Source organism: Podarcis pityusensis (genome assembly GCF_964106645.2).
Source record: "Podarcis pityusensis genome assembly, chromosome: 14".
Lineage (NCBI taxonomy): Eukaryota > Metazoa > Chordata > Lepidosauria > Squamata > Lacertidae > Podarcis > Podarcis pityusensis.
In genome coordinates this window covers 46,899,335-46,956,089 of record NC_138039.1, presented here as the reverse complement: position 1 = coordinate 46,956,089, position 56,755 = coordinate 46,899,335, and the positions used below count along the sequence as shown (strand labels likewise).

At 43.8% G+C, this 56,755-nt stretch overlaps 1 protein-coding gene across 2 annotated transcripts; it reads left to right on the top strand.

The window, feature by feature from the left end:
• Window positions 1-27,853: 27,853 nt before the first annotated feature.
• SORD (sorbitol dehydrogenase) lies at window positions 27,854-54,617 on the top strand. 2 transcript variants are annotated; one of them, XM_080980505.1, is made up of 9 exons: window positions 27,854-28,156; window positions 32,382-32,415; window positions 35,493-35,657; window positions 37,755-37,914; window positions 39,514-39,632; window positions 42,259-42,324; window positions 43,845-44,020; window positions 49,134-49,255; window positions 52,505-54,617. In XM_080980505.1, the coding sequence occupies exons 1-9, from the start codon at window positions 28,088-28,090 to the stop codon at window positions 52,668-52,670; spliced, it is 1,077 nt and encodes a 358-aa protein (XP_080836631.1). In that variant the 5' UTR covers window positions 27,854-28,087; the 3' UTR covers window positions 52,671-54,617. The 2 variants fall into 2 exon arrangements, with proteins under 2 accessions (XP_080836631.1, XP_080836632.1); XM_080980506.1 differs by lacking the exon at window positions 27,854-28,156 and adding an exon at window positions 34,238-34,370.
• The last annotated feature ends 2,138 nt before the right edge of the window (window positions 54,618-56,755 follow it).

Sequence of the window (56,755 nt, the reverse complement as noted above, 5' to 3'; positions counted from 1 at the left end):
TTACTGCTCACCAAAGTGTTAAAAGTTTGTTTTGAACTCAAATTATCTCAACCCACACAAAAATGCTTTAAAAAATAATAATTCCCCAAACATTGCAGCAAGGACAGGCTTTCGTTTTTCTTTGTACATGAAGCAAAACAGCAGAATTCCTTATTTATTTTTAAGTTGCCTCCCTCCAGCTGTATCTCAGGCGTCGGCCCACGCAGCACATTGCCTTAACCACATGAATGGCCCCACTAATGGCAAAGGGAACTTTCATGACATTCAATTCTATTGGGTGTGTGAGGTGTTTATATACTGTCAGGTGTCAGCTGGACTGGCCTTAAAGATTGCAGAATCTGGTCCAAGTCCACATGAACATTTTGCCCAAATGGACTGAAAGTCCATTGCTGGCTTTGCTTATACCAAAGAGTCCTAAGACACAGTTCTTCACCAGAGTTGAACAAACCTGTTCCTCACAAAGGGATAGTCTCATCTCCTCATTTTTTCTTCCTTTGGATGTGAACACTATGCATTTAATGAACAAAGAGAAAGCAACAAGCTATCTGTGTTTGGGATGCATTCAATGGCCCTAGAGGCCAACTGGGAGTCTTTCTTTGGCTTTATGGGTTATTTATTGTGGGTTAGTTTTACAATGCATTTTGTAACTATTTCCTTTAAACAAAGAAGCAGAAAGGAAGGAATACTTACACTACACCTTAAAAAAAGAAAAGAAGAGGGAAAAGTGTGTTAAAGCTCTACTATTTATAGTGTGAACCAAAGATGCTACCTCACTCAATTTCCACTGGTGATTTTGATCGCATTGATGAAACCAAAGAATACCAAAGATTTTTCATGCACGGCCTGAGTCTGAAAAGGGAACTCATTCTGCTAAATCTTCTGTTTCAATTTACTTAGTGTGTAAATTTGTCTTCATTCATATCTGTAATAACCACACTGGCTTATCACAACCATGATGGCAACCGTGACAATAGAGCTCTAGGCAACCGTGTTGCAAACTTTATAAACTAGGATGAGTGCCTTGCTTGAACCAAAGTGTTAAACCGCTCTTGACCTCTTTATATCTCACCTTTGAATACCTCAGCCTAATAGAAAGGCCACTGATTAAAAATAAACGGAATAATTCTTCACCGTGGTGCTTTTTGCCATGCTATCATGCAATGAAACTTTCTTTGATACCAAAGGAAAAATACTTGTTTTGATTTCCACTTCCTTGCTGACAAACCAAAGGTTTCTTCTTTCCCCTTGCAAGTAGCTTGAGTCCTCTACCTAGACAGGCCGTGCCTTACTTTTATCAATTCCTCCAAATACCTCATATAATAATAAATCATTAGGGTTGTGTTGTATAAAGAATCTATGTGCTAAGGCAGAAGTTACTCGTTTGCTAATTGTCAAAGTTGTTTTGAAAGTTTTGTCTTATTTATTTGGGAAGTTTGATTTCTTTGTATGGATTATTTTGCTTGAGCTGGGGTTTTCATTCCTCCATCTGTTTTGCCAGAACTGCTCAATAACCCATCAAAGATCTTTCTTCAAAATGGGTTTGGAATGTTTCTTCAAAATGGGTTTGGAATGTTGTTGAATAGTTTAAGAAAGGGATTCCTCACCCCACCCCCAGTGGTTTGAAGACTTTCTGTTGACTTGTCAATGTCCTTTTTACAGGGTACAAACACAGATGTGTTCCTATTTTTTCTAATATTGTATGCTTTTAATTGAAATTATGATTTATATATGTTTATTAAACCAGAGCAGCTTATGACAAACTTGTATATAATAACCAATATTTTATGTTATAATATTTTGTGTTTCTGTTGTTATGACCATCTGAAGTTCCATGTGCTTCACAAGACTGTTTTTTTCCAACTGGATCTTCAGCACAGTTTTAGCAAGTGCTTCAGTGTGCATTATTCTGAACACTGCCAGGTTCCCCTCCCTTCCTCCAAGATAACTTGTACATGCCAAAATGAGTGTTTCAAGGTAGTACTTTTGTCACATAGAATGCAGAACAGCACTCTTAATGAAGTTTCCCCTCCCTTTAATTTATTTGCATTTTCCGTTAAAGGTTATTTTGTGGGCAAGACCTGCCCATCCAAAGAGCTTGACATTTGTTCCATTTTTAAAAGCACACGCATTTGTGAGAGACTTTGCTTTTTGTTGTTGCTGTGATGGTGGTGGTGGTTGTGTTCTTCTTCATTCGTACAGATAAGAATAGCAGAACGCAGGAAACTAAGCCAACGTGAAAATGGACCTAGCCTTCAGTAGATGAGCAACAGCAAACATCTTTAACAGGACAAAGGCAATGCACTCAGATTTTCTCTGGCTGGGGCCAGTGGAGGGTGACATGGGAGAGACAACATGGATCCCAGGAAATGCAGCCCACTTGCTATTACTAGATGGGTATCTGAGAATGAGGGAGAACATTCTTTCCCTTTCATCAGCTTGTAGGAATGTCCTGGAAGAATAATGTATCCATCACAAACTAGCATGCAAAAAATGCTGCAATACTTTGCATGCTGGTGGTGGGGTGTCCACAATGTCCTCTGGGATTTACATTCTGCCTGTGGGCTGTGTGTATATGTGCAAGCTCACATCTAGGGTGTGCCCCGGCTGCATATACAAGATGCACTTAGATCCCTCCTGGTGCCCATGCCAGGCCCGTGATCTCTGTCTCCTGGGTGCTGCTACGCTGGAGGAGGAGGCTGAAGCCTGTATAGTCCCCTTAAGCCAACTCCTTTATGCTGAATGCACCATGGCTGGACTCTGGCCTTTCAAGGGAGAAAAATTCTCCCAGGCTCTAGGCTCAAATAAGGCTAAGGATTAGGTGCCCCCGACCTTCTGGGGAACAGACAGCTCATTTCCCTCCATTTACTATTTAATCACAGAAGAAGGCAGGATAATGAACACCACACAGCAGGGTACATTTTCACGAAAGTTTTCAAGAATCGGCTTGGAATGAAGTACAGGGATTTCAGAACTTGTCTCAAGTGGGGCAAAACTAATATAGACTGTAATTCATTTCAGATGTTGGGCATTTGGGAATCCTGTGGGGGTGTACTACACCCTCCCAAAGGCTGTCTCCAGGCAAGTTTCTGCTGGGTTGTGGCACAAGGGATGATGACCACTATAGCTGGGCTGTCAGGGATAACATCCCCTCTGTCTCCTTTCTGGCACTGAATGCACTGTGGATAAATGTCCCTTTAAAGAACATGCCAAACTACCACGAAATACAAAGGTTTACTTAGCATAAAAAGGTTGAATGCCTATATAGAAGGTGAGAGACTTGGTTGCAAATAATAGCTGGGAAAGAAACAATCACTTCCTTGCATCTGATCAAGGAGTTATGTTTATTTGTATATTCTGTTGTCACCATTCTAAAGTTCGCATTGCCTATACAGTTTTAGGACTATAAAGGCTGATTGCTTTTAAAGAGCTGGTCTTGATCATTCTAAGGTATAAATTGAGTAAACATGCTTCCATTAAAAGGTCGTATATCAACATAATACGAAATTCACATAATTAGTGTTCTTTCCCGAAGCATTTCACGCAATATATTGCTTGAATTAAACGGTGGTATGACTGGAACAGGATTGCAGCCTTAAATGAACATATTACACTACAGTTAGTGAAATGGAGCAATAATGTGGCTCTGACATTCATAACCATAGAATAATCTCATGGTTTTTTTTAATCCTTAAATGAACGCTGTGCAATGAGCTCGCTGTGGGTGAGAAAGTTTTAGAGTGCGATCCTATGCACACTTATGTGGGAAGAGGTCAGACTGAACTCGGCGGAACTTACTTCTGAGTAAACATGCATAGAATCAAGTAGCCAGTCCACTAGTCCAGGATTAGAACTGTACAAAGTAAAATACTGGCTGTGTTCCTGCTCCTTCCATGTACAAAGAGCCCAAGTCTGGATCAGCTCCTTATATCGTGCAACTCTCTTTTCCATTCTGCCCTTATGCCAAGGTGCCAGATTGCCAAAAGGGGGCACCAAAGGACTTCAGGCAGCAGCAGAGCTAAGAGCAAATGCTTTCAGTTTGCTCTTGTGGTTGGTGCAGGCAGAGAGAACCGGCCGAATGTTTGCTTGGGCTCTCCTGCGAGCTAAAGGAGTTGTGCATCAACGTGGAAATGAGAGCAACCCCCACCCACCCAGCTACCACCAGTCCCGACTTGAGGCCCTCAAGTTGAGGGCACACTTCACAACCTGGCAATACACCATTGGCATAAACAGGCTGAGTGAAAATGATGTGCTTTACTGAAAAGATTAACTCAGCCAGTTCTGCAGTCAGCACAAAATTCTGGCAACTGGCTCAGAAGTATAAAATTAAAATAAAACAAAACAAAATAAAATAAAATACAGCAGCGTGGTTTGATTTTCCTGATTGTTTGGCACAGTAGGAGCAACATTGATGCCATGTGAAGGCCAGGAGGTAGACAGACTCACGCAGAGTCATGGGAAGGCATTCACTAGCAGGGAAGGGCGATGTGCAGGGACTCCTGCTGTCACTGGCAGCTGCAGCAGCAGCTGAGCTGCAAGTCATACAGGACTGAGGCCACTTTCCACGTGTTACTATAAAAAACTACATTCTGCACCAATGCACAGCCATTTTAGGTCCATTATCCTAAGCCACAGAACTCAATGGGACTTATTTCAGAATAGGCCTATATGGGATTGCTCTGTAAAAGAATAAACATTGTCCTTGCAAGTTGGGGTTGCATTTGTTCATCACTTTTGTGTTTTATGTCCAGCCAAAAGACATCCATCCATCCATCCGTCCACCCATCCTTCTGCCTTCAAAAGTTTGGATTTTGATATTCTCTTGTAACTTTGTTGCATTTTCTGTCTTCAACAGCCTTTTTCTTTTCTATTTGTTTCTCTACCCGTCATTTTCCATACTCAAGTTAGTTTGATTGTTTGAAATGTATAGGAAGCCAAAAGACAATCAACAGATATAGTATCAGTCAACCCAAGGGAATTTCCCTGAATTAGAGAATGTTCTTCCATGGCAGTGAAAAACAGGAGGAAGTTTTTAAAAAATTAAAAAAGAATAAGTTCTCTCTTTTCTTTATAGAAAACAACTGTCATTTATGAATTGCTGCTGCATTTCAGTTTCAAAAGATACGGCTCTTGTTCCCACTTATACTTATGCTTATACAGCATTTGGCCCTGTACTTCCATGTGCATCAGGAAGAAAAAGATAATGTACTAGGCATTGTTCTGAATTGTTTCCGTGTACCTCCTGCACTGTTTTCAGATTTATTTTTCTTCCTTTTTAAGCTTTGCTACTGATTTCACTTTATGACTTACAATATCATTGGCAGTGTTTGCTAAGCAAAAAAAAAGAAAGAAAGAACAAAAGCAAATGATGTCATTATGCTTTTCAGTGTTAAAAAAGAAATGTTTCAGCATTTATGTAGTCACAAAAATGTAGTAAATAAAAGGTTGGAATTTCCAGCACTTTACATTTAGTGGACTCTTGCGTTCTTCTGTTTGCCTAGGATTGGAGCACCTATGGCCACTTCTATGGTCAATGACGATAAAGGGTTGGGAGAAAAGTGACTCAACCCCCATTAACAGAGGGATGGTGGAACTAACCACCCGGAATCTGTAAATGTTTGCAAACTTTTTCCTACCCTGCAGGGATGCCCCCCCTTAGAAAACACTCTTGTCAATGGCATTCGTGACCGAAGATCTGTAAATGAAAAGAGGCTGCTCGCATTTGCCTGAGTCCTCCAAAATTCCTGGAGAAACAGGTGTGAGTGTGAACAGTGCCGGATTTACATATAAGCTAAACAAGCTATAATTTAGGGCCCCACTCTCTTGGGGGCCCCCAAAAAATTAAAGAAAAAAATCCTGGGTGTACTTTTCCAAAATATAAGATAAAAAACAAATAAAATAAAACCTACATACAGTTATAGCTTAATAATTATTTCACTATTAATATACTTCTTCTTAATTGTATTTTGCCATTAATATACTTCTACTTAGTTGTATTTCAGTTCAACAATTACTTTGATAAAATACATATTTTGTTATGTGCAAATGGCTTTAGATACCTATTAGGTCCATAAATTACCATATAGCATATATTCAACACAAAAAAACAGCGACAATTTGTTGTTGACAAAGGACAGCTGGACATATAAAGGGCCCCATTACCTTCAGTAGCTTAGAGCCTCATCAAACCTAAATCCGGCCCTGGGTGCAAAAATGACAGACCTGACCCAAATGCATTACCAGTGAGACAAGGGAACAGAAACACTGCAACAAGCTGAAATGACACAAGCCGTCACAAATTCAACAGAAAGGCTAAATTAGACGAATGAATTGTGTGAGGTGCCCCCTTAGAACTTGGACTGCCTACATGTCTTCGGACCTTCATGATACCTGCAGCCCAGTAGACCCCTAGGCAGCCCCAGCCTTTGGCAAAGGTCAAAACCCTCTCAGGTGCCACCAACCTTTTAGAGGTTGGTGCAGTCACAAAATGGCTACCGTAAGGGTTATGGTGTAACATGAAATAGCTGGCATGAGGTGTGGCATAACTGAATTAGAGGGTGGTGGCAGTCAGGGATGCAGTCAGTGTGTCACGGTCCAGGTTACAGGCAGTCAGAGTCCCGGCTTGGTACGTCAGGACCAGGGAGCAGGAATCAGCAGTCCAGGAGTCAGGGAGCCAAGAGTCCACAAATCAGGAAACCAGGAGTCAGGAAGCCAAAGCACAACTAGGTGGGCAGTGTGTTGCTGTGGCAAAGAGCCAGAGGGAAATGCTGGTCTTATATACCCCTCCCGACCCTTGCCAACAGGTGCTACAAGTCTCCTGTCAAGCCTCACCTGTGCGGCTTGCCCTTCCAGGCTCCAGTCCTGCGAGGCCCTACCAATCACAGGGCCCGGCTCCTGCATGGTGTGTGTGGGACCATAGGGGCCATGGCCTCAGATGCAGAATCTCGGGGGGGGGGGAGAACCAGGTGCCCCCTGAATTCACCTGGCGTGCAATCCCCCACCTGTAAAAATGATGGGGGTGGTCAAGGGAAAGGGGAAAGTGAAAGTGAGGGTCACCTTCCCCTTCAATCTCACTCTCGCCCTCCCTTTCACCCTCGCCATGGTCTCTATCGTGATACCCCTACTTCTGTTTGCCCCTCAGCTGAACACAATCTAACTCCCCACCACCACCACCACCAGTGGCTCAGATGTTTCTAAGTACAGTGGTACCTCTAGTTACGAACTTAATTCATTCCGGAGGTCCGTTCTAACCTGAAACTGTTCTTAACCAGAGGCGTGCTTTCGCTAATGGGGCCTCTTGCTGCCACTGCGCCGCCGGCACACAATTTCCGTTCTCATCCTGGGGCAAAGTTCTCAACTCGAGGTAACTCTTCCAGGTTAGCGGAGTTTGTAACCTGAAGCGTTTGTAACTCGAGGTACCACTGTAATTCACAGAAGGCCAAGGTGGAACTGGCCTCTTCCTTGCCAAGTGATTTGATTTGCCTGGGAACTAAATGATGGAGATATAACTAGCTGAGGGCTGGCTCAAGACATTTTGCTGCTAGAGGCAGACTAGCAAATGGTACCCATTTCTCCAACTCAAGGTGCACACTGCCAATGTCTGGTCAAGTTATTTGGTACCAGAGACTGAAAAAGCCCACAAGGCTGGCTCAAAATGCGGTGTGCTTGTACATCAAAGTCACTTGTCTCAACAAATGAAACTGATCTGTAGAAAATGTAACTTGAAAAAAGAGACATTGCACTTACTTTTGTAAACCAATAAATCTTTAATAAAAATACATTTGTTTATTTTTTAAAGTCACTGTTCTGACCTTGTATATCTGCATGCATACTAACAGTAAACTTGGGGCATAGGGAAATGACAGAATAGGGAGCTGAGCTATTGTGACTCTTTCTGCTGATTTGGCTTGATGGTGTAGAGACAAACCTGAGCAAGGTTGGATTGGACGAGAAACAGCAGCCTCCGAGCCCCTCCAGACTGTTGTGGTTGCGGCTACTACTGCTGTTTGCAGGTATATTCCACATCCTTGATGCGACAGCAATGCACTAATTATGGTGTATTTATACTGGCCTCCCCGCACATCATTCAACTTCCTTAGTTATTCCCCCGATGTTACCACATTTTTTGCTGTCTGGAGGGGCACGCTGGCACTTTAACACAACAAAAAGAGGATGAAAAGGAAAGCAGAACACTTGTGAGATGAAAAGTTGCAGGATTTCAGCAGGAAGTTGCAGGGCATGAACTGATTGGAAGCAAAGCTATTTGCCTGCCCTGAAACCTTTGTAGGCAGAAATATCACTGAAAGTGGAATTGTGTACAACCACCCTGATAACATCATCATCATAACAACATCATAACAACTACCAGACCTTTAGAAGACATCTGAAGGCAGCCCTGTTTAGGGAAGCTTATAATGTTTGATGTATTATGGTATTTCAATATTTTTTTGGAAGTCGCCCAGAGTGGCTGGGGAAGCCCAGCCAGATGGGCGGGGTATAAATAATAAAGTAGTAGTAGTAGTAGTAGTAGTAGTAGTAGTATGAGCACAAATCATCAAGAATGCACATATGAAGGGGGGCCCCAGTCTCTTTCTCATCTTACCTTTCTGAAGATGTCATTTCCAAGGTCAACTCATAAAGGGTGAGAATGGCCTCTAGGTGGAGCACTGAGAAAACAAATGAAAAGTAAGATGGATTGGGGGCGGGGCGGAGGGGGGGAGAATGAAACATGAATGAAATATGCGGATTCACAGAAGATACTAAGGATAGCTGTAAATCGCAATTGCATCACTTCTGAATGTTGTCCACGTAATTTACAAAGTGCAATTAAAAACTGAACATCCGCTCTGATCAATGTTTAAAAACTTTCCTTTTGTTGGAAATGCCAGAACTGTGCAACAAATGCCAGAAGGCTGTATCTTTGTTAGACTGTTGCAATAAGAACAACAACATATTTTATTGCCCTCAGTTCACAGATTATCTGGGTTTTTTATGCACACACGCACACACACACACACACACATTCCAAATTTTATTAGGACCAACTGACAGGTCACAATATAGTGAGCCGGCTTTCAAGTTTTCCAATCTATATCAGGCTAGAAGTTATACAAAGCAGGTGATAATGGGAAGAGGAGGAACGCTGCCCTCCCCCACCCCTCAAAATTGGGTTGATGTTGTAACCATGAGGTCTGTATCTGGACTCAGTCCCATAATGTGGACATTGCAGACTTGATTAGATTAGCTTTTGTGCTGCAAGTCTCATGATACACCTAAGAGTCTGGGGCAAAGAGGCAATGGCTGACCTACATTTTTAGAAGTTTACCAGTTACACAGATGTGTCTCCCGCCTTAAACAAACGATAGATTCCTTGTTATTTTGCTAGCAGAAATCAAGAGCAACAGTCTTTATAGTCGCAAACCTGGAGATGAGTTTAACGAATTTTTAGTTGAAAGAAAAGGGTAGTAAAAGGCAATGACCTTCAACTTTGGGGGGCCCCAATATGTTATTGGGGTGGCCAAAGGGGCCTTGGCCTCTAGGAGTTGGCCCCTGTTGGAGAGGATGGGGATTCAATTCAGTTTGCATTTAAAGGTGAACTTGTCAAAGGGGTAACCTCCAGGCCTGTCTGTCTGGCCTCAGGACTCCTGAACCACACCCCTCATGAGCCCAGCGTTGCAGCCTCCTTGAGTGCTTTTGGCTGGCTAGGAAAAGCCCCCAAAGTCTGCTAATGCTTCTTGCTTGCCTGGATGAAGGACAGTTGTAGAAACGAGCTGACTGCACATAGGTACAATTTACATTTATGGCTCTGTTCACTTTTGCCTCTAGCCCCGTCCTCCAGTGGAAGCCTGCTCAGAAGGAAACGTGTCTCTCCACCAGAAAAATATTCCCTGCCCTGGTTTATCCTAAAAGCTGGCCTGCAAATCAACCAATTGATCAAGAACATCAGTGACTGCCACAGCTTTGTGCAAATGCTCAGAGGTCAGCTCACACTGACAGCAAAGCAGGGAGTGAGGGGTGGATGGGCACAGTGGAATAATGTGGGAAGGATGGAGGGCCATGGCCCTGTGCACATTTTTTGAGGGGGCGTGATGAGGTGCCACCACAACAGGCTCCCTTATTGAAGCCTGAAGCAGCTCATCAATCCTGACCCTCAGCAAGCCTGACCGGTGGAGAGAGAAGAGTCGCAGCGACGCTGCTGCCCACTCTCCTTAGCTGTGGCACACTGACTGCAGCAGTTCCACCCCTGGGTCAGCCTTGACCGGGGAGGGGGGCCACAGCGGGCTTCCTCTATGCCCGGTGCCCCTTGGGGACATGCCCCACATGCCCACCCAAGTGTCTCCTGCAGAGAAGCGTCACAATTGCATCATCCTCCACGTATGACACAAGAGGCAGAAAGGAAACACAAAGATTAAGAAGTCCTTGGCCTCCATGTGCCACTCTCGTTGGTTCTTGACATCTCTTGAGCCAGTGTCTTCCAAATAATCATTTTCAGTTTAGGTAATGGAACAGGGAAGTCAATGAAACACAGATAGCCCTGCCTTCAAGGACAAAAATCACAGGAGTCATCACGGACAAGGTCAAAACGTGTGATTTAATAATGGCTTTAACTTGCTCTCTGCCCAGATACCTGAAGGGTTCCTCATCCTTTTGCCTCTAAGGCCTTTGCATTCCTTGAGCAACTGACAGGCTAGCTTACGCGATGATAAATCTCCCTGTGTGACCCACTGGCCTCACTTTACACACCGTGCTCAAGGTGGAATGGAAGCCCTGCTTTCAGTTTACCTTTCTGGACATTCCAACTTTGCTAAATTACATGCAGGTGTCAAAATCAGAACACAGTGCATCCTTTCCCAAGCTGGGAATTCCCCAAATATTTTGGACTACAGGTACTATCAGCCCTAAGGAAATGATGATGTGAGTTGCCAGGGGAAGATTGTGGTTTGCATCAAGAAGGTCCCAGGTTCATTTACTGGCACTGCCAGGTAAGACTAGGATTATAGACCTTTATCTGAAATCTTGGAGTGCTGTTGCCAGCCTGGGTGGATAACACTGAGCTAGGTAAACCAAGGATATGACTTACCATAAGACAGTTTCCTAACTCTGACATGGAATGAAGCATTGTGGGCAACATTCAGACTTCATTCAATTCATTCACCTTCCACTTTTCCTCCAAGGATCTCAAGGCAGCATACATGGTGAGGCAGTTTAGGCTGAGAGATTGTGATTGGCTCAAGGTCACCCTGCAGACTTCATGGCTGAGTGGGGATTTCTATGTGGGTCTCCCCAGTACCAATCCTACACTGAAAGCTGGGCCTGTAGCCCTCCAGATGCTGCTGAACTACATCTCCCATCAGCCATGGCTATTGATTGTGTTTGCTGATGGGAAGGTGGAGGATCCCCCACATCTCCTCTAGGCATTGAATCATGCTGGCTCCCATTGGCCATTGAGTGCCAGAGTTCAACTTTCTCATTCTGCTGTGGCTCATTTGGGTGTGATCGCTAAGCAAAGGCTTTCTCATGATGCCAATGCCTTGTGTCATCACTCTGAAGAGCTCTGGTGTGATGGGCGAGGCTCACCCTGACTTCAGACCTAAGCCCTTCATTAGGGCAGCTCTAAGGCCCTGAGCACCAATCTTTTTGGCAAAGGAAAATGCTGAAGATGGATGGGGCAATCCCGAGAACACTCTTCGAAAGCCACACCCCATTCCCTTATGAATGCCACCTTTCATCACTATTATGCAATTGCAATTATTATGACAACCACTCTATGTCAAGAACCAAACAGTTAGCAGAAGTGCCTTTCTAGGAGAAATGACCGTGCATGCAATGGAAAGCCTACTGTGGTTGGACCATTTGTGGGGTTGTGTAAATGTCTATGTGAAAGTTGTGGCAGTTTTGGTTGTTTTTTTAAAGGCCACATTCACACCAGTAAACCACTTTAACAATCACAGCTTAAAATATTTTTAAGCACCTGCATGGAACATTTTTCTTCAGGCAAGCCTATCCCAACATATAGATGTTGATATGTTGTTGTTGTTGTTATCATTCCTTTCATTTCTATACTGCTTTATATTTTAAAGAAAAATCTCAAAGTGGTTTACAACCTGCATTAAAACATCAAACAAAACAATCCTAAAAAAAACACTACAGAAGAAAATCAGATATGAAGCATATATCCAAAGTGACACAACTAACAGGAAACTAAAATATTACCTTAAGAGATTCCAAAATAAGCACATTTAATACAACAAAGTTAACACAAAAAAACCTATCTTTAACATTTCAAAATAAAACATAACTAAAGGAAGTCAAATATAAAATGCACATTTAAGACAGCATAATGAGCAAGAGAATAAAACATTATCTTAAACATTTGTTGCTGTCTCTGCCATGGGTGGTTTATGGCAGTGGCAACTGTGGAAGCTCAGGCTCAGAGACCTGGTGCCAGACAGAGACGCACAGGGACTTCCAGGTCACTTGGCCTGTATACTTGGTCCTATATACCTGAAGGAGCGTCTCCACCCCCATCATCCAGCCCGGACACTGAGGTCCAGCTCCGAGGGCCTTCTGGTGGTTCCCTCATTGCGAGAAGTGAGGTTACAGGGAACCAGGCAGAGGGCCTTCTTGGTGGTGGCGCCTTCCCTGTGGAACACCCTCCCACCAGATGTCAAGGCAATAAACAACTATTTTACTTTTAAAAGACACCCTGTTTAGAGAAGTTTTTAATGTCTGAAGCTGTATTATGTTTTATATTTGGTTGGAAGCTGCCCAGAGTGGCTGGGGAAGCTCAGCTAGATGGGCAGGGTATAAATAATAAATTATTATTATTATTATTATTATTATTATTATTATTATTGGCACATGGCTTCCACAGATACATCTCTTACTTCAACAACTCTCCATATTTTCCCTCCCTACTCAACCATACGGCATCTGCTCCTGGTTTTACTGTTAATTCTAATTGTTTTTAAATGTTTTCAATTCTTTGAAACTGTTTTTCCTGCTAAAACACATTAAGCAGAGGCTGCTGGATGAGGCCAATGGCCCATCTAGGCCAGCATCCTGCTCTCACAGTGGCCAACCAGATGCCTGAGGGAAACCTGCAAGCAGGACTTAAGCACAAGACTCCCTCCTTCTTTGTTTTTTTTAATTTTTTATTTTTATTGGAAATTTTATTTACAACATAACATAAACCCTCCACCACCCCCCAATACAGAAATACAATAAGCATAAGGTAAAGGGACCCCTGACCATTAGGTCCAGTCATGACCGACTCTGGGGTTGCAGCGCTCATCTCACTTTACTGGCCAAGGGAGCCAGCGTTTGTCTGCAGACAGCTTCCGGGTCATGTGGCCAGCATGACTAAGCCGCTTCTGGCGAACCAGAGCAGTGCACGGAAACGCCGTTTACCTTCCCACCGGAGCAGTACCTATTTATCTACTTGTACTTCGTGCTTTCGAACTGCTAGGTTGGCAGGAGCAGGGACCGAGCAATGGGAGCGCACCCCGCCGCGGGGATTCGAACCGCCAACGTTCTGATCGGCAAGTTCTAGGCTCTGTGTTTTAACCCACAGTGCCACCCGCGTCCCTACAATAAGCATAACATACAACAATACAAACAACTAAATAAAAGACTTCCTTTATCCTGTATCTGGCCTTATATACGGTTTCCTTTATGAATAATTGTTAAAGATTTTTCTAATTATAACTTAAATATCCACAAAGTCTCCTGCAGACATTAATCGAAACAAGTCCAGGTATGTATTTTAGGGCACTGTTTTGGGAAGTATTCTCTGCATTTTCCCCATGCTTTTTGAAACTCTTGTCTAGTGTGATCTCTAACTGCCTCCATTTCTTCTTTTCCAGTTTTAGCAATTAGGATCCTTGCCACTCCTGTGGCATAGAGGACTCCTCTATGATTCTCCCCTTCTTTGGTCCCAGAAACCAAAGCGTTGCTACCTCTAATTGTGGAGGCAGAGCAAAACCAAGGTGTCTACTGTTATGTACTGAAGTTCTCACCCTGGGCCAGCAGGGGGATACTGTAGATAGTAATGCAAATGAAGGATCGAAAGTGACGTTCAGTGATTGGATAGTTTGTATGCAAATGAAGGATCGAAAGTGACGTTCAGTGATTGGATAGTTTTAGAAAGTTGTTACAGTAACAAGGTACTGGAGCTCTATATAAGCAGGCTGACTGAGGCCTTCAGTTCAGTTCTGTTCCAGCTTACAAATAAAGAACTGCTTTTGGAGAAATCACTGTGTCGTCTGCTATGTCAATCCACAACTTAACAGCTACTAGCCACAGATAATCCTGCACAATCCTTTTTTGAAGCCATCTAAGCCGGTTGCCATCACTGCCTCTTGCAAGAGCAAGTTCCAGAGTTTTTTTTTTGGTTTTTTTAAATATGATATTTATTAAAGTTTCAAAAAATACAGGAAAATACAGAATACAGAAGAAAAAAATAAAGTTTTTAAGATATAACAAAAAAGTAAAAAATAATAAAATAAAATAAAAAAACATACAAAATAAAACAGTTAAAAATACGTTAATTTTCCATAGCCTATCTTCCCTACACTTATTTCCCCGGACCTCCTCATACCTCCCTTTTTTGTATTCCAGTTCAATTTGTTAGTTCAGCAAATCCTTACCATTAAGCTTTTACCCATTTATAAACCTTTTTTCATATCTCTTAAAGCATTACAGCTGGAAACCACTTAGTTTCTATCCAACATCCTTCTAAGATTCCTTAATTTTACAATATTTCTGTAAATAGTCTTTAAATTTCTTCCAATCTTCTTTCACCAGAGTTTAACTATATGCTGTGTGAAGCGTAACTTTCCTTTATCAGTCCTGAATCTTCCATCTCCCATATGATATGTGACGATCAATTGAGACAACCTCCCCAGACCCATGGAAACACCTCGAGAGACCTATTGGATTTGTCTTTAATATGCATTATAAACTGGTTCTAAGTAGTGATTCCAACTTTAAGTTGCTGTTACGCCATTTTCGAAGAAATGACAGACTAGCTGCTATTGTTGTTGTTCACTACATTTTATGTTTATTACATGCGAAAAAGCATAAACATACATTTTCATTTTTTAAAAAGATCTTCCGATATTCAGCTCCAGTACGATGGGAGAGAGAAACTTTTCTGTATCCACATTCTCCTTGACATGCATTATTTTATAAACTTCTATCATATCAGCTCTTACTCACCTGAAACACCCCAAATCCTGCAATCTTCCCTCAGAGGGGAGTCGCTTCCATCCTCTTGTTCATTTTGGTTGCCCTTTTCCACATCTACAATATTATTTCTGCACAGATGTAGCTTTAGAAAGAATTACTATCATTTAAATAGAAACACAATGCATCCCACAAAGACTTTGGGATTAGGCAACCTGTTTGCCTGCCCTGCCCTGCTGTCTAGGTGCAAACTGTTGATGGGCAACTTCAAAGCCTCTCCTGCTGGGAAATGATATACAATGAATTGAAAAGGATGTTCAAAATAAATTTTATTTTAAAGACCAGAAGCTTTTCTTTTGGGAATTATAAGGACAGAACTACCTAAATTGTACAGAAATTTATTTATGTATGCTACTACAGCAACAAGAATGCTTCTTGCCCCAAAGTGGAAAGAAGCAAAGGTCCCAGTAAAGGAAGAATGCATATAAAAACTTGTGGAATTTTGCAGAAATGGCAAAACTTACCGGAAGAATAAGAAATCAAGGTAACAAACTTTTTATAAAAGAATGGAAATGGTTTATTGAATATTTACAGATAAATTGCAAACAGATAAGAACATTAGCAGGATTATTGTAATTACCTGCAGTTTTATAAGAGTATATATTTAAAGAAGATAATTAAATGAGCAAATTAAATGAATTTGGATATGCAGAAGATTAAAAAAATATATCTTGAGAAACCACAGAAAGAGGGGGAAGGAAGTCAAATTTTGAAAAGTAAAACTAAAGAAATGTATAAACTTGAAAAGTATAAATAAAAACTTTTTTTAAAAAAAAAACCTCTTCTGCTCTGCTTTCTTAGGGTTCTTTCTCTTCAAACTGGACTTGGACTGAATAGCCCTTCAGACAGAGAACTGCCCTCTGCAAATTAGGGCACAAAGCATTTCTTCCTCTTCCATTTCTATCTGATGAATTCCAGAACAGAGCAATCATGTTCATTATTTCATCCCTAGGTGCATGACCTATTGACTTCTCATTTTGTAATATTGAATTCCATTCTATTTGTTATTTTATTGCATGAGTTCACCTTGTTCCTCACAGGTAGGTTCCTGATGCCTATCTTTATTTGCAATGCCTCTCAATTTCAATAGCAAATTTCATCACATCCCTTCTCCACAGCCACTAATGAAACTGTCAGCTGTAACAAGGGCTGTCAACCGGTTAAGCTGACAGGTTTAGCCAATTTAAGAATTTCCATGTTGATGAAGACCCTGGCTTAAAAAAAAGAAATTCATCGCTGTCGGCTACAGCTATTTTATCATTGGTCTTGATTCCCCTGCCCCCCTTCATATGTTTTAGGCCATGGGTAGGCAAACTAAGGCCTGGGGGCCAGAACCAGCCCAATCACCTTCAAAATCCAGCCCGCGGATGGTCCAGGAATCAGCATGTTTTTATGTTGTCCTTTTATTTAAAATGCATCTCTGGGTTATTTGTGGGGCCTGCCTGCTGTTTTTACATCAGTAGAATGTGTGCTTTTATTTAAAATGCATCTCTGGGTTATTTGTGAGGCACAGGAATTCATTCATTTTTATTTTTATTTTCAAAATATAGTCCGCTGCCCCCCCAAGATCTGAGGGACAGTGGGCTGGCCCCCTGCTGAAAAAGTTTGCTGACCCCTGTTTTAGACTATGGGCTCCTCCAGAGAGGTGTTGTATTGAGGATGTATTCTGCAGCATGCTTTTGACACAAAATAGTGCATTAGGGACAAAATAGTGCATTAGGGATGTGGTTAAACATCCCTATTAGGTTAACACCCCCATTAGGTTAAACCACAGAGCCTAGGACTTGCTGATCAGAAGGTCGGCGGTTCGAATCCCCGCGACGGGGTGAGCTCCCGTTGCTCGGTCCCTGCTCCTGCCAACCTAGCAGTTCGAAAGCACATCAAAGTACAAGTAAATAAATAGGTACAGCTCCAGCGGGAAGGTAAACAGCGTTTCCGTGCGCTGCTCTGGTTCGCCAGAAGCGGCTTTGTCATGCTGGCCACATGACCCAGAAGCTGTACGCCAGCTCCCTCGGCCAATAAAGCGAGATGAGTGCCGCAACCCCAGAGTCGGTCACGACTGGACCTAATGGTCAGGGGTCCCCTTTACCTTTTACCCAGTGCATTAGTGGTAGATTTATTCTGCTTTAGCTTCTTCTGAGATTCTCCCCCAGGGCTGCCACCTTATTGCTGTCTGGAGGGGCTATTGCACAACAAAAGCGGGACAAAAATAAACCAGAACATTTGTGGAATAAAAGGTTGGGGGATTTCAGCAGGAAGTTACAGCCCATGCACTGACTGGAAATGAAGCAGTGCGACCATCCCCAAATATTTTTTTACATCATTTCTGTTTGTAACAAAATATGTTTCAATTTATTTTCTGTGTTAATAGTTTTCTTAGTCTTAATTTTTTTAATGAGTTTGTTTAATTAATAGATTTCCTGTGTGGGTTTCTGTTATGTACTGAAGTTCTCACCCTGGGCCAGCAGGGGGATACTGTAGATCGTTCAGGTCCACATATGCAAATAAGGGATCGAAAGTGACGTTCAGTGATTGGATAGTTACAGAAAGTGGTTACTGTTGCGTTGTAGTGGAGCTCTATATAAGTAGGCTGGCTGAACCCTTCAGTTCAGTTCTGTTCCGGCCTGTGAATAAACAAGAGCTGTTTGAAGAATTGCTGTGTCGTCTGATATGTTCACCCACAACTTAACAGTTTCCCTTTCCTCTTCCTCCTCCTCTCTTAATGGGTAATGTGTGACTAATTGTTAAATTGTGTGGATAGATTGGATTTGTGGCAAGTTGGATACAATGATGATTAACTTGAGAGGTTCACCGAGTCACGTAGTCACAGTTTGAGTGGCATAACTGACTAATTAATAACTAGCTGTGTAAATCGTCAGACTTAAATGAACATTATGCTTGTGAGCAGCTTCTATTTTTAACATTTGCCTTTCTCCTTCCACTTAGTTCTTTAAAAAAATGAAAATTCATTTTTATTAAGCTTTTCAAACAGAATTCAAATGATATAATATAAACATCAAAGCATGAAATATCAGCTGCAAACAGAGTACATTAACTGAGGACATATTTTCTTTTTCTTTTTAAAATAACATTTATTAAGTTTTCCAATTTAACAATCCAACAAAAGCCACATTAAAAACATTCCAAATTATACAATAATCAAACAATCCAAATAATATGCCAAATTATAAATCTTTGTTTTGCTTCCCATGCTCTAAGGTCGGGGGGTGGAGATCATCCCAAATTTGTTCTGCTTCAAAGTTAGTCCAGGTGGTTCTCATAAATCAATCCAATGTTAATCCTTCGTTCGTTTTTCACAGCCTCCAAGTTCATCCAGCAAGCGAGTAAAATCAAACAATATGTTCCTGTGTGGGTGTTTATCTTCCATGTCTTTCACTTTCGTTTCTTCATAACTAGAATTATCAGCTGCGACATGTCCCAAAATTGAGAAAATCTGGCTTTTTCTGCCAGTTGTACCAGGTGTAGGTCCAAATCTATTCGCTTTAAGTGTGTCCAAAATAGATAAGCCCGTACTTTGCCTAGAAGCCCCAATTCCCCTGGTCCATACTTGAAAATCCATTAAAAATACTTGCATCTTTATAAATCTTTTCCACGCAGGTAATAATAAGGTCAAAATAAGTCTCAAATACTGTAATACACTCCAATCTCACTTGCTTACATAGTCCATCAGCAGTCCTTCCTGGGTTGTTGTTGTTGTTGTTTTGCCAAATATAATAGCAAATACAGAATATATCAAAAGAAGCAAAGAAGGCTCACCCCCCTTTCCAATCCGACATACCAGCTCCGTTATGATGATAATCCCTCTTCAACTCGAATCTTTTAGCTCCTCAGTGGCTGAATCAATTAGCAGAGTAGTTTATCCCCCCTCACTCAAAGTAGGCCCGTTAATTAAATCCAAATTATTATCTTACAAAACAGGAGTTTGCTCATGGCAGCAACTTTGGAGAGCTGCCACAGAGACGCACGGTGCTTTCCACCCAGCAACCCCAGCTCTCTCATTCCTTTCCAGATTGGGGGCTGGTGTTGGGCGATCTGTGGCTGAAGCTGCCCCTCCCGGCCCTGGGTGGGGGAGGATGATTACTCCCATCTCATCCTCAAAACATTCCATGCAAAGCGGCTCCAATGTTATAATCAGCCCCCGCCATGGCGAGCCAAACCGGAATTTGTTGACTAGGGACATCTTTTCACTAGCACTGGATACAATCTGTTTTATTCCTGGGCATTGATATTGGTTTATTGTATAGTTTATGCACCGTTGAAAACTATATCTCAAGAATAATTAAAACCTGCACCAAGGCTTGTTGGCATTCTGGAAGGTCCAGGGTTACAAATTGCTTTGATTCTTAGTGAGCACCAGTTGCTTCACTCGACCGTGGTTTATTGTGAAAGCCACTATAATTTCAGACACCAAAAGGAAACTCTTTGCTAGGTTTGAATGCCTGCTGGAAGGAAATGTCATCTTTCAACTTTGCCTTCTTCAAATATGGTGACGTGTGAAAGGAGTTGGTCATTGTGCAAGAGCAAACCTTGGCTATATATAGACCATGCTTTTCGAGGAACAACGCATGCCATACTCTTGCATTCGTATCTAACACTACGCCTGAAATTAGGTGGCTTCTTTTCTTCTCTCCCAGCATAAGTAAGTAAAGATAAAGGTAAAGGGACCCCTGACCAATAGGTCCAGTCGCGGACGACTCTGGGGTTGCGGTGCTCATCTCGCTTTACTGGCTGAGGGAGCTGGCATACAGCTTCCGGGTCATGTGGCCAGCATGACTAAGCCGCTTTCTGGAGAACCAGAGCAGCGCATGGATGCACCGTTTACCTTCCCGCCATAGCGGTTCCTATTTATCTACTTACACTTTGATGTGCTTTCAAACTGCTAGGTTAGCAGGAGCTGGGACCAAGCAATGGGAGCTCACCCCATCACGGGGATTCGAACCGCCAATCTTCTGATCGGCAAGCCCTAGGCTCTGTGGTTTAGACCACAGCGCCAACCACGTCCCAAACCATTCGTAGTAAACCATAAAGTCTGGCTTACCGTGGTTTGTGAATGAAGCCAATATGTTTCAAGGATAAGGCTATCGATATCTATTAGCCACAAGGGCTATGGTCTGTCTCCACTGTCAGAGGCAGCAGGGCTTTGCATAACAATTGCAGGGAATCACAAGCAGGGAGAATGCTGTTGTGTTCAGGTCTGTTTGCAGGTTTCCCATAGGCATCTGGCTGGCCATTGTGAAAACAAGACAGAGCGCTAGATGGGCCATTGGTGTGATTCACCAAGCTCTTCTTATGTTCTTATGCTTTTCAGGGGTGACTGTGACTGCAAATCCAATTTCTAGCTGTGACTTCTTACTGAATTTAAAATGTGTCTCTGAGCAAAATGAGGCATGGCATCTGCTGTGTACTTTGCCATGACGACGTTCCTTTTTTGTTAAAGAAATCGCTTGAGCAGAGCAAGGTAGGGACAGGATAATCCACACCAGGACCATGGCACAAGGGAAGGAAAGCTTTAAAGCCTTCTCTCTCTCTTGCAGTCGGAATCCCCCACTCCATGCCTGCTATTTGCAAAGGGAGGAAAGCACCCACTGGAAACAGGATGCAAATGTACTGATGTGTGTATATGAGAAATACTAATACGATGAAAGTGGAAAGTTAAAATTGTCTGTTGATTATGATTGCTTGTTTCGTTTATTACATTTAAATCCCATTCTTCTTCCCAAAGGCGCTCAAGGCTCCAAACACATCTGCAATAAAAACACAATTAAAAATTAAAAAGTATTGAAAACATTTAAGAAATGTCAAAAACACCTAAATGCAATAACATATCTAAAACAAATTTGAGAACAGATGCCACCAAGTCATGTGTCTGGATAAGCCTGCAGAAACAGAAACATTTTCAGCAGACCTCTAAAGCCTAATATCTATAGGCAGGGAGTTCCACAGTACAGCAACAGCCACTCTAAAGGAATGTCTCATTTCAAATGCAGAATGGACATGGTGTGACGCTTGTTGAGTGCAAGTTCCATGATACACATTTATATTTGGTTGGGGCTCACTGATCGGTTGGCAAGGACTCACTGTACCATATGAAATGCCAAACCACAATGGCATTTTTATTTTTTTGGTGGGGTTTATGGACAGTGAAACCTATTACGTCATCACTGGCTCCTACATCATATCTAGATACGGTTCCTTTAAGGGGTGATTATTCAATGACAAACAGTAAATAGGGAACATGGCAGACAATACAAGCCAACTTAGTTTAAATATATGTCTATTTGGTCACCAATCACTTAGTAAAGACCTGATGTGCAATCTTTTTAAAAGCAAGCAAGTACTGTGGCATATTTTTTCTGGGTGGAGCACCTGGACAACTGTACCTGTTGAGTAAACTTGTACATTAGTACTGCATCCTGTATGTTTTGCTGCTTAGTTTGCTGACGGGAACACTTCCATTTACAAATTATCTCACACTGAAATTTAAACATTGCTACAAGCCAACAGAACGGACTCGGGTGGTGCTGTGGGTTAAACCACAGAGCCTAGGATTTGTCGATCAGAAGGTCGGCGGTTCAAATCCCTGTAACAGGGTGAGCTCCCGTTGCTCAGTCCCTGCTCCTGCCAATCTAGCAGTTTGAAAACACACTGAAGTGCAAGTAGATAAATAGGTAATGCTCTGGCGGGAAGAACGGCATTTCCGTGCACTGCTCTGGTTTGCAAGAAGCGGCTTAGTCATGCTGGCCACATGACCCGAAAGCTGTACGCCGGCTCCCTCGGCCAGTAAAGCGAGATGAGCACTGCAACCCCAGAGTCGGTCATGACTGGACCTAATGGTCAGCGGTCCCTTTACCTTTACAAGCCAACAGGGGCTGGGCCCACAGGACAAGTTTAAGGACCCTGCAAGCATCCATTTATCAGTTCCACCGGGCCCCAAGTGAGAAGTACAGTGGTACCTCAGGTTACAGACGCTTCAGGTTACAGGCGCTTCAGGTTACAGACTCTGCTAACCCAGAAATAGTACCTCGGGTTAAGAACTTTGCTTCAGGATGAGAACAGAAATTGAGCAGCGGCAGTGTGAGGCCCCATTAGTTAAAGTGGTACCTCAGGTTAAGAACAGTTCCAGGTTAAGAACGGACCTCCAGAACGAATTAAGTTCTTAACCCGAGGAACCACTGTACAAGGCCAGGAATTCCAAGATTAGCGATGGATGATGCCACACAGGGAGGGGTGGGGGAGAAGTTTGATTCAGTTTTCATGTAAAGGCAAACCGACCCAATTCACACTTCTTGAAACAATGTGTGAAGAAAAACATAGACACTCCTGAAAATGCACACTTCTCCAGATTTTGCAATGCAGTTGTCCAGCCAAGTAATGTTAGTGAAAATGCACACGCTGGTGTAAAGTGTGCATATATTTCTAAAAACGACATGCAAATATGAATTATACTAGAGAACTGCTTTGTAAAAATGTTTAAATTAGGCAAAATTGCATACAAAAACAGGTATATTAAGAGAAATATGCTGTAAAATGCAGATGAATTTTCACAAGAACTCGTTTAAAAAAATGTGGGAAACTGAATTTAAGATTGGAAAAATAAGAAATGTCGAGAAACCAAAATGGACAGATCTGACCATCCCTAAATAGAGGCAGGAGGCCAAGTTGTATAATCAGGAGCTGAAGCTGAAAGGGGCAGAAAACAAAAGTAATTGAAAGAAGGCAGGCCCCAAATCCTAGGACAGCACTGGACTGTGCTCAGAATGAAAGCTCAAGTTTACAACCAGATTGCTCCATCCTGTTAGCTGACAAGTGTTTGTTGAAGAACTGGCCTTTGGCGTTGCAGATTAGACAGTGCCCTTGAGGCACACAGGCAGAGCTGCAACCCAGATAGGTCAGAGTCCTTAGTGAAAGTAAGGCAGCAGAAAAAGTCAAAGCTTGCCTTCCACCCAAGACCTTTGCAATGAAAGCCACTCCCTAGGAAACAAAGGTTTGCTAGGGCTACAAATGATGAACTACCAGAACTTGTGTGCCTGCCAGTGAAATCAGTCAGGCTGGTGAACACATGGCCTTCTCGGTGGTGACCCCACAGATATGGAACTCTCTTTCCGTTCAGTGTCATTTTGGCCCCTTCCGTTCTGGTATTCCAGAAGGCCTTTAAAAAACCACACCTTTTTCATTACTGGATTTCCTTAAGAAAATGTTGATAGTCCATTGTTATATTAGAACCCAGAGACATATAATGAAGTTGAATGTTGGAAAAAGGACAAAAAAAAGAACAGTACTTCTTCACACAGAAAGTACTTCCTCACACTGCGCAGTCGAACTATGGAATTTGTTCCCACAAGTGGTAACAGCCACGAACTTGGATTGCTTTAAGAGAAGATTAGGCAAATTCATGGTGGATAAGGCAATCAATGGTTATGTTCTACCTCCACTGCCAAATTGATGTAAAAATTGGGGTTTGGCTTTTGCTGCCCAACTCCCCATGGGACTCTGAGTCCCCTAAGTCCATGATTGGTCAGAAAAGAATGGATGGAGGCAGGATCCAGTGGAAAGCAAGGCAGATATTTATTTTTCTGTTGCAACAGAGTTCCCTCCCCTCCTTCCCAAGAGGGAGAGACCCTGAACAAAAGTTTTTGACATTGCCCAACCCCTTTAGCCAAAGACCACCCCAAAATCATCATACATACATACATCACAGGAGGCGGTCTACAGCAGAAGTCCTGTCTGCCAGGATACCTGATAATGGTCGCTGATTGCATTGCCTCGGCAGTCTGGCCATTCTTTTGTGATGGTTGAATTCTTTAGTTCCTGAATTCAGGTCACAGGCTGTTATGTACTGAGTTGAATAGGATCCAAAATGCAGCAGTCTGATTGGTCCGCAGGAGCCACCCAATCCAACTCCAGGTGGAAGTGAATCCGCAACCTGATTGGCCTAAAGGAGAATCCCAAAATTAGCCAATCATGTGGGGCCCATTGTGTAAATAATGTATATAAAGCAGGCATTTCGGCGGAACTTCCATTCCTCGCTACTATGAGCTGAATAAAGAGCATGAAATCCACCCTTGACTCTATTTCACAGGCCCACCCTATTCATACACAAATACACCCTTAAGACAGGATTTGTAAGGGAAAAGACAATGGGAAGGCTGTCCCCATTTGCCTCCCTTACTGCAGAGGAATATCTGAGGTCACTGGGAGAGTCAAAATGGCTTTAGGATGGCTCTCCTGTACTATTTCAGACACATGGTTTATATACCGTATTTTTCGCCCTATAGGGTGCATTGGCCCATAGGGCGCACCTAGTTTTTTTTTTGGGGGGGGATAAATAAATAAATAAATATTTTCCGACCCCAGCCCCCAGAACAGGCTGCTATCTGCAAACCTTGCAAGCCCGGCGGGAACTCCTGCCAGGCTCGCAAGGCTTGCGGATAGCTTCCTGAAGCCTGGAGAGCGAGAGGGGTCAGTGCGCACCGACCCCTCTCGCTCTCCAGGCTTCAGCAAAAGCCTGCATTCGCCCCATAGGACGCACACACATTTCCCCTTCATTTTTGGAGGGGGAAAAGTGCGTCCTATAGGGCGAAAAATACAGTATTTAGATATGTGTGCATTTGGGGAGTCCCAAGCAGGGAGAGTGCACTCAGGTCTTGCTTGATGTTATCCCATAGGCATCTTGTTGACCACATAGGATGTTGGATTAGGTGGGCCTTTGGCCTGATCCAGCAGAGCTGTTATATCAGTGACTGACTCTGAACAGGTGCTCTATGGCTCTTTGTAGAGACAGGCAATCCTGCGCCCATAAAACAAGAAGGTACTTGAATTGTCGTGAAGTGCAACCACTAAAGAAACAGATCATGAGAGACTAATATAGTGCACAAAATGGATATAGCCTATGATAGGTAATCTGGAAAATTATAGCATACGGTACAAAGGCTATAAAACGGATCATAAAATATTACTCATAACACGCACACACTCCCCAATTGATATTCTACAGCAGGTAGTCTACAAGAGGGCCCCTCCAACAAAATGTTGCAGTGTACCCCTAATGTGCATGTGTTACCTGAGCCTGTGGTTGAAAAGTAAAGTAAGTATCAAAGACAGGAGGTTCTAATTCATGGTGTAGAGCACTCCCAGTTTAGGATTCCAGCTGCTCTATGCTATTAATACTCCCTGCTTGTTTTCAGTTTTCCCCCTCTGAACAGCCAGTCAGCATTCCACCGCCTTAAGTTCCCAAAGATTCAATGTGCTTTTGCAAACATTGGAGTTACCTTGAATCTGCTGTTTCCCCCACCAATGTGCATGTGTTTTAGCTTACTTTAAGTGTGAGCACCCAAATACGTGAGATCAGTTAACTGTACAGTGGTACCTCGGGTTACATACACTTCAGGTTACATCCGCTTCAGGTTACAGACTCCACTAACCCAGAAATAGTGCTTCAGGTTAAGAACTTTACTTCAGGATGAGAACAGAAATTGTGCTCCAGCGGCGTGGCAGCAGCGGGAGGCCCCATTAGCTAAAGTGGTGCTTCAGGTTAAGAACAGTTTCAGGTTAAGAACGGACCTCCGGAATGAATTAAGTACTTAACCCGAGGTACCACTGTACAGACAAGTGTGACTTGTGATTAAATGATGAAATGTGTTCTTTTCTTCAGTTACAGCCATTTCCCGTCCCCCCAAAAGGACTCCCTCCCACTGCCTGCTCCCCCTCCCCATCGGTATTTCATGACCACTGCGAATCCATCTATATCTCATATCTATTTTGTATTAAAATTATATCAGATATCTACAAAAACAAATTATATCAGGTATCCATAAAGTCTCTGTTGCACTATAACTAGGTCAGCTACACATTCTAGGTCAACTGCAGATCCCAGGATTATTTGGGAGAGCATGCTACAAATGTATTAAAGGTTATTGCAGATATAAAATGTGCAGTTTTTAGTGGGCTTTGAGGGAGGGAGCCCCTTAGGATTTCCACAGACACCCATCTCCCACATATGTTTTGTACTTCTGTAAAGCTTTCATTTTCTCTCAATAGGTCAATGCTATATTGGCTTCAAAAGGACAGACACTTGGATAATTGAAATCACCCTTAGTATAAATGATGATAGTACAGTATATGATAGTCTATACTTTTATAAGATTATCTGATATGTTATATAGGTTTTAGATATTATTATTTATTAAAATTGTATACCGCCCTTCATTCATTCAGTTATAGTGCAGCAGAAACTTTATGAAACGCTGTAAGATACCCAATATAATTCTTCTAAATTGTTACCGGGAAATTGGAAGGCGGGCCGAGAGACCTTCTGCCGCCCCCCCCCCCCAAGCCTTGCCTCTCCATGCTATGAGGCAAAGATCATATTACCAAATATAGCAATTCACTGATAAACCTATCTATGGAAAGGCTCGATGTGAAAACTTTAGAAATTCATAAGAAATCACATTTTGGTATCAATCTTCTCAGTTCCAATGGCATTTAGGACCCAGGAAAGTGAGGTGTAAGGGGAGAGGTGAGTGAGGCCACCATAATCTCCGAGATGTACAGTCAAGTCCAGGGGTGATATTCTGCCTCAACTGTCAAACAGATAACCATCTCAATCACAATGCCTACCCACCCCATAGTGGGATGAAGTCCAGAAAAGGCAAAAGGAGGTATTTGACTTGACTCAGGGACCAGGGAACTATAAATGTTTTCCTTTGTACTCTGATGGAGTATATTTGAGTGACAGGGCCATGCCTGGATCTCAGGTTCTACCTGAGACCACAACTTTTTCTGTGACATATCTATGATGTCTTGATGACGCTTCTGGAAATGTATTCTGGGAAACTTTAAAATACTGATGCAACCATTGTTCAGGGCTTCTCTCTGCTTCTATGTGGTAGTTTGAAGCCTTGTTGCAACAATAAAGATCAGGCCTACTGGCCGCTGTTTTGCTTCTATCTCCTGGCTGAAGTCTCTTACTTGTGACCCCCAACCTGAACCTATGGGAGCAAAGGTTAGGCAATTGAGGGGTTGCTCCAAGGACTGCCTTATACAAAATCGACCCATAAGAGGAAGATACAAGCAGGGTTGGGAGCCTCAGATCTGCAAAAGCACACATACAAAATCCCTAAGGGTGGTGGGGTAAATCCCACCCCCACCCCCAAAAAGAGGACTGAGCTTGTTCAGCAGCCAGGGAATTACTGACTGAACGCTGCAGGCACCTGGTGAAAACAATGCAAGAAGAGGGATGCTTGGAGCTGCGCAGAGGAGCAACGTCTTCTCCCAGCCTCCTTATATATATAAAGATTTCGTCGTTTACAAAAATAAACTGTCTCTTTTTTCAAGATCAGTTTCTTTTGTTGTGAGTCATTAGGTGTTGCATGCAGTATTAGGTTAGAAAGTAAAGAGGGGGAAAGAGGAATGGTGAGCGGGGTGGGGTTATGCTTCTATTCTTCGAAGAATGGAATATTCTTCTATTCTTCTAAGTCTGTGTGGGGTTTTGTGTGAGCACCCCCTTTTTTGCGCAAGCAAACAACACGCGCAACACACAGCAGGCAACGTGCCCTAGATAAGCACCACGAGGCTAGCGCATGCAGGCCTCACAGGTCGAGAGAGGGGCAAGGCGGCGTCGCGCCACAGCTCCCCGCTCCACTGAGCCGGGGCCCGGCCGCGAGGGGCGAAGTCCGAGCTCTCCCGCTCCTCGCCGCCCACAAAGGACCAAGTTCCCCGACCAAACGGAGGGCGGCGAGAAGCGGCCGGCTGCTGAGGAGGCGAAGCGGCTGCAGCGGCAGCATTTGGAGGCGCGTCACCTCAGCGGACAGCGAAGCGCGCAGCGATGGCGGCGAAGGGAGCCGACGGCGCGAACCTGTCGGTGGTGGTGCACAAGGCCGGCGACTTGCGCCTGGTACGGCCCCGCTGGACTTTAACGGGCCGTTTTCCCTCAGGGAGAAGCGGCCTCGGGCGGGGCGGGGGCGCGCGGGCGTTGCATGGCGGCCTCCAACTCGGGGAGGGGGGCGGCTGGTCGCGGTTTACTTTTGCCCGGGGCTGCAGCCTCAGCCGCCCTCGTGCATGCACGTTGCAAAAGCGCCTTGCAAAAAGGCCGGGCCTTCCGGCTTTGCTCGGTTTTTCCTTTCGAGCCGTGCCTGCGTGTGTGGCCCCGCTGTCGCCCGGTTGCAAACTTGCCCCCAGCTCGCCCTTGGAGCGAGAGCGGTGCAGCCGCGGCGGCCTTATTTAAACGCAGCTTTTCCCTCAAATGACTCTGGGTAGTGTAGTTTGCCCCTCCCGGACTTGCAATGGCTTTGCGAGGCTTCACGAACTACAATACCCAGAATGCTTTGAGAAAGGACTGTGCGCGCTTACCCGGGAGTAAGCCCCGGTGAGCACAGCGAGGGTGACGTTCGAGTAAGCAGGTGTATGCTTGCAGCATCGGGAAGCAATCCTGCCCTTGGGAGGCCCCTTGAATTCAGCAGAACGTTTTATTTCTGAGTCAGCATGAGTAGGATAGGGCTTTAAAAAAATACTCAAGTGTAGGATTATTGGTCTGTTTGTATTGTCTCCTATTGATGGCAGCAGCTCTCCCTTGTCTTCAGAAGGGGGTCTTTCCCACTGCTTCCTTGAGGTTTCACCAGGGACTATTTCCATTCAAAACATGTGCTTGTAGTGCTGAGTGACAGCTTCTCCTAGAGAAGAACCCAGTCTAATGCTGTGGGTCTTACTTCTGAATAAATGTGCATAGAATTGGGCATTCCATGCCACTTGCAAAAAATGGAGCATTTACTCATAAGTGAGTCCTGTGCTGTTTAGTGGCATTTGATCCCAGGTACTGTATTTTTCGCCCTATAGGACGCACCAGACGATAAGATGCACCTAGTTTGGGGGGGAGGAAACAAGAAGAACAAATTCTGAACCCCAGAAGCCAGAACAGCAAGAGGGATCTGGCTTCTGGGATAGCCTCTTGCTGTTCTGGCTTCGGGGACAGCCTTTGAAGCCTCCGCAGAGCAGCGGGGGGCACTCCGTCTCCCTGTTTTCGCTTTTGGCTTAGCCGTGCAGCCTGCATTCGCTCCATAAGACACACACACATTTTCCCTTACTCTTTAGAAGGGAAAAAGTGCATCTTATAGAGCGAAAAATACGGTAAGTGTGCCTAGGATAATATAGCTGCAAAAACTCCTTTGCAGTTCAGGGCAAGGGAGTTCCTTGATGCATGGCAGATTAATGCGCACACTGCATAGACAGCCTGCCTTTACCCAGCTTGTGAACACTGATCTTTTTCTCTCTTTATGGGTACACAGCATGTGCTCATTAGTTACGTAGTATGACCCAAACCTTGATAGCTCCAGTGTGTGACACATGAGGCCACCATCTTGCTGAAGCTAAGCAGGTCTGGGTCTGGTGAGTGCCTGGGAACCACATGGATATCACCTTGGGTTCCAAGCTGGGAGCAAGGTGGTATACAAATGCATGCAGATAAATAAATCTTGTGCTGTTGATCAACTTGGGATGGAACATGAGCACCTAGCTGGATCAAAATGAAGGTCAATTTGGTTCAGAATCCTTCACCCCATAGAAGCTGACTAGATGATTCTGGGAAGCCATGAACAGGGAATGAAGGCAGTTGCCACCAACCACTCTTGCTCTATGGATATGTCCACATCCATTGCATTCTCACAGCTCATTCTTGACGCTACGTACATACATTAGCCACAATTCATAGCGATCCTGTAGTTTCTTGACAAATACTTTTGTTTTATGTGGTTTTTTTCTTCTTAAACCATCTACAGTCCAACTAGAAAACTTAAGCTGCATTCACTTTGTATTTGTGCACATTTGAGACAAGTCATTGCACATGCGCAAATGAGCATGCATGCACATGTGACAGCTTTATGAATGGGCAATCCGAGAGTGGGTGGGTTGCTGGGGCAGGGAAACAAAAAAGGTCATGCGCGTTGGGTAAATACATCCCTGACCCCTCTCTGATGTGTTCAGAGCTGTGCAAATGTGGCTTGAAAGGTAACAGGTGGGGAATGACCTTGCTGTGTTTTAAGCTACTGCTGTGAAGTATCGTAAGCTGTTGTACTGTTCTTTTCTCATTTTCTGTGTGCTGCTTTCCTTGCAAGAACTTTGGCTGCTACTGTGGAATTTTAATCAACCTTAACCTCTCTGATGTCTTGAATTCTGATAAGAAAGGAAGATTGACCACTGGAGTTTAGTCACAAGGCTGATAGTGAACTATTAGCATTTTCTCTGTAGCTATGGAATGATGCTTTCCTCACAGCAGATAGGTAATGATGAGTTTAAGCACCATACATTTAAAGCATATGTTGTCCCCCAAAGCATCCTTGGAACTTTAGTTTACCCCTCAGGATGCTTTGGGAGAAGCCATATGCATAACAACTATGGTTGGATGTGACCTATTTGGAGTAAGGGCGCCGTCTTGGTGCGAGCAAATGTTTCTGGTTTCTTAATGCTAGGATCACATTTTTTTAAGAGCAGGCTAAAATCAGATGATTAGCTATTTGGGTGGTAGCTCTAGCAAAAAGAACTTTTAGCTGTACAGTGGAACTTCCTCCTCCTCTCCCCTCCTCATGTGACCCCTCATTCTGTTCTAAAGGTTCATTTAACACCCCCCCACCCCACCCAGAGCTGATTTACAGGGTGCGCAGGGAGATGAGCAGGCAGGGAGATTCTATCATGTAGCTAAAAGTCCTCGTGCCAGCAGAATTGTTAAGCTGGAAGCCACCAGTTGAGATTTTGTCATCTTGGACATGTATCCCTCACCCACAACCAATATTATGTTTGCTCACTGGCTAAACATTAAAGACTTACTTGCTTGCTCCACTGCATCCCTACAGCAGTTTTAGGTATTTCATCACACTTTCCTTTTACTTATTACTCACTTTTCTTTAAATGGTGAAGACTGAGTTTGCAGTCCTATGGAACTCTTGTTTAGTCATGTCCAACTCGTTGTGACCCCATGGACCAGAGCATGCCAGGCACTCCTGTCTTCCACTGCCTCCCACAGTTTGGTCAAACTCATGTTCGTAGCTTCGAGAACACTGTCCAACCATCTCGTCCTATGGAACTCACTGGGGCTTAATTCTGAATTGACATGCATAGGATTGCCCCGTGAGTGTACTTTCTCTGAAGCTTTTCAATTTGAACATTGCATGTAGAGTGTTCAAAAAGCTTGTTGCAATGAGGGCAGAAGGCAATCCTACTTGAGTCTTCATTGAAAGTGCTAAATGTTTGAACATTTCTTCTCAGAATTAAAGTGGTGCAGAATCAGAATTGACTTGGAAGGAAACCTACAACCTTTCTGCTCATGTTAAGAACTTTACCATTTTTACCAGGAGTTTTTATAGCTTTCGTTCTGATATATTGACATGTCTTATTTCCCTGTGTAAAAATTATTGGGAAGCAACTGGGCAAAATCTTACATCAGGCTAGGAAGGTTAAGGTTGCAGTCTGAATTAACCCATTAATCCTTTTTTTTTAAATGATATTTATTAAAATTTCAAAAGAAAAAGATTACATTAATAAGAAAAATAACAATAAAAAAAGGAAAAATACAAAATACAAAAAAGAAAAAACAGTTAAAAACAATTCCATCTTTTCATCGCTTCTCTTACATTTACTTGTTTCCCGGACCTCCTCATACCTCCCTCTTTTGTATTCCAATTCTGAATTAACCCATTAATCCTAACTTAATAGTTTTTTTAAAAAAAATCAGTTGAACTTGGTAGGATTTAATTCTGATTAGATTCAAGCAGGTGCTCGTATGTCCAGCAATGTAATAAGTTCATCCCCTCTGGATTCATTAGCACTACCCAGTCAATTCATCTAAGTTGTGGGCAAGCACAGTCCTTGTAGACTCAGCTTCACAGCAATTGGAAGAAGTTGCTCATATTTCAACCCACAAGTGGCTCAAATACCTCTATTTGTTTTATTCCCAGTTTTCTACCTCTGAATAGTGTTCTTCCAGTATAAGCCAAGCACTGTTGGCCTTTAGGATGGTGAGAAATTTACTATAGTAAGCGACCTGAACCAGCCTTCAATATAATCCTAGACCTAGAGGAAGCAACAGAAAGTTTTCAAGAAAGCTGAATGTTGTCTCCTTTGTTTCCTTGCAGGAAAACCGGCCAGTACCTGAACCAGGTCCCAACGGTAGGTCTGTTTAGGCTAGCTGTCATTCAGCTTGTGATTTGTTTTAACAAAACATATTTTATACCTCTTGTCAGATGAATCATCACTATGTTGGTGCAAAATAAAGTCAGGCTCCTTGAGTATTCAGATTAAATCTTCAACCTCCACTGAAGGCTAATTTATTGCCTTAGCAATACAGTTGGTTCAGTGAAAGGCATAATGGTAACCATTTCAATTCTTAGCTAACTCTTCAAGGCATAAACAGTCATAATATTCAGGGGAAATGTGACCCCACCCCCGGCTCCCACTCCAGTGCCAATTTTGTAAGTTGTTCTTTCTCTAAATTGACACATGAAAGATGGAGCGCTCAGAAGCTTGCAGTAGATATCTCTGGCTAGGAGGAGAAAGCACCTTGCAATTTCTGCAGCCAAAGAACCAGCTGTTGTATCTTTCACATGTCTCCATTTCACATATTCTGCTGCTTGTGCATTGGAATAAAGGTTCACCTACCGCAGGGGTTAGTTAAAGTAAAGGTAAAGGGACTCCTGACCATTAGGTCCAGTCGTGGCCAACTCTGGGGTTGTGGCGCTCATCTCGCTTTATTGGCTGAGGGAGCCGGCGTACAGCTTCCGGGTCATGTGGCGAGCATGACTAAGCTGCTTCTGGCGAACCAGAGCAGCGCACAGAAACGTCGTTTACCTTCCCACCGGAGCGGTACCTATTTATCTACTTGCACTTTGTTGTGCTTTTGAACTGCTAGGTTGGCAGGAGCAGGGACCGTCACGGGGATTCGAACCGCCGACCTTCTGATCGGCAAGTCCTAGGCTCTGTGGTTTAACCCACAGCGCCACCCACGTCCCTGCAGGGGTTAGTTAGATGCTGCCATTTCTGTACTGTCTCATGGGGGGGTGTGGAATGAGTGGCCTGAGTTATATATATGTTTATGTATGTTTGCTATGGCTGTCCATGTGTTTAGCGCACAAATCAAGGGAATGTTTTATGAAAGGCCAAAGGTCCTATTCAGAATTACTTGAGTTAACGGAGAAAGCCTTGTTTTTGGTTATTCACTAATATGAGGTTCAAGAGTGAAGGTTCATTTGGCTGAGAGCCAAGCAGGAACAGGCAAGACATAGCAGGCAGCGGAAGGCAAGAAGAGCAGTGTCAGTGGCAGAAAATTAGATTCATAGATGCATAGAATTGTAGAGTTGGAAGAGACCCTGAGAATCATCTAGTCCAACTCCCTGCAATGCAGCTGTCCCATATGGGGATCGAACCTGCAACCTTGGCACCATCAGCACCACATTCTAACAAATGGAGCAGGATGGTTGATGGAAGTAGCCAGACTACAAATAGGATTGACATCTGTCTAGAGTGAAGTGGGTCCTAATTTTTAAGATGGAGGATGATGAAAGGGAGACCCCGGTCTAAACCCCTCCAAATGCATCAGCACAGAGGCCTCTAGTGGCTTACGCAGGTGTGAACCAATGAGGTCTGTGCAGTATAAACGTTAGGCGATTATGAGCAAGTGCAGCTTTTGCAGCAGATGGACTTTGCTCTTTGCCTCTGCTCTCTTTTGTTACCCTTCCTCACACCTCTGCTCAGCAGTGCTACTGCATTTAACAGAAGCTGTTTTCTTACAGTTCTCAAACAATGCAGCCAAAGTATCAGGCAAACGAAAAGCCAGAAAGTCAGCATAGAAAGGGGAGTCGTGGATTCATGTGTTTTGAGTTGGTAATACAGATATGCTGGGTTGCTTCCTATGACTTCATGCGTAAGTCTCAAGAAAAGCTAGTGAAATGTTCTCATATTTCTCTCCTTTGTGCTTATGTTGATTCACCGCCAGCTCAACTCAAGGTAGGGAGTACAGATCATTAACCCATTGTTGTATGGAAATGAAGGACTTCTCCTCCCAGCGTTGAAGCCCAGTGCATTTGGCTCACCGTAGGTGCACACAAGACCCAAATAATGGCCCAGAGGTGAATTCCAATTAACATCTCAAGTAAATTTGATTCTGAAATTTCTGTTCAATGTACAAGTAATTCAGCAAAACATGTACATCTCTGAAATGCAGTGAGATTTGCAGATAAACCAGAGACTTTTTGGTTCCTGAAATTCGTTCTGATTGTCCAGATACAATATCACTGATAGAATTCCAAAGGATGTGTTGTTACTGTATGAAAATAGGCAAAATCCAAGGATCCCCAGGCATTCAGCAGACATGGAGATGTCGGGCACCATCCTGGTGTCCAGTCACCTTCATTTGGTCACAAGTGACCAATAGCCACTTAAAATGTGCCTGGTGAATTTTGCATTCTGCTCATTGGACAACTCAGCACTTCTGAAGAAATAAGTCTTTCCTCCAGAAAATGGTAACTCTTAACCACTCGTAACAGATACAAAATAGCAAGCAGGTACAGTGGTGCCCCGCAAGACGAATGCCTCGCAAGACGGAAAACCCGCTAGACGAAAGGGTTTTCCGTTTTTGAGTTGCTTCGCAGGACGAATTTCCCTATGGGCTTGCTTCGCAAGACGAAAATGTCTTGTGAGTCTTGAGATTTTTTTTTCGCTTCCCCCCCCCTTTATCTAAGCCGCTAAGCCTTTAATAGCCTTTTAGCAGCTAATCCGCTAAGCCTTTAAGCCTTTAATAGCCGCTAAACCGCTAATAGCGCTAATCCGTTAAGCCGCTAATAGGGTTGCTTCGCAAGACGAAAAAACTGCTAGACGAAGACACTCGCGGAACGGATTAATTTCGTCTTGCGAGGCACCACTGTAGATTGATGGGCATACATGAATCAGCAGGTAATGTGAGATGGAAAACAGGTAATCTAGGCAACGGCTGTCAACTGGCCATGACTCAAACCTGCCTGCACTAGATATTACATCTTTGAAACATTCTAGGAGCCTTCTGGCAAGAAACCAGAAAAGAAATGTCAGTATTCCAGACATTTCCACTTAGAAAATAACTAGAAACACAAATATTGAAAAGCCAAGTGATTTTCAAGCTGTCCACTGTTTTCTTGATATTGGTGTATTTGCATTGCAGATAAGAGATTTTCCCTGAGGAGATTTCACTCTCTGATTTGTCTCTTCTCTCCCAGAGGTGCTTTTGAAGATGCATTCTGTAGGGATTTGTGGCTCTGATGTCCATTATTGGACACATGGACGAATTGGGGATTTTGTTGTGAAGAACCCCATAGTGCTGGGCCATGAGGCTTCAGGAACAGTTGTCAAAGTGGGGTCCGCAGTGACCAAATTAAAGACAGGTGAGCAGGGGCCTTCATTTATTCATTCATTTTTATTTTATTTAAACATGTATACCACACTTCCTCCACAAAGCACCTTATAATCTCATGTAAAAAGCAACTCCACCAGACCGTGTTGTACAAGAATACAAAGTACAGTACAGCCAAACAATAAAAAAGCATAAAAAGTGGAGAACAGAATATAAAACATATTCCATAAAATAAAAAACAGTATTAAGACATAAAAAGCAATAAGCATTTAAAACTTCAGAAATAAAACCAGTGAATTTAGGGAGACTAGAGAGATAGGAAAAAAATGGAACATTGAAAGCACGACTATGTTGGGCCTTCACTTCTAATGGAAAAGAATTCCAGAGGAATGGTGCCACAGCACTACAAGCACATGACCAAATCCCAGCATGCAATGTGGTGCTTGTGGCACCATAAACAGACCTTCATCCACAGATCAAAGTGACCATGGTGATTACATACCTCCTTTTGATGGCTGGTGAGATCTCTAAGATATATTGATGTCTTTTGTGGGGTGCATGTGGTGTTAGGGAAGAGGTAGGACCTCTGGTGGGGGACATGTCATACTCCTCCTGGGGTCATTTGTCCACCTTTGGTCCCCACCCTGCACTCAGCTCTCACCTATGGCTCCTGGAAACGGCTTTGATTGGCCAGTTGAACCATGTGAGGGTAGTTGATGGGTCTCAGACCTTCAGTGAGTTAGGGACTTTCCCTGCATGCGAAAACAGGCTCTGTCAGATTGAGCAGACGAGGCCAATAGTGGGTCCAACGGTCAAGAAGGCGGTTTCTGCACATGCTGTAGTGGGAAGTAAGGGGCAGGTGAGGCTTGTCAACCTGGGAAGGTAGCCCATTTAGGAGAAGGAAAGTTCTGATCCTAAACTTTTGTGTTTGGATGAAATGTCAGAAATCCTCAAAGGAAACTCTTTGTCAGACATCTGCCACCTGAGTTTGGAACTGATGGAAACCTGATTTGAATGTTTTAGTATTACAATGGAGAACATATAGCCCTCCAGATGTTGATGAACTACAACTCTCATCTACCTTGACCATTGGCCACGTTCACCAATGCAAGTTGGAGTCCAACAACATCTGGAGCGTGATCAGTTCCCCATCCCTGTGCTCACTTAAAATCTCACTGACTTGTACCATGTACTCACTAGGTGACCTTAAGATAATAATTCGATTATTATCTAAGCCACATCACCTGAAATATAAAGGTACAGTTGTACCTCTGGTTTCGAACACTTCTGGTTACGAATGCTTCAGGTTACGAGCGCCGCTAACCCGGAAGTAGCTGCTCCTGGTTGTGAACTTTGCCCCAGGATGTGAATGGAAATCATGCGTCAGAGGTGTGCTCTCAGCGGGAGGCCCCATTAGCTAAAGCTCGCCTCAGGATAAGAACTGTTTCAGCTTAAGAACGGACCTCTGGAATGAATTAAATTCATAACCAGAGGTACCACTGTGATGGTCCTGGCACAGGGGCTATTGGAAGTTTTACTGAGATAATATGTGTGAAAATGGCTTGGAGTTCACCTACGGATGCTAGGATGTTAAGCTGCATTGTTTGAAAATGTGATTTCCTAGTATGTTTTGATATATTTTGTGCTATACTAATAATAATAATAATAATAATAATAATAATAATAATAATAATTTATTAGTTATACCCCGCCCCGCTGGGCTTCCCCAGCCACTCTGGGTGGCTTCCAAAAAAATATTAAAATACTCTAAAACATCAAACATTAAAAGCTTCCCTAAACAGGGCTGCCTTCAGATGTCTTCTAAAAGTCTGGTAGTTGTTGTTCTCTTTGACATCTGGTGGGAGGGCATTCCACAGGGAGGGCGCCACTACCGAGAAGGCTCTCTGCCTGGCTCCCTGTAACTTAGCTTCTCGCAGTGAGGGAACCGCCAGAAGGCCCTTGGCGCTGGACCTCAGTGTCCGGGTAGAACGATGGGGGTGGAGACGCTCCTTCAGATATACTGGACCGAGGCCGTTGCAGTCTGATCTCTGATTCCAAGACACAGGTCACCTCTTTACATGACAATTAGTCCAGTCTCTTATCTTGTTGCATCCTTGATGTGTCCCAGGTGACCGAGTGGCTATTGAGCCTGGAGTTCCCCGAGAAACAGATGAATTCTGCAAAACTGGCCGATACAACCTGTCTCCAAGCATCTTCTTCTGTGCAACTCCTCCTGATGATGGGAACCTGTGCCGCTATTACAAGCACGATGCAAACTTTTGCTACAAGTTAGTTGCAAATACCTGTTATGGGAACACATGCTAGCCAAAGGGATTTTCTCCACTGAGTGTGGTTTTGCGCAAATTGTTATTGTTGATCTTGAAGTCCAGAAGTCTGCTGGTCCGGAAGTCTTGATCTTGCATATCTAGACTATACAATACCATGACTGGGGTGACAAATAAAATGGGAAACAGTATCTTAACCTAACAAGTGAATAGGGAAAATTGAGTGTGATTTTTGCAGGTGCTTTCTTGTTTTTAGTTCTAATTCAGGTGATATTTAAGAATTCCTATCAGCTTTTATGGCCCCTCTCATTGATATCTGACAGATCATTCTTTTAAATGTTGCACTTTAGACTTGAAGCAACTCAACAAGACCATTACTAATTATGGTGGGCACTGTGTGTTTTGGGATTATGCAGAGAATCCCATTTATATAAATGCTGAAAATACAGTGTTCTCACGAATATACTTTTTTGGGGGGTGGCGGCTTTCTGTTCCCCTTTCTTTGCCAAGGGTCTTCAGTCATAGATACACATTTTTGTATTAGTTCAGTTATGTCTTCTAAATATTTATCATGAGTTCTAGAGTAAAGGAATCCCAAAATATGGTACTATGCTAATCTTACTCAGGCCCCATCTGTACTATACATTGAAAGCAGTATTGTGCTACTTTAAACAGTCATGGCTTCCCCCAAAGTAGTTTCTTAAGGGTGCTGAAAACCATTAGGAGACCCCTGTGCCCCTCTCAGGGCGGCAGTTCCTAGAGCCTCTAACAGCTGGTAATGTATGGGAGGATAATGGATTCTTACCCAACGGCTTCTCACCTCCTTCCTCAGAAAAACAAAGCTTTAGCCAGTGTTGAAGGGACCAGAAAACCCCCAACAACTCTGCCCTCCTTAGATGAGTAGACTAACTTGTGAATTTCAAGGCCCACTGGTCAACTTGGGAGGTCACAAGCAATGCGTTTGTCAAAATTTGCAGTAAGGAATTTTGCTCTTTCTTTAGACACTTAACAGCTATGCTTCAGCAGTTCTAAGGTTCATAGGCCAAATCCAAGTTATTATAGGATGACATTTCAAAGCAGAGGTGGGAACTTTGACCGGGTCTAAATGGACTTGGGAGGAAATTTGTTATTCTGGAATCTGCCTCTCTACTGGTGTTTCTGATTCAGTAGATCAGTGGTTCCCAGTTAGCCAAGTACTGCTGACTGCCTGTTTTCGAAAAGCCAAGCTGTGTGCCAGTATGAAAGGTACCTTCTAGGAGCGACCCACCTGCTCACTTTTCCCACGTGGCCCCAAGGCCACTGCAGGAGGGGCTGCAGCCATGGCAGGAGAGATAGCAGCCCCCATCTACCAAAGGTGACTGAGCTGAGCAGCCCTTCCCCCAGATCCAGGGGCCACAATCCCGACACCAGGCTCCTGCCCTTCCCTGCCATGGGATGCTTAAGACACTTTACAGGGGGGCCGCCAACCCCCTGGGTGGGTTATGCAGACCCACCGGGGTCCACGGACCATCAGTTGCGAACCACTGCGGTAGATCATAACTTTCTTCCATTACCATTCTGATTTTTGTGTGTGACATGTTTCTCTGCCTTGTCTTGCTGCAGACTTCCAGACAATGTGACCTATGAGGAAGGTGCCCTCATCGAACCTCTTTCTGTGGGAATCCACGCCTGCCGAAGAGCCGGAGTGACTCTGGGAAGCAAGGTCTTAATTTGTGGTGCTGGTATGGAATACCCTGTTTTGCTGTTCTTTGTTTTTCCAAGCTAAGTAGCCATTTCTGAGACCAGTGGGCAGTGCATGAGGCTCACATGGGGATATGTTGCAAGTCGGGAAACAGCTTTTTCATAACAAGTCATGAAGACTCAACTATTGCAATGTGCTTTATGTCGGACTACCCTTGGGCTGGTCCAGAGAATCCAGCTGGTGATTATTTTAGAAGGAACATGCCAAAACAGAAATAATATTTTTTCGGTAGTACTCATTTTTAGAGCTGAAATTTTCCCAGTCCTGGAAATACTCAGATATGCCAGTTGCATAACATCTTCCTTAACTGCCTACATAAATACATTGTGATTAAATACAATCAGATTTTCAACATTTTGCGCAGTCCAGATCCCTAAATATGTAACTGGAGAGTCCCACCATGGAACTGACTAACATTTTGTTCGCTTTCCTTTTTTATTTTATCCATATTAAAACCCTTTGTTTCAGCCTTTGTAAAATTATGTTGCAACTAGAGATTGCACTGAATTCCTTAAAAAGATTTGGAAGTTTCCCAAAGTTGTTTACGGGACCTTGCACAAAAGTGCAATATGATCTGCATATAAACTAATCTTAGGTTGTAGTCCTAAACCCACTTACCCAAGTATAAATCCTAGTGCCAGGAGCAGGTCAGCAATAAATCACATTGTGTCAGTGAAGTTAACTCTTTATTCAAGGAAGCAAAGTTGACTCAGGAGGCCAGACCTAGTGAGCACAGCAACTCATCTCCAGTAGGTCTTGCCGCCTTGAAGCGGTTGGTGAGACTGAAGCTCCCTGCCTAAGTCCCCTCCTCTCCAGAGTTTTTCCCAAGCAATCTATGAGATTTCACCTGTGTGACACTAACTTCTCCTCTTCATGCCTCTCCTGTTTCTGGGAGGCTGGGGGAAGGGGACCTCCTCTCAGCAGGAGGGGGAGACACGCATGCCTCTTCACCATCTGGACTCATCTCTGCCCCTTAGCCCTGACCCCCTCGCCTGCTTTAGCTTCAGCTTCTGCCTCTGTTTCTGATTTCTGTCTGCCACAGACTCTTCCTGCTCACTAAACCCTCTCACCTCTTCAGCTCCTGTCACCTCCTCCTCCCAGTCCTCTCCCTCTGACCACTCATAGTTGTCCCACCACCAATCCCTGGGCTCTGAGCCTTCTTACCTTGGGGGTTTCCCACCTGTCGCCTCCCACCACCCCTGTGCATCCAGTCCATGACACCTATTGTCTTCACTCAACTTACTTCTGAATAAACATGGTTAGCATTGCTGCTTAAATACTCAAATGTACCCAAATGATATCTAGAGTTTACCCCAAAACCTCTACTTCCATATTTTTTGGGCCTCTTCAATCTCTATACCATGGGCTTAAGGTATGTGGCAATTAGGGATTAAGCCTTCTGGCTTGTGGTGCTCCATCTTGACGTCCCACAGAGGCTCACTGGGTACCTAACACTACTGTATATTTTCCCTAGACAAAGAGCTTTTTATTCTCCCAGGCCTTTTAAACTATTTCAGCTGCTGTATTATTGCTGCTTTATGCACTTATTCTTAACATAAAAGTAAAGGGACCCCTGACCATTAGGTCCAGTCGTGGCCGACTCTGGGGTTGCGACACTCATCTCGCTTTACTGGCTGAGGGAGCTCGCGTACATGTGGTCATGTGGCCAGCATGACTAAGCTGCTTCTGGAAAACCAGAGCAGCGCAAGGAAACACCGTTTACCTTCCTACCGGAGCGGTACCTATTTATCTACTTGCACTTTGACGTGGTTTCGAACTGCTAGGTGGGCAGGAGCAGGGACCGAACAACGGGAGCTCACCCTGTCGCAGGGATTCAAACTGCTGACCTTCTGATCGGCAAGTCCTAGGCTCTGTGGTTTAACCCACAGCTCCACTCGCATCCCATTCTTAACATAAGATAGTATTAAAAGCAATAAAACCAAATACCATCCTCAAAGATCCCTTCCTACAATCAAAGAAATAATGTAACTATATCCAGCAGATCAAACAATTCCAGCAGCACAGGGTAAACAAAGAACTGAACTAGTGACAGCCTTAAGTGAAGGAATTTTAAAAGAGCCAGGTCTTCACCAACTACCTGAAGCAATATAGAGATGAGGCCTCATAGATTCACATGGCAAGGCATTCCACAACAGAAAAGGCCCTACCCTTGGATTGTGCTTTAAAATTATATTCCATTTTTCTTGTTTTGCTAATGGCTGCGCCCATGATTTTCTTGCTTGCTAACCCCAACTACCGCAACCCCCTTGCCCAAGCCACCCATGTTTGCTCCTCACCAAAGCCATCTCTCCCCATACTCCACACCAAAATCACCCCATAGACCTCGACAAACCTCTGCTTGCTGACCTGGGTTGCCCGCCCACCTGAGTCCCTCCTCTTCATCCCCCAGTGCTGTTGCAATGGCCCAGTTTGTTGTCAGGGTGCAGTTTGCAGCGCCTCCTGTTGGCAGTCTCACAAACTGCAGCGTGACAACATCCTTAGGAAAATATGTATTAGGAAAGCTCTTCATCTTGTAAACCAACCTGGAAACAAATGTCAAAGGGTAGTAGAACACTTCCTGATTTTTTCTTTTGCTCATCTTCCAGGACCTATTGGACTTGTGTCTTTGCTTATTGCTAAGGCAATGGGGGCTGCACAAGTGGTGATAACAGGTAAGTTAGATTTTCCAACTCTTTGACACCTTGTGCCGTAATGACACTCACTTTGGTCCCCTGGGTTTACATGGCGTTAAGTACTAGGGTTGTCAAGGCAAGTGCCAGGAAAAAATGAAGTGTAATGTGCTTAACTGCCCCTTGACAGTTAGGCCCAGTTCTCAGAGACTGTGGAAAAAGCAAAAGTGTTTGATTAAAACTTTGGTGTTATCTCAATATTTTCTACTCGTGCATATCACCAGAATCAGGCAAGCCAGTGGCCAGTCTCATCTACACATGAAGAGTCAAACTCCCAGAATAATAATTTACAAACTAGGACCAGTTAGCAGCAATTAGCATTTTTCAGGATTCCTGCAGATTATTCTTGCAGAATTCCTTGGTGTTCTTGGTTTCATGAGGAGAGAGCAGGAAGCTCAGAAATACGATATGATATCTTTATTGTCATTGTCCCATGCAGAACAATGAAATTGAAGTTCACTGATTTGAAGTCTTGGTTGAAGCCTCAACTACAAGAAGTCTTGTGGTTCTTTAAAAAAGGTCGACCATTGGTGGGAAAAGGGTTCTGGATTAGGTGGGCCTATTCCCTGACTGAGGAAGGTTGTTCTTATCATCTTTGTCAGATGCATTGAATATTATCCAAAGCTGGCAAATATATTAACCCATGTGGGGTGGGGGTGAAAATGCAGGTAGGGTCAAAATACCTTGTAAAGCAAAAGGTGAGATGATGTTTCAGTACAAAGCTCAAATATGCACAAGATAAGAACAATTTATCAGCAGATTTGATTCTGTACTCTGGGTTTTGTTAATAATTGCTCAACCCAAAGGATAAGGAACAGGGGGAATAAGAAGCCGCAGCCACATTTCACATTGCATACGTCCAAGTTATATATGCAGTCCTATCTCTCGCTTCACCCACTTCCAAGATTCACCCAGCTTCAAAAACCAAAGGCTTATTTCAGAAACCCAGAATACAGACCTACAACTCTCAGCACCCTTAACAAATTATAGTTCCCAGTTCCTTTGGGGGAAGGCATGTGCTTTAAAGGGACATGGGTGGCGCTGTGGGTTAAACCACTGTGCCACTTGGGCTTGCCGATCAAAAGGTCGGTGGTTCGAATCCCTGCAACGGGGTGAGCTCCCGTTGTTCGGTCCTAGCTCCTGCCAACCTAGCAGTTCAAAAGCATGTCAAAGTGCAAGTAGATAAATAGGTACCCATCCAGCGGGAAGGTAAACGGCGTTTCCATGCGCTGCTCTGGTTTTGCCAGAAGCAGCTTAGTCATGCTGGCTACATGACCTGGAAAAACTGTCTGTGGAAGTGGACAAACGCCGGCTCCCTCAGCCTGTAAAGCGAGATGAGTTATGCATCCCCAGAGTCGTTCATGACTGGACTTAATGGTCAGGGGTCCCTTTACCTATGTGCTTTAAATGTATGGGGTGTGCACATCCACAGTTACCTGCATGCTGCTCTGATGCTATCCTTGCCATTGTTTTTGTTATTTGTCTTTCCAACCCCCCTAAAGATTTATCAGCTCCCCGCCTTGAAAAGGCTAAGGAAATTGGGGCTGATTTCGCAGTCCAGATAAAGAGTGAGAGCCCAGAGGAGGTGGCCCACCTGGTGGAACAAGCGCTTGGTTGCATGCCTGACATCACGGTGGAATGCACCGGAGCCCAGGCCGCTATCCAGACGGGAATATATGTGAGTCTCTCTTAGCTCACCGGCATTAATTTTTCCTTGCAATGTGGAGATTATTGCTGTTGGAGGAAATGAGAGAAAACACACATGGAAATTATCCTTTTTATGCTGAGAGTGTAAGTATCATCAGCCCACAGGCAGAGGTACCTGGCCTCCCCCGAGGCAATTGAGCGAGATACTGTTGTTTACCGTCCGTCTGCGACTCCCGGCAGGCTAGGTAAACAAACCGGCGATCCTCCTCAAACGTGAGCAGGACACACCCTCCTCCTTCTCTCCCTCCCTGCACTCCCCCAGGGAGGGGAAGAAAGACAGACAGGAGTCCTTTCTACATGTTTTATTCCTGTCACTCAACATTACATAGAAATGTGACTGTTCCCTTCAGACTCCATCAGAAGAGTCACAACTCCTCCCCTGTACTTCCAGCACAGGTCAGATGACACACTGAGCTAACATCCGGTGCTCAGTACAGAGAATAGGCTCCACCTTTTCTCCAACAGTACATCTGCACTGTTTTGCATTCCAGCCATCTGGAGCTGGCTTTTGCCTTGGTGCTTTTTCCTGACATCCTCCCCCAAAAGCATCAATTGGCAAAACATGATCCAGAGAAGAGAACAAACAGTTGTTATACATATAACAGTCCCCTGTTGTTTCAGTTCCACCCTTGGAACTCCCCACCACTGGTTTCACCAGTGTACCTCTCTGGTTGTCTGGCTTCCAAGGAATGAGTGCTTCTGCATTACCTTGGCTAGCTACCCTCTGTTGTGTCTTTGTCTCTGACTTAGACACTGCTTCAACCTGCTTTGAGTTGTTAACAATAGCAACACACGCAACAGCTAAGTTAGCAAACTCTTTTGAGTACCTGTTTGGTGGTACACCCTTTGTAACTCTCTCAGACCTGCGTATGAGGTGCTGATCACTGGTTCAGCTTCTGGACTCTGTTGAGAACCAGTAGCAATCAGTGGTTCTTCCTTCACCTGTGAAGGTCTATCCATTGTGTGAGATTTCCTCTCAATGACTGTTACAACTGAACTCTCTGAGCTATCACTGTCATCATCATCAGTACCACTGTAATCTGTGACATCAGAAAAATCATCATCATCATCGTTTCCTGTGGGAAATGTGTGTTTTACAACCCGCTCTTGCTCTGGAGCACTCTCTAGGAACTTTGTGAGAATCACCTGACCAGATTCAGACAAAATTACTCTGTAGAGACCCTTTTCATAACCCACAAAAATGCCTCTGGCATTCTTTACTCCACCTGGAGCTTCTGTTCTCACATGAGACCCGAAAACCTTGAAATAGGCAACAGAAGGTTTTCTATTGAACAGCTTCTCAAAAGGAGAACATCCCAACTCTGTTGAGACTTTTCTCAACCACACATGAAGATAGGACGCTAGCGATTCGGCCCAATATTCATGTGGCAAATGTGAACTCAGCAATTGCGCATTCATCCCCTTTTGCAATTCTTTGTTCACTCTAACACAGACCCCCCTGTTCCACGCTTCGGTCGAAACTGCCACTTTGTGGTCTATCCCTTTTCCATCCAGGAACTTCTGAAACTTCTGTAACAGAAAAATTTGCTTCTCATCTGTGAAAAGACAATCAATGTTAGCATCATGCATACTTTTAACCTTGTCACAAAACTCCTGAAACTTTTCTAAAGTTTCTTGCGGTTTCTCCATCATATAAACCCAAGAATAATTAGTGAAACAATCCACACACACAAGGTAAAATCGTGCACTGCCTCTAGATGGTTCTAGAGGACCAATCACATCAGCATACACCCGCTGAAATGCTCTGTCGACCTTCTTGGTCTTGGTGCTCACACTGGTCATACCTGCAAGAGAGATTTCGTTAGAATCAGAAGAATTACATTTCATGTAATCACTTTGATCAAAAGTCAACAAATACAGTCCATCTTTCTCTTTGGCAGTAAGAAACAGTTCTCCATCTTTGTAGATCTTGCAGCTTTTAGCATCATAGGACAGTTTCAGTCCTTTCTTTGCAATCTGCGACACGCTCAGCAGATTAAATCTCAGTTCTGGAACCAGGTAAACATCACTTATAGTCAAGTTCAGACTCTCAAGATACACAGTCCCAATTCCAGTCGCTTCCAGCTCTTGACCGTTGGCCTGTTTCACAGTGAAGCTTTGCTTCTTCAACGTCGAAAACAGTTGTCTGTGCGGGCACATATGAACCGTCGCGTGCGTGTCAATTATGAATGAGTTCCCAACATCTGGCGTGGTTCCTTTCGCCATCATAGCCTTTGCAGGTTTCACCTGGCACTTGGAACGGCTTTTGCCTGACGCCTCAGGCTTCGTAGAGCTGCTCTTTGCTCCTCTTGACTGGCGCGGCTTCTTACAGTTTCGCTGTAGATGCCCAGTCTGTCCATAATTGTAGCATCGGACAGCACTCAATGCTACTCCATGCTTCCCAGTAGCATCATCAGTGGGGGAATTAGAACTCTGTTCTTCCCTCCCCCTGTCCTTTTCTTCCAGTGCAGCAAGTCTGTCGTGTTCATTCAGGACCACAGCACAAACTCTCTCCGCGGTCAGCTGCGCGGCCGGTAGGGAACCAAGCTGACTGGCAACAACCTTGTAGGTGCGGCTAAGGCTGTTTATCATCATGAAGCAAAACACTTCCTCCTGAAGACGGAAATTGCGTTCCACCATCTGTTGACGCAGAAACTTCATTTCTGTTAGGTGCGCTTGAACATCTCCATCAGGCGCAAGTCTCAGATTGGTCAATTTCTCAAAATACAGCAACGCTGAAGAACCAGCATCTCTCTGATGCGTTGTACGCAGCGTGTCCCAAACCTCTTTCGCATTTTCTAAATGCTGAACATGCACCAACTGATCATCTGAGACACACAGAATTATAGCAGTCCTGGCCCTCACGTTCCGTGACTCCCAACCTCTGGTTGGTGCTGCAGGGATGGGGTTTTCAATTACATCAAAAAACCCCTGATTCTGCAGCAGGGCCTTCATCTTTACAGACCAAGATGAATAATTGTCATTGGTTAAGGGAGGTGGGCAAGGCAAACCTCCCCCTTTCTTGGCATCCATCTTGAAGCCAAGCCTCCAGCTCACACTGTCAAACAAACTGTAAAATCCAACAGTTGTTTTTTCCCTTTCTCATGCAGGCAAAACTGCAAGTTGTTTACGGTCTTTTGCACCTGGCAGCTAAACTCAGGCTGCTATTGAAAAGTCCCTTCCAAGGGCACGTAAACTTTGTAGCCAAAACATTCTGTGGCTTTGTTTCGCTTTCCCAGGCTCACAGTCCAGCCCCTCTGCCAGTAACTTTCCAACTTTCCGTTACCTAGCAACAATGCATTTGAATAGGACATCTTATCTTAACCACAAGAATTTGTGGAATGCAGGCCTCTTCTCCCGGAGCTGTATTTTTCCAAGACGCAGCTCCCTGTGAACCAGTGAATTAATCCAACTGCGTTCACACTTTTAGCCCGAAATGCAGCATCATACCTTGAACTCCATTGCTTGGAAAACACTTCTTCTTTCCACCAGCTGTCTGTTGAGCCTCTGGCTTTTCTCAGACGCTTTTCTCCCTCCTTGGAGCAGAGGAGGACAATCCACCAGCCTCTGATGCAGATGTCCGACGAACCGCAACCATCCTCTGCTACCATATGTAAGTATCATCAGCCCACAGGCAGAGGTACCTGGCCTCCCCCGAGGCAATTGAGCGAGATACTGTTGTTTACCGTCCGTCTGCGACTCCCGGCAGGCTAGGTAAACAAACCGGCGATCCTCCTCAAACGTGAGCAGGACACACCCTCCTCCTTCTCTCCCTCCCTGCACTCCCCCAGGGAGGGGAAGAAAGACAGACAGGAGTCCTTTCTACATGTTTTATTCCTGTCACTCAACATTACATAGAAATGTGACTGTTCCCTTCAGACTCCATCAGAAGAGTCACAACTCCTCCCCTGTACTTCCAGCACAGGTCAGATGACACACTGAGCTAACATCCGGTGCTCAGTACAGAGAATAGGCTCCACCTTTTCTCCAACAGTACATCTGCACTGTTTTGCATTCCAGCCATCTGGAGCTGGCTTTTGCCTTGGTGCTTTTTCCTGACAGAGAGATCTTTATAACAGCATCTGACAAATGTATTGTCTGTGATGAAGCTGCCTGTTGTGATAGGAATTTCGAGGTCTTAGATATATGGTAATGTACATAACCGCACATACATAGATCAGCACAGGAAGACCGACCTGAAGCCATTTTGATTCCTAAACTGAGCAAATGTTTTCTCTGCGAGGTCAAAGTTGGAAAGCCTCCCCATTGTCTTTTCCTTCACAAATCCTGTCTTAAGGGTATGTCTGTGTTTGAATAGGGTGTAAGCCTGTGACCTGGCCCAGGAACTAAGTATTTATCATTACAAAAGACTGGCCGGGCTCCCCAGGCAATCCAATCAAGTAACCTGCCAGACAGGAGATAAACAAGGACAGGAGAAAAACAACATTCAAATTTCTGTTTAGACCGCCTTTTCTGTGATGTAGGTATGATGTATCTGAGGGGTGGTCTTAGGTTACACCCCTTCTGTGATGTATGTATGATGTTTCTCGGGGTGGTCTTGATCTACAGGGTGGCAATTTCAAAAGTCTTTATAAGGCCTCGCGGGCCATTTTTCTGGGTTCCTCCTTCTCTCCTGCGGGTGAGGGGAGCACCCTGTTGCAACAGATCAATAAACATCAAGCTTACTAGCTGCTTTGCTTCTCAATATTCTCTGGTTGGCCTCTGTTATTCTCTTCTACTAATAGGGAACCTATGTAAGGACTCTATATGGGCTCTTGGATACCCCATAAGGGAAAAGGGCAATTTTTTGTTTACAGCACTGTCATTTAAGAACTTCAAAAAGGGCCCTTCTCCAGGGGACCCCAACCTCCTGAGGTTAGGTGAGATTTTTGCATGCATCGTCTGCTGCTGTTTCTCTTACAAGCTAGTTTGCACCGACGAAGCTGCCCTAAGATCCTCACCTCGGACTTTGTCCCAGTTTGCAAGGCTAGAAAGAGTTCTCCCCAAGTAGACGGAAAGAGTCCTCTCATGTCATCCTCGATTGGAGATGCGCATTTATTTTGGGTCTCTCCTTTTGTCTTCAGGCAACACGTTCTGGAGGGACTCTGGTTCTGGTGGGGCTAGGACCTGAGATGGTCACGTTGCCCATTGTGAATGCTGCTGTGCGGGAAGTAGACATCCGAGGGGTATTTCGATACTGCAATACGTGAGTATTTTCTAGAGATACAGATGGTGGTTTTTTTAACTGATGCAAGGAGGGAAAAGGGAATGCCTCAATTTTTCCCCTCCCCCCAATTTTATTTATTTATTTTGGTTAAGTAAGTGGTACAGCAAAACAACAACAACAACAACACAGAAAGAAAAAAAGATTGAAAACAATCCAAAAACACTGAAAGCAAATATTACATACTTATTATATAATACTCCACCCATCCACCCACAGCTTCCCTCCGCCACAATTCAACTTCTTTGAATCTCTATTTCCACCTTTATCTTTGCATTCTCCAAATGTATCATTCTTTGTATTTCTTTTATCTCTTCTCTTTTCCAAATCATAGATATACTTTACATTTTTATTCTAGGCATATTAGCATATCTTTCTTAGAACAATATTTTAACATATAATCTTCAAAACATTTCCATTCCTTTTTTTAATTTGCCTCATTTGTAAAAGATAGATTTTGACACAGAGCCTCACATAAGGATGAATATGTAGCACATAAAATGCTTTGCAGAATATTTAAGCAGTGTCAGTGCGAGTTCAGATAGGGCTAGCCAGTGAAATCTGTATAAGAGATTTAGAGCCACCCTTATCCCTCCAGTGAGCAACAGAGGGCCAAGGCGTTGGACATTTGTAAAAGAGTCTTCTGGTTGTTGTTGTTGTTATTTAAACAGCCACTGGGGAAAGTGCTTGAATTTTGATCAGGAGCGCATTCACGGGAAGGAGAGTTTTAACCATTTCCCTCTGTGCTGTTTCCCCATTTGTAAGTTGTTCCCCTCACTATCAGCTGTTCTTTAACAGCTACACATGAGATAGGCTTGCATATCTCCAGTGTCTCCCTAAGCATTTGGCCCAGAGTGCTGGGAGAGAAGAAAATGAGGATCTTATCCACAGCACAGAGTTAAAACTGGGTGCAACTTTATAGTTTGCAGATGGGCTTGGAGTCTGGGGCCTCCCAGAACTTGTTCAACTGCAGCTTCCATCATCCCTCCCCATTGGCCCTGCTGGCTGGGAATGACAGAGTCCAACAGGATCTAGGGGGTCATGGCTTCCCCACCCCTGGTTTATAGCTGTCACAAATCTGTGATGAGGAGCGTGCATTCTATTGGAATGTCTTTATATTTGGAAAACTGTAATTTAAAAAAATGATCTAGAGGAGCTTAGAGAAGAAGAAATTGCTACGTGTTTTATTTTCATTATTTGAAACTATTTCTTTAAGGGCATTTCTACACATTAGGTTTTTGTGGGGGGGGGGGTTAGTCATGGAAGCAGTTAGGGTACAATCTGTAAGTGTGGTTTTCCCGTTCCTTTTGTGGTGGGTCCTCATAGTGATAAAACATGCACTTTTGAAGAGCAGGAAAGGCTGATGAAAGGTTTTTTTCATAGCGCTCAGAACTGTGGTGCAAAGTTTGTTTGTGTCAATAGCTAGCTCACCATGTTTTCATTGTCATTTCCTCCTAATTTATAGTTCATTCTTCTATCTATTCTTACATGCAACATCGCTTGCTTCCATACATATATAAAACATTTTGTGGTTGGGGATTTGCAGACAAATAATGGATGGGCGAACGCAGCGTTTGTAATTAATGCTGTATTGGGGAACCAGAGTCACACTAGAGCATAACCTTAAAAAAATGTGAATGAAAACTCAGGAGACAAGTACAGTGGTACCTCGGGTTACATACGCTTCAGGTTACAAACTCCGCTAACCCAGAAATAGTACCTCGGGTTAAGAACTTTGCTTCAGGATGAGAACAGAAATCGTGCTCCGGTGGCAGCAGGAGGCCCCATTAGCTAAAGTGGTGCTTCAGGATAAGAACAGTTTCAGGTTAAGAACAGACCTCCAGAACGAATTAAGTACTTAACCCGAGGTACCACTGTAGTGAAAGTAATGGATGCAGTTTTATAAAAGTTGGCATTCCAGAGCCACAGGAGTCTGCTCAGTTTATAACTGCGAACAACAGAGAGGAGTTAGTTCATCAAACAAATCTCATAACTAAAGAAACATGCCTCCTGTAGCTCTTTTATCATGGTGGTGTGAGCAGGAAGCAAATGAGAAGATAAGTTTGAATAGGAACCAAACATAATTCATTGTACAATGCTAATACAAATGTGGCATGCAGCTCAATGTGAAAAAAATATGGTAACACCTATAAAGGCATTCAATCTAGTGCCTGAGCTTACAAAGTTAAAAAGGAGGAGGAGAAAATAGTGAACCAGCTAGTGACTTTAAAAATGAAGTGAACTGTTGTTAGAGAATGCCTTTGCTTCTTACAATTAATCACTTGACCCTCTGACATTAAGATGTCTCCATAGAAACCAAACTATGTTCCTACTTTCCATTTTGGAAAGTTGTCCGTTGGCTGTGCATTTCAACACCTCTTTAGATGTAGTCACCAAATTCTGCATGATGGTTCCTGAGATCAGGGAGGAGGTTTTCATCTCTGATTGGATACAACTGAACACCATTCTGAATCAAGATGGCTGGCTCAGCCTTTGAATACTGCATTGTCTTTTTTGGTCTCTTAGAATTCCTGAGCAGAACATTCTTATAGAAACAGATAGGTAGCCGTGTTGGTCTGCCATAGTCAAAATAAAAAAAAATCCTTCCAGTAGCACCTTTAAGACCAACTAAGTTAGTTCTTGGTATGAGCTTTCGTGTGCAAGCACACTTCTTCAGATACACTGAAACAGAAGTTGCCAGATCCTTCTATATAGTGAGAAGGTGGGGAGGGGTATTACTCAGAAGGGTGGTGGGAATGGGAGATTGGCAGATAGCTGGGATGAGCCTGCTGACGACTCTTAATACAGTCGTTAAGAGTCGTCAGCAGGCTCATCCCAGCTATCTGCCAATCTCCCATTCCCACCACCCTTCTGAGTAATACCCCTCCCCACCTTCTCACTATATAGAAGGATCTGGCAACTTCTGTTTCAGTGTATCTGAAGAAGTGTGCTTGCACACGAAAGCTCATACCAAGAACTAACTTAGTTGGTCTTAAAGGTGCTACTGGAAGGATTTTTTTTATTTATTCTTATAGAAGTTTTTGTAGAATGAATAAAATTAAAACAAGTAAACCATCGAGGCAACAGGGAATTCAATGGCATGGCATGTTTAGCTGGTCCTGGTGCTTGACACTACCAGCTGCTGCTGTCCTTCTGTCTCTCCATTTTTTTCGCAAGAGGCTACATGAAACTTGGTGCTTTTGCAAATACCTTCCTTCTCTTTTCTTGCAGGTGGCCTATGGCAATTGCTATGCTTGCGTCAAAAAAAGTGAACGTCCAACCACTGGTGACACATCGCTTTCCTTTGGAAAAAGCTATGGAGGCTTTTGAGGCCACCAAGAAGGGGCTTGGGATAAAAATTATGCTGAAGTGCGATCCCAGCGACCAGAATCCTTGAAAAAAAACCAGAATGCAACACTCTGCTGCCCTGCCAATGAGGGTAGTTTGCTTCTAAAGGACACTCAGAGCCTTGAAACAGCATCACCTAGGAAACAAATTTCAGTGAAATTATAAACCTTATGCTCTCTTACCTAGAAAAGTTAGCGCAATTTGATGAAATGCTGAAATCAGTAGGAGGAATTTGATTATAGGTGTTAGAGCTGAAACACACAGAGCAGGCATGGAGTGCAGCTTTTGCTGGGCAGTTCTGTTTTGCACTGCCTGTGTGAGTTCTCCAGATAACAAACTCCCTGGATAAACGAAACTGTTATATCAAGGAGGAAGGCTCTAGCTTTGTATGTCTGGGGAGCTGTTTCATATGGCAGAACACTCAACTATGCAGTACCCACCTGTCATCTGAAATAGTTCAGCCCAGAAAGAGCTGTACCACATCACTGCTCTGATTATATGTTTCTGCTATCGGATAACACTATGGACTTGTTCCTCTCCTAATCTCCCCCCTCTCACCCACAACTAATGCAGATTCCACACCCACTTATATTCATTTCCTAAGCAGTCAGAACTTCTTTTTGATAAACATATGTAGATCCTAAGAACCTAAGAAGAGCCCTAGTCCAGAATCTTATTTTCCACAATGACCAGTCGGATGCCTATAGGAAGCCCAGTAGGAAGTTGGTCACTGAGGACAGTAGACAGGGAACTCCTGCTATTGTAGCCCAGAGACTGAAATTTGGAGCCATCCTGCCTCAGACCCTATGGCCCATTCATCAACACACACACACCAGTTACTTCTTTGCATATTTCTTTTACTACAGAACTTAGATGTGAGCTTTTGAGCTGCTTTCTCTGTAAGAAATGCCTGTGATGAGTGAAGGAGATAGAGTTGGGGGCATTTGGAAGTTTGACTAGCAAAGTTACATTCCATTCCACAGATATTTCATTTCTGGATGAAGGCTACCCCCGAATGTGACTATTTCAGTAACAGAGGAAGTACTTCTCCATTATGCAATTGTATGTGCCCTATGCTTGAAAACTTCTGCAATTCCAACCTAGATGGCTATCTCTTGGAGTATCTAGGCATGGATAAATCTATTGGTTTCAGTTTCTAGTTTTTCCAGTCCTTAAGTTCATATCTGCATCACTTAGTGATATATTTGGAAGTCCTTGTGGACATTGGTCAGCACTTAAGTGCACATTTCTCTTAATATACACATTTTTGCAAGCAATTTACCCTAATATTATTTTCACCTGTTGTTTTCACTGATATATGCATTTTGTGCACATTTTTTTGATGGGAAAATGCATTGCAAAATTCAGATATCAGAAATTTGAAGGATAGATGCACCATTTTGGGAAGTGTGAATTGGATAGATAACCAAATTTCTAGGAGCATCTCAGGGACTTCAACCATTTATTGCCACTAGGAAACAAAAGCAGGGGATGTTTGGCGCTTTGCCTGTGCACAGATTCCCTGTGCAAACATATCTCTCGTGTTCAAATATTCTGCATTGGAAACCTGCAGGGATTACCTAAGCCCTTGCTTTTCCACAAGTGCTGTAATGAGAGCCACTTCCTCATTGTATCAAAGGCTTGAAAGGCATGTTGACATGCTTCAGCAAGCAGCCAGATTAAAGGCTGGACTGTAATTCTGAAGTGTGAAGTGGCCACATACTTAACTGACAACCCAAGATCCTGTGCCTTCAGCAAGGGCCTAGGGCAGAAACCACTAATTATATATTTCATTCGCTGGGGTCATGTTATACTGAGTCTGTCTTCCACTGGGCTGCCTCTGTTCACTGACGTACCTTGAAAAGGAAATGCAAATAGGCAGAGTCTGTTGGAAGGGACTGGAGAAACCACTCTGACTGCTTTGAATTTTTAGGAAATGTTATTTTGTTTTGAAACTCGAGAGTAACTTGGAAATAAAGTAGCTGTATTGAGCAGATTTCTTTTTCAACTGAATGTCTTTACCACAATTGGGAAAGCAGGAGTTGGCAGCTATTAGTGATCAGTTCTTTCCAATGAGCTCCATTTTTCTACATGAGGCATTTTCACAGGCGTCAGGCCCACATGTTCGGCTACTTTAATAGGATTTACTTGCCCCTTTTCCTGAATTCCCTCCCCCACATGTCCTCATCTTCTCTGATTCCTAAGGTACAGGTGTCCTCGTTTCCAAATAAGGGCACCTGTATGCAGCACAACTTGCCCGGCTGGCCCAAGACATTTTGACACCCGAGGCAAACCACAAAATGGCTCCCCACCAGGGAAGAAGGGGTGAGTGAAGATCCACATCAGGAACAAGAGGGGAGTAAATACCTACATTGGGAACTGCTGCCCCTGTGAATCCTGCTGCCTGAGGCAGTCGCCTCACCTTGCCTCATGGGTGGGTCGGGCAGGACTACTTGGGCTGAATCAATGTTTTCACCTGGCTGCTTTAGTGCAGCAGTGTCTCTGTGCAAATGTTGCAAGATGGAGTTTTTCCTTTAAAAATAAAAGGAAGGAAGAACCACATAAGAATGAAATGGAAACCATCTTTGAAGTGGGTTAAAAAAAACTTGGGAGGAACTCCTGGTGGGGGTGCAGAACGCAGACAAGCTTGCCTGGGAATTTATCCCCCTACCTGGTGTCAAGGCCAGCAGATCAGTGGTGCATAGCTCCAGGTTTCCCCAGGGATGGTCTGACTCTCTTCTTCCTTCAGGGAGGAGCAACAGCAAAGCAAAGCAGGAAGACAATGGCAAAAGTTTTACCTGCTTTGTAATTATGCCAGCTACTGCTTTTCTACCACAGCTGGTTGGGGTGCAGACACAGATTGTGTGATACAGGATAGCCTTACTGGGGTCCAATGCAATTGTAAAATAATTTTGCCTCCTGAATGTGGACCAAGGTGGTTTTAAAGGTGTCCATATTTTATTCCATTGATCTTTGTCAATTTTTCCAGCCAGTCCCCCTTGCCATGTTTCTCACAGAATTTGCAAGCTGCCTGTCAGGGAACTGACATCGGAGCGAGAGGCGAAGGGGAGGCTCCTAGATGATGCTGGCGAAGGACCCAGCAGCAGGGGGAGAAACAGCTCCGTAGAGGGGGAGGCATTTAAGCGCAACACCAGGGATAAAGGGGGGCAGATGGGGGAATCGGAGAGAGGGCTCCAGGACTCTTCACTGGAACTCAGTGAGGAGGGGACAGGTCCTCCGCTACCCACACCCTCCCTGCGCAGAAGACTCCCGCGCAGTGAGAGGAGGAGGAGACTGGGTGTCAAACAACTTTTATGTTGGAAGAGGTTCAAGAAACGCCCACTGACGGATTCTGCCAGCGACTGAGGCAGTCACCATGAGAAAGGGCTGTGCAGTCAGAAAGGTTTAACAAGGCAAATTAGCCTAGAGAGGCACCAGTTTACGCACGAGTAACTCATACTCATCACACTGCCCATATCAGTTTTCATTAGTAATTATTATATTGAAATAAGTAGAACTGTCTTATGTAGCTTCTGGATGTAAGACTGGTTGGCTTTCCTTTTAATGGAGACCAGAAACCCTTTGACTCTGCGTGGATTCTGAACTACCAGGTGATGGCTTTTGAAGTCACCAAGTGACAAGAATCAAGTTGAAGTCAGTTTATGGACTCCATTACTGCCATGCACTGGATATGGTGCCCAAATCTAGCTGATCTATTATGGCCTCTACCACTTCAGACAAATTGGTCCTGTGCAATTCCTTCTGCTAAGTTAGTGAAACTCCTTGCAGAAAGGAATGGTGATTTGAGTGGGTAACCACAGCTTAAGGGAGTCATTCCTTTTTGTTTACTTTTGGTACTCATCCATGCCACCTTGCTGAATGACTGACTATTTGATCCATTTTAAATAAATACGGCACAAATACAATGATCGAGTTATGTAGGCGTAGGCATTTGGTGTTGCAATTGTGCCATGGCATGAAAACTGGGCGAAACTGGTTCACTATAAGTAAGTCAGCACTGTCCCTAAATAGGAGAGTTAAGTAGACTCATTTCCTACAACAAGCAAACTGTTTGGTATTTGCAAACCCCAAGCTTCAGCTACACTTACTCTTCCTCACTTCTGACTAAAGCTG

Bases quoted from the DNA above. Each gene is read 5' to 3' on its own strand.
- SORD (XM_080980505.1), top strand. From the start codon at position 28,088: ATGGCGGCGAAGGGAGCCGACGGCGCGAACCTGTCGGTGGTGGTGCAC. The intron at 37,915-39,513 runs GTTAGTTGCAAA...GTCTTGCTGCAG, and splicing joins GATGCAAACTTTTGCTACAA to ACTTCCAGACAATGTGACCT. The intron at 49,256-52,504 runs GTGAGTATTTTC...CTTTTCTTGCAG, and splicing joins GTATTTCGATACTGCAATAC to GTGGCCTATGGCAATTGCTA.